The sequence below is a fragment of the Varroa jacobsoni genome, unplaced genomic scaffold (genome assembly GCF_002532875.2).
Source record: "Varroa jacobsoni isolate VJ856 unplaced genomic scaffold, vjacob_1.0 scaffold_788, whole genome shotgun sequence".
Lineage (NCBI taxonomy): Eukaryota > Metazoa > Arthropoda > Arachnida > Mesostigmata > Varroidae > Varroa > Varroa jacobsoni.
In genome coordinates, this window is record NW_019213690.1 from 139,586 (window position 1) to 210,763 (window position 71,178).

At 40.5% G+C, this 71,178-nt stretch overlaps 7 protein-coding genes and 1 long non-coding RNA gene across 13 annotated transcripts; 5 read left to right on the plus strand and 3 right to left on the minus strand.

Annotated features, from left to right (window-relative positions):
* Positions 1-2,053: 2,053 nt before the first annotated feature.
* LOC111263743 (innexin inx2) lies at positions 2,054-5,664 on the plus strand. Its single transcript, XM_022839113.2, has one exon. The coding sequence runs from the start codon at positions 3,050-3,052 to the stop codon at positions 4,133-4,135; it is 1,086 nt and encodes a 361-aa protein (XP_022694848.1). The 5' UTR covers positions 2,054-3,049; the 3' UTR covers positions 4,136-5,664.
* Positions 5,665-6,618: 954 nt separating this feature from the next.
* On the minus strand, positions 6,619-21,963 carry LOC111263744 (phosphoglycolate phosphatase). 5 transcript variants are annotated; one of them, XR_002682418.2, is made up of 7 exons: positions 21,008-21,704; positions 20,617-20,824; positions 19,295-19,456; positions 18,973-19,175; positions 17,744-17,901; positions 10,865-11,052; positions 6,619-10,441 (listed from the first exon to the last, which is right to left on the minus strand). XR_002682418.2 is itself a non-coding variant. In XM_022839114.2 (3 exons), exons 1-3 carry the CDS (start codon positions 21,702-21,704, stop codon positions 19,433-19,435), a joined length of 972 nt encoding a protein of 323 aa, XP_022694849.1. In that variant the 3' UTR covers positions 19,314-19,432. The 5 variants fall into 5 exon arrangements, 2 of the variants coding, with proteins under 2 accessions (XP_022694849.1, XP_086825903.1); XR_002682416.2 differs by lacking the exon at positions 18,973-19,175 and having other exon boundaries at positions 21,008-21,963; XR_002682417.2 differs by lacking the exons at positions 10,865-11,052; positions 18,973-19,175 and having other exon boundaries at positions 21,008-21,963.
* A 92-nt stretch (positions 21,964-22,055) lies between these two features.
* LOC111263745 (phosphoglycolate phosphatase) lies at positions 22,056-32,157 on the plus strand. 2 transcript variants are annotated; one of them, XM_022839116.2, is made up of 4 exons: positions 22,056-22,140; positions 22,561-22,636; positions 29,187-30,062; positions 31,038-32,157. In XM_022839116.2, exons 3-4 carry the CDS (start codon positions 29,498-29,500, stop codon positions 31,346-31,348), a joined length of 876 nt encoding a protein of 291 aa, XP_022694851.1. In that variant the 5' UTR covers positions 22,056-22,140; positions 22,561-22,636; positions 29,187-29,497; the 3' UTR covers positions 31,349-32,157. The 2 variants fall into 2 exon arrangements, with proteins under 2 accessions (XP_022694851.1, XP_022694850.1); XM_022839115.2 differs by lacking the exon at positions 22,056-22,140 and adding an exon at positions 22,216-22,319.
* Positions 23,307-25,171, minus strand: LOC111263746 (uncharacterized). The gene is made up of 3 exons (XM_022839118.2): positions 25,000-25,171; positions 24,163-24,362; positions 23,307-23,589 (listed from the first exon to the last, which is right to left on the minus strand). Exons 1-3 carry the CDS (start codon positions 25,160-25,162, stop codon positions 23,419-23,421), a joined length of 534 nt encoding a protein of 177 aa, XP_022694853.1. The 5' UTR covers positions 25,163-25,171; the 3' UTR covers positions 23,307-23,418.
* Positions 32,158-35,527: 3,370 nt separating the features above from the next.
* On the minus strand, positions 35,528-41,925 carry LOC111263747 (uncharacterized). The gene is made up of 4 exons (XM_022839119.2): positions 41,791-41,925; positions 37,229-37,287; positions 36,648-36,847; positions 35,528-35,912 (listed from the first exon to the last, which is right to left on the minus strand). The coding sequence occupies exons 2-4, from the start codon at positions 37,278-37,280 to the stop codon at positions 35,748-35,750; spliced, it is 417 nt and encodes a 138-aa protein (XP_022694854.1). The 5' UTR covers positions 37,281-37,287; positions 41,791-41,925; the 3' UTR covers positions 35,528-35,747.
* Positions 38,503-39,684, plus strand: LOC111263740 (innexin inx2-like). Its single transcript, XM_086969776.1, has one exon. It carries the CDS (start codon positions 38,503-38,505, stop codon positions 39,682-39,684), a length of 1,182 nt encoding a protein of 393 aa, XP_086825902.1.
* A 141-nt stretch (positions 41,926-42,066) lies between the features above and the next one.
* LOC147753040 (uncharacterized) lies at positions 42,067-45,629 on the plus strand. Its single transcript, XR_015312440.1, has 3 exons — positions 42,067-42,247; positions 44,221-44,258; positions 44,628-45,629. It is a non-coding gene; the product is annotated as an uncharacterized LOC147753040 (long non-coding RNA).
* Positions 45,630-63,884: 18,255 nt separating this feature from the next.
* Positions 63,885-69,075, plus strand: LOC111263742 (innexin inx2). Its single transcript, XM_022839112.2, has one exon. It carries the CDS (start codon positions 64,226-64,228, stop codon positions 65,324-65,326), a length of 1,101 nt encoding a protein of 366 aa, XP_022694847.1. The 5' UTR covers positions 63,885-64,225; the 3' UTR covers positions 65,327-69,075.
* The last annotated feature ends 2,103 nt before the right edge of the window (positions 69,076-71,178 follow it).

Genomic DNA, 71,178 nt, shown 5'->3' on the forward strand with positions numbered 1-71,178 from the left:
CAGATAGAACAAGTCAAAGGCATTGCTAAGGAACCATTACTAATTGTGGCTTTCATGATGAACACACGGACTTGAATTCGTCAGAGACTAATAAACGGTGTTTCATTCCCTATGGGAAAGTTCCGCTTAATTTTGCACCTGTTCTATAAAGCGGTTTATTATAAGTATTTTAGAGTATCGACAAACGACCTACTACCGGAAGGCTCACCAGCAGGAAGCAGATACACCTAATGCTCGTGACAGAGTGATCAGATAGTCGGCGGTCCGGTCGCAAACGTCCTCGATGGGGCATCCGCTGTATGCATTTCAGCATTCCACGTCAAATCACTCCGGATTTTTGCGCGCCAACTCTATCAGATCAGCTCATTGTGTAAGCCGTCGAGATATTCACTCGTTAGTTAGGAAATTTTATACGCTCCATTGCTGTCAAACATTGCCAGGAAACCACTTGTTACTTAGTAATTGTAACATATCTATATGTTATAATTACTAAGTAAGTAAGATTACGACGACCCGATACGAGATGAAGCAGAACAAACTTAGGAATCCGAAATGCTTGACGCCATTCTACAGAGATATGTACGATTATAATAGCATTTGTATACTAGCAGAGATAAACTCATTAGAAATGCAGGCAGCCGTTTATATGCGGCCGGCGAAATGGTTCAACCGAGTAATAATTCTATACCATAGATGAAATCATACCTAAAGAACGTGTAGCTTTATTTTTTAGTCGTGCCGTGCTCACATCGTGGATCATTGTAAGCAATGATACATAACAGATTTTCTACGGACTGGAAGGTGGAACCTTTCGACCTCTAATCAATCTCCGATAGCCAACAAAAGTACTATAAGTTGGCCAGCGTACACACTGCAGATAGCAATGCGCTCAAGTATAGCTGTTTGGCTTTAAGTGAAACTTTTTGCCTGTGAATTTACTAACCGTTATTCGCTATGCTACCCAGTCATGTTTAAATTAGCGCTTGAGACATCTGGTGTTCTAACCTGTTTCAGGCACGTATGTTACGTTACGTTAAGCACGTAACGTGATGACGTTGACATGGTTTTTGAATGCAGCAGACGAAAGTTGTCCGATGTACACATCTCCTGATTATATGTAACATTGTTACAGGTTTCTCGTATTCATGACGAGTACACGTCTTTGCACGTTGATCAGTGTCGACTTTGTGTTTGGTATTACGATATTGCGCGCGAACTTCCGCACTAATGCCTTTCATTAATTTGCTTGAAATTATCGCTCGAACGCATTGTTTTGGGTTTCAATCGATCCCTCTCCTACTGCTCGACAGTTAACTTAATTTTGCCGAAAAACTAAGAATGAAATTTCCCAACTTTCAACAGATATCTAAATAGATACGACCCTCTTAAACTTTCCAACAATAAATGTTCATTGAACTCATAATTACCACCACTAAATTGTTCTGGCTTACAAATCATCAGAATGGTCTGCACAAGCGCGCCGGATTCGGCTCAGGGGAGCTCTTTGGCGTTTTTGGTAGCAGCCATTGTTCTGTATTATGAAAAGAAAGAGATAACGATAATAAATATGAAACAAAAATCATTCAAGCCTGACCATTTCGTTCTGTCCAACTCCTTGGTCCCTGTCAACGAAGAACCCGCCAAGCCACGCGGTTCGACCTGGCGGAGGATGGATGTCTACTGCAAGGATTCCGGTTAAAATGCTATTGTCAGCGCCACCTGCCAATATTTTGGAAGAACAGCAATAACTAGATGACCAGCAGTAGCTTGAACCTGCTGGGGTCACCGGCAGCTAACATAATCTACAGCCTCTTTTTCCACTAGGCTAAATATTACACCTGTGCTTCCTTGGCGTTACTAAAGTATCGCATTCCCGTTAGTCTGCTACGGGCACTAGTTTTCTTTCCCGGTAACAGGGCTTGCTCCGTAGCAAACTGTATCGAAAAACGTGCGCCCTCACGTCGGACGTGCGGACATCACCTCCGATTGTTCTGAGTGATTGGCCGACTGATTGGACCTGCAGGACCAGCCAGTGGCCGTCGTTCTCATTATAATACTGCTTCTGCTAGCATAGCTTGTGGTTTTACTACTACCGATCATCACCGAGTCGGGGCGGCAGCAGCGGCGGCAGTAGCCGTTGCCGTAGTATTGCTTCATTTGTGCTGGTTGGCGTTTCGTTCATTCGTTCGTTGTCTGCTGCCGCCACTGCCATTTATTCTCGCACCAGCAGAATGTGCTGGTAGGAGCAATAACAGCTGTGGTTGTCCAGTGGCGGTGGCAGTAGATCTGACACGACTCCAGCGCCCTCTCAGCCCTTCTGCTGCTACTGCTGGTGCCTGGCGTCCCCTGGTGGTCGGGGTTTTCCCTCACCTGCGGCGGCAGCTCCAGCTACGGGCAGCACGCCACTTGCTCACAGACCGCTAGTCAAGAAGCTTCGCGGCGTATCGTTCGTTGAAATCTTCAAGTAAGCAAACCAACTACCATTTGGTCGTCTATAGAAAAGTTGTTACCGTAGCAGGCACGAAGACTTTTAGTTGGTAGCCACAGCGATTTTGGTCATCGCGAAAGAGAGTGGCGCCCTCTGTTAGCCTGTGAAGCATTTAGCAAAGCAGTCAGCAGTTTGTCTGCCTAAATTTACGTGGCGCTGCGTGCTGCTTGTGGCGTCGAGTCGGCCAGCAGCAAGCCAAGTGAAAGAAAGAGCGAGCGAGTAGCCGAGGGAAGTGCTGCTAGATTTGATTGCCAGGCACCTAACAGAAGTTGCTTAAACAAGATCAGCATTCTGTCCGTGTCTGAATCGTTTCCTTGTATAGCTCCGAGTGCGTGTAAGTGGGGTGCGACTGATCTGTTCGCTGTGTTCGCTACGTTATCCCTATCGCCAATGATTAACAATAAACAAAAATTGCGTAACTTGTGCCACTGATGACTCGTGTGTGTGAGTATCTACAAGCGAGTGTAACTACGATTCCATCAGAGACTGTGCGTCTTGTGTCTTATCTAATTTAAAAAAAGTAGTGTTCGGCCCTTTACACCACACGACCCCACTGCCGCCATGGATCAGCTATTTGGAAATCTTAAGGGATTCTTCAAGACAGATTTCACCTACACGGATAACTCCGTATTTCGGTTGCACTACAAAGCAACGGTCGCAATTCTGATCGCGTTCAGTATTCTTGTAACGGGCAGGCAGTATATTGGCGATCCTATTGATTGCATCACGAAAGATTCCGTGCCAACGGATATACTTGATACATTCTGTTGGATACACACGACGTTTTCCATGCCGGATGCGTGGCACAAAAATGTCGGCTCAGAGGTGCCTTATCCAGGTATCGACAAGTCGTCAAATGGTTCCGGAAAGCGTGTGTATCACGCTTACTACCAATGGGTGTGTTTTGTGTTGTTTTTACAAGCGGCCCTGTTCTACGTGCCACGCTATCTGTGGAAAATGGTTGAAGGAGGGCGTATCAAGAATCTCATACTTGGCTTGGACAACCCCATCATGGACGACAAAGAGAAGTCCATAAGTCGACGTTTACTTGTCGAGTACCTTATGGTAAATCGTAACAACCACAATATATATTTCTGGGCATACTCCGCCGCTGAGGTACTCAACTTCGTCAATGTCGTTGGCCAAATGTTCCTTATGGACCACTTTCTTGGAGGCGAATTTTCGAAGTATGGTGCCGAAGTGCTCAACTTTACCCAGTGGTCACAGGAGGTTCGTTACGACCCAATGATTCGCGTGTTCCCTCGACTGACCAAATGTATCTTCCACATGTACGGATCATCTGGCGATGTTCAAAGGCACGACGCAATGTGCATTCTGCCTATCAACATTATCAACGAAAAGATTTACGTTTTCCTTTGGTTCTGGTTCATTTTCATGGCGATCATCTCAGGAGCCGTCCTGGTGTACCGTGCCGCTACCCTTTTCCTTCCGCCGATTCGCACACGTGTTACGAAGTCGAAAGGCCGTCTTGCCAATCAGGATCGCCTCAAACGCATCATTGAGCACTCGAAGGTTGGCGATTGGCTCATCCTTCACATGGTTTGCAAGAATATCGATGCCCTCAATTTCCGTGACCTCATCAACGACTACTATGAAAGCCTTTACGAGACCAAGAGCGAGCCGTAATGCTTTACGTTCAACTTTAGAAAATTCATCTTCGAATTATTATCGCCACGATATCGACAATCATATAACTATTACAGATAGTGGTGCGAGAAATCCTCAAACACAACTGGGGTAGATAGGTGTCCTGCGTGTGTGTATGAAAGCGCGTGCAAGTAGGGCGTACGCCTAAGTCCTCGGCCAACGCTGCCGAGCTTAGTGCTCAAGGTATTGGAACCACAGGTGTGGACTGCTCTCAGGTTGAGGCGGCAGGGTGACTTCGAATCTCAAGGTCCATCAATGAATCTGTGGAAGACAGCGTGGCGACGAAGGAGTTTGTCGAGCGAATTTTTGTCGCCGTTATATACGAATCTCGAAGCTGTTATTTGAAAACTTAGGTAGAGGTGCGAGCGATACAGACGGAAGTGAACGTACGCAAGCGCCACATACATACAAATGCGCATAAACATAAAGGAAGAAAACGAATCCCATTTACACTATTATCGTTTGTTTTACAATTATTATTATTATTATTTGAACTCCAAGGAGCCTAAGCAATACGTTTAGATACATGTACATTATTAACTGAAAGCTGTTAGATCCGAAATGACTGAAAACCAAGATCGAACGAATGCGGAATAACATCGCGCACCACTGATTAATATATTGTGTATTGTTTAGTTAACATAGTTGTTCGCAGATTGTTCTGCGATAATCGACGGCGCCATCGAAAGCACCGATGTCTTTCGGGAGAAGGCACACAGACAAAATCACTCAAGTCTTCCAAAGGACATCATTCCAAAATGCGATAGGATTGCAACAGGCGCATAGCAAATTTTGTGCAGTGAAGTTGTCTCCTCAGGGCACTCGGCCTTGATCGATAGCAATGCTGTAACTACGAAATCCATACACGCAAGCAAAAGAGATCTAACGAGCACTGCCTGTCTTTCAGGAGCCTAGCTAGATTGGTTTCATTATAATTAAGTAAACACTAAGCAGATTGTAGCAAGGTTCCCTATAAATAATAACACGAGCTGTCACATCTACATTTTGTGAGTTTCATCATCACATAATTGTATGTTAGTGAGCAAACCTGGACTGTGTAGAGCAGGGCGTTCTTGTAAAATGAACAATGCAATCATTACAAGTGGTATAGACAAAAAAAGCGAGAAAGTCAGTCGGTGAGAGAGAAAGAAAAAGAAAGAGATAGATAGAGAGAAAGAGAAAAAAAAAAAGAGAGAATATCGTACAGCGGGAAAGAATTGTAGCACAAGTAAAACAGGCTGAACCAATTTGAACGTGAATACTTTATACGGAAGACAAACAACATGAAGAGATGCCGACCATAATGAAATAGATAAGGCAAGGTTTTTCAAGCAACAAATACTGCGAATAAAACTAGTTACATTACACTGTATCATTACTATAATTATTCTCTAATAATAATATAATAAATACAAAATCAATCAATATTAAAATTAGTATATTTTGTGATAAACAAACAACAGATGAGCAAATAATTAAAGTGTAATAAAATGGAACATATACTCTAATTTGCTTTTGGTGTCTTGAATCCCAAAAAGCACTAAACGTCTGAATGTTTCAGAATATTTTTTTGTTTTTGTTCCATTTCGACAAAGATAAGTTATGACAAAGATGTCGCCTTTGTCTTAGGGATTACTTACTTACTGACCGCTAGTCTTAAAGGTGCTATCACAAAAGATGTGATAGTACCTTTAAGACTAGCGATCAGTAAGAACTAAGAAGGTGCCTGATTTAGGTTAAGTTTGACTCGGATTTGTTTCAGCTCGCTTTGTTGTGTTGATTCAAAATAACTCAATGAGACTCTTGTTGTCTGCTAATAAGACCGGGCTAGATTCGTTTACAAAACCTTTAGGATACGTTTTTTTTACGATTACTTTCATTGTTACACGATTTTTACATATCGTTAGAGATAGTAAGGGAGGGCCCATGCATTCTGACGGCAATCTCAATTATACTAGGCTCGTTTGTTGACCGATCGCTTATTCAACGAACTGGGCTAACTTCCATAGGCCCTTACCGATTTTCCCACTAAAACAGTACTTAAAGAAATGACAGTTTTTCCTGTAAACACCAAATATGGCGCCGTGTTCAAGTTAAGGACGCATAGACTCTAAGTTCTATATATTTAGATATGTTCTAAATATTTAGATATGGCCTACGGGTCAGAACAATAAAGAAAGTTACTACATAGTTCGAAATGTTGTAAGGTAATGCCTCATTTAAAAGCACATTGAAAAAACCTTGCTTCATTTTTTTTGTCCTGGAAGCGGATTAAATGATGGGATCCAGCATTAAGCAGCGCTAACGGTAAACAGCTACATAAATAATATTTTACTCTAATTAGTAGTTCTGCATACATAATGCTCGCCCCACATATTAACTAGACAAACTATTACTCTGACTATAAGCAAGAAGGTGACTATAGTGCAAACCCATCCTTAGCAAATTAAAACTGCTTCACCTAACTTGTTCAGTTGTCTCCAAGCGTTTATTATCTCGTCTGGTAATAATATTGTCATCATTAATTATAAAGCTTCATACAGGCTTCAACCCCATTATATATAAAATTTAGTTATGGCCTCTAACTGCTTAGTTGTGTCTTTGGTCAAAGGATAGTCGATTCCTGCGAAGCTGTATCTCGATTGCTGTTTGCCTGCGTTCTTGCGATGACATAAAGGTGAAATGTTAATCTTACAGAAATCAGGCTGCGGATTCAGTTCAGGGTATGCCTCGGTGCATACGCTCGTAAAAGACAAATTTCTTCGCCATCAGCCTATCTGTTTAGTCAAATGTCTGGAAGTCCTTTTTTGTGCATTTATTTGGAACTAGCCTAAACCAAGCAGGTTACTTTACTAAGCAGGATACCTAACTACCTATAAAGCTAACATACATTGAGTTCATAAGTTAGTTGATCGGAGGGGAAAGCAGCAAACTTTTGACAAGACATAATAAGCACGAATTCATATAGTTCCTGTTCTAGGATGATGCCTCTTTGCATTGTAAGCGTTCTTGCACTGGTAGGCGCCTATGATAATTCATAATATCGAGCACTCGTTGATCGTAAGGCCGCTTATCCGTATATAAGCGTTGTATAAAGTAATCGAACTTATTCGATACACACTGGGTAACAATTGTGATCAATTCTTTTGTGGTAGAGCATGCAAAAGGGCTATGTGTCAGGAGCGGATTGCAGGACTTGTCTGGACAAAGCCAGTGTTTAGCCTTCCTTAACCAAAACATGTACGTTCCACCTAGCCGATATCAAAACAATATTATCACTCTAATGCATTTCTTGCTCGCCACATTACAGTTTACGCGTATCTATACGTAGATGGGTTGAGCTTTGGCGCAGAGATAGCGCGGGCAGCATTGACTACGCTGCATGAAGGGGAACTGGAAGCTTCCGTGGTCAGAAATAATGATCCTTGTTGGATTCCTGTAGCAGCGTTTCTCGGCTCTTCCGAAAGACAAACATCTGCTTTGACTTAGGAACGAAACGAGAAACGTAATATACAAACGGATTCTTTCATGAACCCCTAAAGAGCGGTGTTTGTAACAATCCAATATAATAATAATAATATTCTATGAATTTCTTATGCCATCGATGAAAGTCGATCATTCTAACGACTTTACTTCTAGTGATCTGCTGGAAGAAGTCCGGATCGACACAGGCGATCGATTTGTTTATATCGTCAAGAAACTTTTGCTTCACACTACATATATATGTATATCTATATATATACATTTTAGATAGACTGCCGATCTATACCTCTATTGTTAATCCAGTCATTGTCTTATCTCTTTGTACATATTCGTTTATTTCCTTAATTAATTTGCTTGTTTTAAAGGCCCCGTCAGGTATCACCTTATTACGTCAACTATGTCGTTCCGGTACCTGATTACGTTGCTGCATTAATCCCGCAGAACGTATTTGTTTCGTTATAATCAGTCAGTTCATGTCGATTTCTTCGACTGGCTAACGGTTGCTCTTGTTCTTTGCCGTTGCTTTCATTCATCTGAGGTTAGTTGACGTTAGATTCAGCCTAACGTAAGCTTCCTCCGCCCATCCCGTTATCGTTCAGAAACATGATGTCCCGTTCACAGATTCGATTTATGTTACATTCCGACCAACTGCCATCACTGCTCGATTGCAGACCAACATAATTATCGAGTTTCAGTTCTTCTGAGGCTTTGCTGAACTCGAGTAGTTCCGTTAACCCATTGAGACAGTGTTTCTATTACCCTGCAAAAATGATCTAGTCCTCTCGTTAGAATTTGTCATTAACGTCGTTACTTTGTTAGAATTATAGAATGGTACCATAGTCGAGCAAGCGATACTTCCTACCTTTACACGGTTATTCTCGGCTTCTCACGAAGATGTTTTTCAAGTCTAGCACCTCTTGTCATTTATTCCATGCGGTAATATAATAGTAGCAGACCTATGAGTCAGTCTTAACTAATTTGATTCAATAATAATGCCGTACCCAGCCTAACGAACATTAATATACGTCGGGAGTCATCCCGAGCCAGTTTCCTCCTTGAAATGTTTCAGCAATCCGTTGCATTTCTAATTATCAGACTGTCGAAATATTAACGGATCTAATCTGTTGTACACCAAGCAGCCTCTCGTTGTTTCGAGTTCTACGTCCAATATCGCCGTTAATCACCACATACGACGGCTCCATTGTTGCTAACATGAATAAGTATACATGTACATTTTTATTGTTGTTTAATAGCAACAATTTAAAGAAACTATATATATATAGATACCAGATGCTGTACGATGGTACCGGTGTTGTTATAAGAGGAAGATCTTCGGTAGCGTAACGGATAATGTAAAGGTAACGGAGAGAACTCGACAAACAAGTGTGCATAGGCTAGATGTCAGGAGGCAGCAGACTCAATGTTTAAGCAGTTGAGAGGTCCATAAGCCGTTCGGTGTAACTAACGGTGCTTATGTTCATGTGAAAGTGTAGCAGCGTTCGAAGCACGTGTTTCACACGGCCAACTAGTTTCGACGGCTCACCCTGTAGCAGATTTCGACCTAGTTTAAAATTGTACTTTCGACAATTATGAGGACTATGATCCCAAACTCAGATAGTAAACGATAGCGAAACTATTGAATGCTATGAAAGATTTGCATAGTACGGGCACGGAAACGATAATCGTTGGCCACAACTTTCTAGCTTCAGACACAAGAATATCCCATATCGATAGTATATAATAAACTAAATCTATAGTAATATACATCGAAACAATGGTCTTCAAACAGCAGGTCCTGCAGTGATTGGACAAACGGAAGCTTCTGGTGAAATCGACAAATTAGCATTTCCGAACCATTGAACTCGTTCTATTCATTGAGAAGCAATAAGTCTAAATATTCAAGCTAGAAGAAACGATCAACTAATAACAAACTAACTTGAGGAAGTTGCTGCGACAATCGAACTAGAACTTCAATGATCGTCCAACCACTAGCATTCACGTTTGTCAAATGAAGCGGTAAAATACTGCTGAAGCAAGATGAAAATAGATACTATACTGAGAGCATACTTAGGACCTGGGCTATTTCATTAGTATTTTCAACACCTGCGAGTCATATTAGCTTCAAGGTGCACCCTTGTATATGACCCAATAAGTTCTAAAGTGAAATCTCTTAGTCATCAACGTAATATTAACATAAATTTACCAAAAAAATGTAACCTATGTAAATCAAGTTCGTCTGAAAATGAACTGAAAACATAAAGCACTGGAATAGAACGATGCTAGAGACGACAGACATAATCCATGTCTGTAACGCATGTTGGTTTTTTCATCAGCGCTAGATTCCTGTTCAGGCCGAAGTCGTTGCCAGCTCCAGCCAACAGCGATTCTCGGCCAATCAGGACAATCGACAGCTTCCGTACGTCTGCATGTGCGTCCGCTTTGGCAACAGGTTCGCGACGCTCTCGTTGTGAAGCCTGTCAATCGGTCGAGGTTAGCTGACACCTCCTAGCCGAAGGCGTCATGAGTCTTCATATTCGTGTCGGAAAATTTTTAACTTGTCAAGGTAGGCGTTCGAGAGGCATCAAATGTTAGACGGGCAAGGACGTGTATCTGCTGCAGCATCGGATTCCTCTCATACGATTTCGTAGTATAGCAGCTACGGAACTGCGTTCATCCGACGACCACTTGCAATGGCCAAGGCCACTTACCATCAGTTGGCCTTGAGTACTTACGCCATTTATTGGCTGGTGATTGACGCAGCGCACCATACCTATTGCAACCTATAGCACACGACGACGTCCGCTGTAAACATAAATCAAGTGAATAACTTAAGATTCAATTGGCTCATTTTTGCTACTGTTGGATTATATATATATATATATATATATATATATATATATATATATATGTGTGTGTGTGTAGATAATGGTCTAGCTTCGAATTTGGGTATAAACACACTCCGTTTTGTGGTCGGTGCCTGGCGTCTGATGGAATGCTTAACGGCGATACTAGTCGTAAAACTCAAAGCCTGGAGGGCTTTATATATATACATATCTAGAGAGAGAGGTTAACATTCTAAAGGAGGTTCGATTACACTTTCTGCCCAAAATCAGCACCATAAGCTTTCCTTTTTGTTAAACACAATTGTTATTCATTGAACCATAATTATGTCAGCTCATAAAATATAGTGAGCGCCTTAGAGGTGAGGTGAGGCGAGACACTCACTTTTAACCCTGAATACGGCGGGGCAAAACGCGTTATATGGTGCAATACTCCCCTAGGCTGCAACATGATATTTTGGCAAACAGTCGGCCTCGAAACAATAGGCTCAGTCCTTCGACAGAAATCGATGAGAAAACGGCACCCTGTGTCGGTTCGATTCCTATGAGCAGTACTTCGTCTGCATCTGCCACCTGTTTGCGGTGACAATATTTGCACAAAGTTGATTAATTACCTTTCCTTACGAGGACAATATATATTAGATGTTCTCCTGCGACGTTACAACATTACCTCATTTTCCCAAATACTCCACTAAAGAATTTCGAATATCGATCATTCCACAGGTACACTTTTTAAAAGTTATTCTTTATTGGCAGTTAACTATCGGTAGCCTTAGGGCATAACTCCTTTGCGTTTTTCATGCGGTGATAGAAAAAGTGAACGGAACATAGAGCTGCTTTCTAGAAAAACACTCACAGCAAAAAAATTTGCCCAAATGTTTACGTTGCATATGTACATAACATATGGAACTAATACAGCCTCTTGGGTTATTTTTTCTCAGACAAGTCCTCTATTTCCTATGTAAGTGACGTGCCGTCACGGTGTTCCACACAATTAAATTACTATTTTGTTTCTGAAAGATTGTAAATAAATCGATCATCGCCAAACTATCTTGCCCCGTAGTAGCCACTCGTAATACGTACTGCCATTTCTTCTGGCCAACGTACGCTATTGCCGTAAATCTGACTTATTTCTTTTATACCTCAAGGAGAATTTTCAGCTTTCCAGTGCCCTAGCTTTACACCGATATCGATTGACGGTATTTTTCTTACCTAAGAAAAGCACTGCACATTGTCATTTTTCCACTTGCCCCCACTAACGATAACTATAACGTCGGAGAGGAGTGCATCTATGATCCTAAATAGAGAAGTAGCCAAGATTGGGTCGGTTCCGCCACACCAGACGATCAACTTAATAGTACGTTATGATCAGCAGCCACAGCATGCTCGTTTCCCTATCTCTCCATATAAGACGCCCGCGAGTTATAGTACATGTTGGTGTGTGTAGGTCCTTAAAGATGGTAGGCTCTTGATTGCTCTCGCTTATAGTATCGAAATTGGGACGAAACCTTCAGCAACAGCTGTCGACCCAGTCGCACCATCTTTCATTAGTCACTAAAACTAAACCAAGCTAGGGCATAGGCAGTGTAGCTTTTGCTACAGCTGTTTGAGCTAATGTTGACGATGACCATTTCCATAATGCCACAGTTATCACGAACCGGCTTCGGGCGTACGCTTTGGCTGCTGGCCAGTCTGCCAACCTATACGGGAAGTGGTTATCTCGCGCCTCTTGACTACGAAAGTCCGACGGCAATGCCTTGTCCTTCCAAAGTGTAGACGCATATATAACGAACAAGTGGAGTAGAAAGATCAAGGGAAAATGAATAACTAACACGCAAGTGGGAACTAGGTAATTCAGGAGAAGAGATAAAAGAGGCAAACTTTGACAACGAACACATTATTACCAATACCATTCCAAACACCAGCTAGCATTACCCATCGCAGAAGCAGCAGTAATTAGAATAATAGCAGCCATGGTTGAATTGAATAGGTTCTGTTTTTATAGATTTTCCAGCGTGGTAGATATTATTCAATAAATCAGGTTATATGCGTCTGTTAAAAAACCTTAAAGATAAGCATTCCCTAAAGGAAGGAACAGATGGTGTGTCCTTATTTCTTCAAACTGCCAATATATTACTTGCTTGATATTGTAGGCAGTACTACATTCGTGTGGCAAGCGTAACCTGTATAACTTGTCTTTAAGTTTTTTTTTTAATCTTAAATTATCATGGCAATATCATTATAGCAATGATCGCGCAAACATAGATTAACTATTTATATAAGCTCAGTTACATATAAGTGTACTCTTCGTCTAAAGAACTTTCGTTCTGTTCTATAACACAGCATTTGAATCATGAACGTATTATCAAAAACAACTTGAATGGTACCTACTACTAGGACTAGAATCAAATTTTGCATTGTCACTATATAATTATCCGTCGCTACTTAAACTATGGTTATTCTTGAACATCAGGGACATTTAAGATGAAGTATATATGCCTTTGTTAGTTTTGTAACGGCAAAAAAAAAGTGCTAAATACATAACTAATAATATAAGGCCAGGTAAGGCTATGTGGGCCACAATTTGCTTAACGCTACCGTTGAAAACAACCGATGATATGAAAGTGGAGAAATTGTATTAAGGAATTGGCCAAAAACTCTTCCATTATTAGGCCCAAGCGGGGTCACTAAAGTTCATGAGAAATATCAGTTGAAGATCTGTATGAGCCAGATGTGACTTTGTACAAAGGAATCAATCAATCATCTAACAAAGCTAGAGGAAAAGGCTTCTCTTCGTAGAGGAGCCCGTTAAACATGATAGGCTGTAGTCATCTACTGCCAGGTTTTGTCTATGCTAGATCTAGATAAAATTGAACGTTGAGGAGCCGTGTTATAGATAGAACAAGCAATGGCACACGCACAAGCTGCCTTTGATCCCCTAAACTGAAGCAGATCAGTAATAATGTACGTATCGTTCTCAAAGACCAATTTAACCACACTAAAACCTATATAAACGCCATAGTTACAGAATGAAATATTGATAAAATTCCAAGGTATTCAAGTGTGTTCAAGTTAAACGTACATGCTTATAAAGGGACATACGTTTAACTTGACGACAGTGCAAAGTTCGTCAAAAGAAGCAGTCAGATCTTATCAATAAAAATGTCGCAAAGGGATAGTTTGGATTATTTTCAGGTCATGCTGTTAGTGGGGTCCTTTATTAAAGCCTGTTTTAGACTTATGGAATAGGCTCTACGATGAAATGTTTGCTGACAGAAATACTGAGAGCATATTCGGCACGTGGTTGTCGTAACTGCCATAGACCCTATGGTGTCTTTAATGATTCTTGCTTCGTAGAGATAAGGTAATCATTGCTTTATAGGTTCTTTAGTAATGAACAGCTCCTGATATTTGTATGCATTCGATCATTCGGAACTGTCTCTGTTGAATGTTCTCTATGTGACCGATTTGACCTGGTATTTTAGATAGAGATATCGTGCTTGCTACACAGACGGGACGTTAGCTCAAAATGTGGAAACAACAACTACAATAGTAGACTCTACTTCCTGTTCAGACAACTTTACTGAGCTTGTCCTGGCATCGTGACCCATTCGAAGTAGATTTTCTATTTTGTGCCTTCATTAATACACGTTTTACTCGACAGCTAAATTGTTGTAACGCCAAAAAGTACATTTTATTAAATCATAAAGTTAGATCATCATGAGAGACCCGGAATATCAAATAGCCAAACCTGTTTTTGTGGAACCTGGGCTTGTCTCGAGCTTCCTTTGATTCTGTTCTCAAACCGAAAGAAAATATAGGCTCAGATTGTGTTCAATAACCCGATATCCACGCAGAGATAAATTAGCTATGATTATGATAATTGTACAACTTTATTTATAATCTTAAGACGACTACCATTTGTGATTGATCCATTGTTACAAAATCCTTTATTTCGTCACGCGTGTAGCATAGCATTTATTAATCGTAAGCAATTCAACAGCCAGGCTATACTTTACCGCTAGGGGAGTTAATAAAAATAGTAACAGGGCCAGCTTCTTGTTGCAACATGCTCGCGTGGGTAAGGTGTATTTTTTCGATATACGGGTATATTATGCCAGCGCTGAACCGTGCGCAAAGTTATACGTATATATGCTCTTCGTCCAGATATAGATCTTTTATCTCAATTGCATTTCATCCTGTATTATCTCCCGACCCAAAAACACTCCTTTGGCGATCTGTATTCATCTGAATTTTCCGAAATGTCTTCTGATCCGCATATATCGCAAGTAAAACTTTGTGACTCAAGTTGAATAAGTCTCTCGAATACTTCGTATACTACTACCGTCAAGCGTCGCTTTCGACCAACTTATCTCTGAAAATAGGTCTTTCGTGTTTTTTGTCCTCTGTTAAAGTTTTTACGCATTATTTCAGAAAGTCCGGACATGAAATAAAGTAAGTATATGCCCCGATTCGAGCCTTCACCACCATGTGTCCTTGAGCCTGACAATCACACATGGTACCCTCATCTTTTCACGGTGACGTATTACAATTTGTAGTTTGCGTGTCGTATGCCATTATTGATTTGACAGTGCCAACACTAACATGTCTGAAATATGTATAGATAAAAAAACTACTCCTTAAGGAGACCAGTTCGTTCGCTTATAATATCCTTAATTGCCTACCTGTATGTGAAAATATAAGGTTAACTGAATAAATGAACCAGAAGGTTTACCCTTGCAGGGAGGATGAAATTAGAACAGTATATTGTTTTTTAGTACACTATGTCTAATTGAACATTGCATTTATAAGCTTCTACATTATATTGTTCTACCTTGTACCCGTTTCCTAGTCATAAGCAAGACAGGTTCCTAACGATCAATTAGACAATGTAGCGGATCACCTGGTGGAGATTCAATGTAAGGTCATCCATTCTATTACTTTCCGGTAACAAATTTCAATTACGAGATTCAAGTTCAGCTTAGTAATGCATTTATGCGGGCTTATCCGTATCCGAATTGTGTTGTATACGTATTTATACCGTTGCTGCAGTAGGTTGAATGATGGCCGTCAATAAACACCGTTTGTCGTAACCACTGGCCCAGCTTCGAGGTATCATGCATGGAGGTCACAGATGCGACGTTTTTATTTATTTATTTATTTTTACACGCGCTTCAATTAATAACTTTTTGCGTTCATGTCTTGGATTCGAAAACACCATCGTGCAAAAGTGGGCTTTATGAGTTTTGTGTGAAAAGGTATTTCGCTCATTTAAAAACTCTATCAAGTTTCGTTGAATCAGTCTTGGATCAGCTTGGAAACGCTTTAAATGTATGCTATTAACCAGGACAGGCGTAATCTTGAAACACACGAATAACGTACCCAAGTTCCATGGGGGAGATCTGTCTAAACGGTTCAGCCGTTCCAAATTGTTAGTATATCAAATTGTTTGCTGAACGATAAGAAGATAAAATAGATGTCGGCGTTGCAATCAATAACTCTAGTGGCTCGTGCAATGCTCTCGTGCATAATTGCTATCGAGAAGTATCCGAGACTGACACGAATATCTATACAGGTATTTGTGCTCGATAGTAGGAAAGATAGTTAACCTTGCCTGTTCGTCATGGTATCATGCATTCTTGCTGGAAGATGAAGACTCTAATTTTTACCTTGCTTGATGAAGTCTTATCCTATTTCGACCCTGCATGGCAATGTCGTATAGAACGATACTGCGCCTCATCATGGGAGTTTTTCACTGCGCTTTATGCAGCTAATCCATATAGAGATATTTCTCGACTATTCCGTTATTTCATCTTCTAGTGTATAACACACTGTTAGTATCATCAAATGATCGTTTTTTTTTTTTTTTTAAATTACGGTCTGACTGATAGCAACGGGTTTGGAGGGAAAAGGGAGCGGGTTTTTGACTAATATATAGAGGTAAACAAAGAATGGTGAAGGGAAACAAAAAAACGCCATGACATTTTTTACCGACATAGAATAAACATCAATTATTGCAGTTTCGAACGTATGGGACTGCCGCCATATTCCAAAAGCAATAGATAATAAACACTCAAAGTAGAAGTTACAAGCTTTTAATGTTCGTTTATCTTTACATTATACACTCTCGCGATGTTGTGTGGCCGTAAAAAATGCAAGCGACTCATGTTTTGTAAATTGTATATAGTTCATTCTCATTGAACAATAGTCGCTGAGCTCAATCAATATGTATCACTGCTACGACAGAGAATGAATGTTGCATTTATGGAAGTGTTCATTTTGGCGTTCGAGAAATGACAGGAGATCTTTGACTACCTTCCTTTGGGAGAGTTTTTCGCCAAAGCTCTCTTGAAAATTTCAGGATATCTAACAGCCGGAGGGTGTAATAGGGTGAGTATAGTGGAAGAATGAAAGATTTTAATTACATTGTATAATAATGCTTTCTACTCAAAGACAAATCGAGGACAAGTGCGTAGTTCCATTTTACTGCGTTAGCTGTGCAACGTAAAGTTACCCCGTAGGGTCATCTCTACTCAGAAACGTACCGCGAACGACACTTTGTACTGAAGAGGAACGCACTCAAAATGAGCAAAAAAGTTTATAAACTTTTTTTAATGAGTGCAAACAAATTTTACCCAAAATGAGGATGATCATCCCAAGCAAAATGTGCATGTGGGATTAAGATCCACTGTACAAAATTGGACATTGAACCATAAGTTCACTATGTCTATCGACAACAGCTGTGTCCTTAGTTGCGGCATGAATTTCGCTGTCTCTAAGTTTCAAGTTGAAAAACGACAGTTTTGAAATAATTTTTCGAGTAAGTTATTGGCAATGCATTTAATCCATGAAGCCTAACAAACGGCAAATAACGCTACTTTTTTAATTGGTAATGGCAAAATTTTAACAGGCGACAACTTCTTACGCTACCTATGGTTTTCGAAATTTTGAATCCAACCCATTCGAAAAACTTATGCAATATACAAACTTATCTATAAACTAAATAAGAATCATAAACGATCCCATATATACATGGTCAACACAGAGCCTCTTTGTCACTAATGACAAGGAAGAAACAAATATATCGAACGACCTCTCAAATACCTATTCCAGTAAATCTTCAATTTCATTAGCGAAGTTCTATCTGACCCAGACGAGTGACTCTTCTCCGAGCATCTGTACGCATATAAATATTGTTTCATCATTCAATGGCATTATTATCGCTTATTGCAGAAATCTATTATGAAGCATACGTTGAACTCACCAATTGAACGTCTGTATTTATTTTGAATATCATTTTCTCAGACGAGTTAACTTGTGATCCCTCCAAGTGTGCGCTGACATGGCAACCATGAACAGATCGCCATCAACGGTCGAAATTTCAGCGTTGGCTAGTCGTTGCCATGCGGTTTCATAGGCTTGCTGGAAAAAAACCCACATATATACAAAGAAAAACTTACTTTGGCTTCGTCTAATGAGGGCAGGTCCTCGATACTATACCTAAGAGGTCACTTCGAGGTTTTGTTTACACAGTGAAACAAAGACAAGTAGCAGGCAATCTCGTCCTCATTCTTCATAACACTGAATTTTAATAAAGTAAAGCTAATATGAGAGAAGTAGGTGTGCCAACGATAGAAAAGTTAGGCTACCATCGAATAACCGATACTCACTCGAATCCAGTTTCGAATGAAAATTGCTCGTAGAGCTATTGCTGGAACAGTTAGCTTAGGTATCACAATTTCTTGCTGTTTTAAGGACGCTGTCTACAATAGCGTTACAAGCGTCCTATTAGTTTGTGAAGAACAGCAAGTCTGATTGCAATTTTTTGTATTCCTTCCCCTAATCTCGTCGATTACTCGACGAGACCAGTCGTTCGATAAGCAGCTGCTTTTATTCAGGCAAAGTAAGTACTGCAGTAATCACAAGTGGATTCTAGTTCAAATATAGAAATATTGACAGCGACGTAAAGAAGAACTAAAGCGTTAGCCCTTACGTTGTTAGAGAGACAGAAGTAGTTGAGTGAGAAAACACAGGAATAAAAATTGTACGAAACCGTTACGGTCACAGTCTTTAGTAATAAAGACTGTGACCGTAACGGTTTCGTACTCCTATTATATATATATATATATATATATATATATATGTATAGTATACTCCTAGTAATAGGAGTATAGAAGGCGCGGCGCTGTGTTCTGAACGGTCGAATTATTGGCTGAAAAAACTAAGGTATGTTCGTTCAGGTTTCGCGTTATAAAACTTCCTAGAGGTGTGCGAAAATAGCCAAAGTTACATGCAGGCCAATGGTTTCTGAGTCTTCTGAATATATGCGTATGATCTCATTTTTATGTAGGCCATTTATTGTACGTGCACGGTAATCATCTTGCGGAGATCGCTGAAAGTGATACTGCGATCTTGGGAAGACGTGCTTCGTCGCTAAGCAGGCATTAAATGATTGCACGATACGGAAAGGAGCTAATAAAAGAGGTAAAATACCCGTTTCAGGTTCCGAAAAGCAATTTCCTAATACATTTCAGCAGTCGCGCACGGTTCACCGTAAGTTTTTGTTTGAGATAAATCTTTTAGTTGCTTCCACAGTTTTTAGATGACGGATGTAGCTCTAGCGTTCAAGCCGTCGCTGTTTCTTCCTGAGTACTATCGTCTTCTCACTGCCCGGCTTAGACACTTGTTGACACTACCTAAATATGAAAACATTCGTACCATTAAGCAATGACTGCGATTTTGAATAAGATTCTGTCTACATGAGCACAAAATTATGGTTTTCTAATAAGTTTATTTAGTTATCTAAATCACTTACAGGTTTTATCGGATATACAGGTCATGTGGCGTTGGCGTATATCAACATAACAGTAAGCTGTATTAGTCCTAGGCTCAGTCAAAGAACTTTGAGTTAACCGCGTCGTTGTAGAAGATAGTTGAACTTCGGTGGTTACACCTAAAATTTGCTTTTTTCAAGAAGCTTATAGTAGCATAGATAAAAAGGCAAGTATCGCACAAACGAGAATCAACAACAGAAGTGTTAGTAATTATAGAGTCGCATAAGCTATCAACATTACCTCATATCATCCTTCGCAGTTCATAAAGGTAAATTAGCCGTACTGCAATGATGTGATTGTACCGCAGACTAAAACGAATGGGAACTATTTTTTGCCCCAGAAGAAAATTTAATCCGACATGAGTATAAAATCAGGCGTACTTGTATTCGAGGTCATCAAATAAGCCCAGTTTCTAATTATTTTAAACTACGACGCTTTTTCCGTGTTACGTCGTCGGACTAATAAAAAACAATGAGATAGCACCACTTCAACGTAATTTTGGGTTAATTTGGCCGACTGGTCACATCCTTATCGACGCTATGTGTCATGTTGAAATAGTCATACCAGCATCTTGAACACAAATTGTTTAACTGTGACCATTCTTCCCATAGAAGAATGAACGAAGTATTGAAAAATTAGATTGTCATTAAACGCCTTTCTGGTACATGCTTGATCGTTTGAGGTCAAAAGCTTTTAAGCCAAATACAGTTTGAGAATCGGAACTACCCTACGGTGCTTTGTGAGCCACATAAATTTTCATAAAAGCTTCAGCCTACGAAATTGACGCCTAATCTTTCTTATGTTATGATCCTATCAGTTTCAATATACTTCTATGTACATGTATCTACAGCTGGCTACGAAATGGCGAGTGTTGATGTTAGCGTTGGCTGCTCGAAGCCTATGGGTTAACAGTTATATTACCATACTTTATGTATAGATATTGGCATGTTGTTGGTAATACGCTCTTACCGCAATACGCGGCGTCAAGTGTTGACACGTCTGTAAGCTACTGATATACAAGTACATGAAACGTTCTCATATGGTGTTTTGATATTTTAGCGGAACCAATGATCTCGGGCTGTTCCGCGAAACTGATACGGCAACTCTTTGTCAGGTCGAGTATATTAGTCTGCGATAGGTGTACAACGAGTGGCATTAGCGAAAATAAATTGTTTGCGACACAGTAAGTTATTGCATAAATGCGAAAATATCGGCAATACTCTTCGTGTAGAACGTCGGCTTTAGTGACGAATCCTTAACCTGTGTTAGGTCGTGACGGCTGTGCATGCCGGTTTCAACTAACAGGGTGGTGAAACCGTTTTTAGCACCAAACGCAATATCTGTGTGTAGATAGTCTCCGATGAACAGCGTGTTATCCGATCGTATCTCTGGATACTCTCGTCTAATCATTTCAATCATCGTAGTCGACGGTTTCCCTATGATTACAGCGCGTCGACCTGCGGCTGCTTCTATTGCAGCAAGTATTGCCCCTGTGGACGGAAGTACGATACCTGCAAAGGGCAAAATCAACGTGAACGCATGTGCGCAGTAGCTACTTGTAATTTTCAACGCAACTGCGTTAATTATCTAAATTCACATAAATAAACAAAAAAAAATCTTTAATCATCGAATAATATACCAGTGATTTTGTATACTTTAAAGAATAGCTTGTTCAGAAACCCTCGATCAGTTACCTGAGCTGTTTTTTTCAAACACTCGAACATCAGCCTCGGAAGCAATGAAATGACAGTTCGGCCTAGCAAGATAGGTGCAAGCTCGGCATACCTTCGCCATACTGAAATGATAGTCAAATCCAAGTACAACTGCTTCAACGTCAGTATCCATTTTCATATCCAACCAGGATTGTGGATGGCCATCGGCTAAATCCGGACCAGGGGGGTTGCATCTGAGGCCAGCCCCTTCAAGCTCATTCTGCAGGGCCTCAGTGCCCAGCATGTACACTCGGCCTTTGACTTTCCTCGATTGAAGGTAGCTAGCAGTAAGGTTATTTACGCAAAAGATCTCCCGAGGGGTAATTTGAAAGTTCATTTGTTTGAACTTATCCAGTAGTCCGGCCTTCGATTTCGTGCTGTTGTTTGTCACAAAACCGACTTTTAATCCGTATTCGCGCAGTTTTCGAAACGTGTCTCTAGCGCCGGACACCACTAGGTTTGAATGCCATAGAACGCCATCACAGTCGCTGAGCACGTACTCTAATCGTGGAAGCAGTTCACTCCATAGTTTTTTAGTTAGCTCTTTGGGTTGTTGACGTGAATGCTCTGTTGTGTTTTTACTTCCATGTAGCCCCCTTTGGACTGAAATAACGGTCGCTTTTCGTAATGATGCCATGTTACAACTGCCGCGTTTTACGCCAACACCGCTCACGGTCATATAGCAACACACAACATAGCCAAAATAACGCTGAGACTCACTACACCTATTATATAACTAAACTTTGTTAATCATGCTCTTGCGTCATTTTACCATGTTTTATGAGATACATGAGTGGCTATTTAGTCTTTTGGCAGATAGCAGTACTGGAGTGCCTATCTACTGCCAGAACGTTCAACTATCGAAATAACGCGAGCTGCTGTATTGTCTGCCACAAGCCAGGAATTGGCCACGAATGGGAAAAAAGCTAGAGAAGACGAGAGCCGAGCGCATTCTGCCTGCGGACACCGCATTACAGACGACGCAGTGGCATCTTCTGACGGCGACAATGCGGTGAACGACCCCTAGGAGGCCAGATAGTCACAGGCTTACAGCTACAGATGGTATCTAGCACAAAGCTTGACGTCGAAGCGCGTCGGTCTGGTCAAGCACAATGGTACGACAATTGACTCAAAGTACGGCCGATTAATAACGGCGAAACCTATTTCGTGCATCTGTGTCTGTTATCGGTATTGGTTATTCTCGTATATGTACACTTCTCTCGAGTGCTATGTGTGAAGCGAGTGATTGTGCATGGAAGAAGGTTAATTAAAATTGTTTTTTCGTTTAGCCCAGGTGGGTTTTTAGCATATTTGTAGATCTTACCGTAGTAAAGTGCTTCCGGTTCGACCCCACGTATGGATACGATATATGAATTACGGAATGTACCTATCACAAGTAGCTGCACAACACTCGTATCATCTGTTACCGACCCCGAACAAAGATGTTGTTAGTAGTCAATCAAATTATCCCTACCGGATCTTTTTTTGCTTGAGTTCCACGTATGAGAGTCAATATATCGTTCTATGTACTTTAGCCAACAACAGGCCAGAGGTTTAAACCAATGAAACGCATGTGTCAGACCCTCCTAATCAACTGGAATCAACAATGTGGTAAGCAACTGTCGCTATATTTTTACCATCTATTCTGTCTCTGTTGGTCGAAAACAGATCTATTAGCCGCCGACCGCACAATCCCTTTGCTGTCCATCTGGTAATTTTCACAACCAGTTATAGACCCAACGCACGATCTCGTTATGGAGAACTGACGTTGCCACAAACAACAGATCATATCGTTTCGATAACACTGATTATTTGAGCTATGGAAAAAGAACTGTATGGCATATATACGGTCACACATTAGACTTCCAGGCGAAGCTGGTTGCCAGACTCGATCGTGTTCTAAGTTTACTAATGACGCTCTGTATATAGCTGTATGTGCTGACGGGTTATGGTTAGAGATTTTGGTACCGTTTCACCTTGATTCCACCATCATTGATACAATATTTATACTAAAAATCGAAAAAACTTTATCTTTAGACGAATACGTCACTACTGACAGTTCAGCTTGGTATCCCGCGAAGTATAGATAAGAAACAAGTTCTTGGGAAGATGCGCAAGTCTTAAATAGCCGAGTCGTTCGCTTGTCATGAATATGTTGAACAGCCATTAGCAAGGCTACCGAATATGAAAGACACCTTCGTTTCCTAGCAGGTGAAATTAGCCCCATTCGATCCGGCTTACCAATATTATTGTACGGCATAGTTAAAGAGTACACGGTAAATGTCTTAATACATTTTATTATGCTAACTTGGAACCGTCGTAAGAGCTGCCAAGTTTAATATAGGCCTCTGGCTTCACTACGGAACGTGTTGTAGGGTGAAGAAGGTCATTCTCTAGCCTTGAGCCTTTACGGCGGAGCAGGATGTCTCAAGGTGATCGATGACGCATTTGATCGAGCGATCAAGTGAAGAATTTTTATCGTCTTTCGGGCATTCCATGAAGGCCTTTTTTAGTTCAGGAGACGTAACTAAGGAGGCCGATGAGCGCATTTTGGTCAAGTCAACCTAAAGAAATAACAAGTAAACATCAAAGCTGAGTTTCTTTGTTATCCAGAGAAAAAATCGTTTAGACGGAACGTTTATCATCGTTTACCGCGTCGGAAAAAATGCATCAATGCAGTACGCCATTCCGGTTTTCGAAATACTTCCTGGAAACGTTCATTGAATGCTATACAAAATGACCGCCTATTATCAGGAGGATGTCCATCAGTTCAATTCTGCACGAAGATCTTTAATAGTGTTCTTTGATACGGACCTTGTTAACTGAATAAAGCTCGTATCGCAACAATGCTTTATGGGAAAGGTTCGACTGATATAGCTGCAACACTTTGCTAGGATCCATTGGCTTTACCAGTAGCATATAGTAGTGGCCATTTTTCATTGTCATTGACTCCATTAGTACACGGTACTTCTATATATGTATAGTTAAAAGTGTTGACTAGAAATATAATGGATTCATATCAATAAACCTTTAATTTACTTGTGTAATTTATATGTGGTTCGATTGCTAAATAGGGGCTATCTAGCCCAACAACTAATATTGGAATAAAATAGGAGGTTTAATTGTTCCTTGCTAACCCTGTGGTTGTTAACGATGCCGTAGCTTTCGAGGACGCAGCCAAGACCTCGGCGAAATTTGGACATATCTGTGCCGCCAGGTTTGTTAATACAGGCTTCCATGCCTGGCTGTTTATTTTCAGGTATCTTGCTCTTCAAACAGGTACGCCATCTGCCGAACTGATTTGAGTCCGGTTGGTGATCCCCTGTAGCAGTATCCGCTAGAATTAAGCCACAATAAGCCAATCAGTTAGGTATACTCTTGTTTCCTCTCTACACGTATTTGGCATAGTATAGTGGATGGTCTAGAAGAAGGAAAAGTTTTCGTCAGACACAAAAATATTATAACTACGATGGTCATTTTCGGTGCTTAAGCCCAGTTAGAATTTTATGAGTAACTGGAGTCGATAATTTCATCTCTAATTCACAGAAGAGTGAAAGATTCAAGTTAAAGACATAAAACGTTTCTGAACCCTGCTCATTTCAAACCGTTACAGAACTTACGACAACTTTTTCACTGGCTGACTATTGATAGAATCATTGCATAGTAACAATCTGAACGAAACTTACTATTAAGTCAATTGCATCACAATAATATTTGTGCACTCGCTTTGCCTATGTAAACCAAAATAAAGGTTAGAAGCCTAAAAAATGTACAGGCTTTTCCCGAAGCTAGCGAATGAAGTAACGTTACCTATTCCTAAATATCATTTCAACCGCGTCGTCAATTTGAATGTATCTGTAAATAATCTGCGTAAGTGAAGTATCAGTTGAAGTATCAGTTGAAATATCAGTGTCGTTCGTATTCTAGCTAGCGGTTAATTGAACTAAAAAGTTAACGATAAACAGATATTTTACCGGCAGTCAGACAGGCGGTGCTGGCCAAAAGAGCGACGACCAAAGTTTTCATCTTGACTATTATACGTACAACGGTGTCTGGAAGGTACGCAGGTTCGCAACGGTCAGCTTGAATACCTCCACCACAAATGCCATTTAAGTGTAAGAGGCGGTTTTCATACATGAAGCTTAATCGTCGGCCGGATAATGTCTTCAGGGCAGTCTCCGCCCCAAGAGGAAGGAGAGAAACAGCGCGAGTCTATGAATGGTCACGATATTCACTCTCTCGCCGTCGTCCTTCCTTCACCGCGGTCACTGACAGCATTATAAGCACAAGGGAAAAGCACTAGCAAGCACAGCCGCAGAGAGAACACATAACAGCTGCTGCACTAAATCGGAAAGAGACGATGGAATGGAAAGAGTTTATTCGTACGAAGACGCGAAACTGAGTGAATCAAATGTGATTTGAAGAACTTGGCAGTGAAATCCTAGAGAGCGGTTCGTACCGCAGTCGCGTATTAATAAACTGGGGCCTATAAGTGGAATAAACGTCAGTTTACGTTAAAAAGAGACGTCGAATTAAAACGGTAATACGCACAGGTTTAACGAAAGGTCACTCATTGATATAGAAACAGTTAACCAGCAAGAGTGAATATGACTTATCAGCTAAAGCAGCGGACTTTTGCAACACCGGCTGAGTAAATATGTTAAACAATTCTTATATAGATAATACGCATTTCATTGCGAAACGAAGAACACGGCCCAGTGTTTGTTTTATAAACTTCCCGCCTCTCTCAAATCAGTCACATTATAGTTAAAAAAAAAAACAATTCGTAGTCTATAAATCAGTGGAATACTTATTTTAATTGCAACACGTTCTCAATTTGTAGATTGTAATTTTCTTTTTTTTTGTTCTCTTAAGCCTTCGTTTGATTATTAGAGCCTCTACAAATTACACAAAGTTCTACTGAATTTAGTGCATTGATTACAGTCACTCAAGTAGATCCTAAAGAGGCTACCATGTACAAGTGCCTCTTTCCGTTTCCTAAAATCAATTAGCTACGAAAATACGTCTTCAAGTAGTAGGTTCATGATAAAGCATAAATAACGACCTATTTTAGATAGGGTCACAATTAAGGCACCATGCACCGATAAGTGGTTTGGGTGCTAGAAATGTTCACAATATGAACTAGTATCTACGATTGGGCACCGTTGGCAACAAAAAAGTAGTCCACTACTGGGGATATCTGCCCCACTTAACAACACTGCCATATTTTGTAACTGGCTATACATGTGATCAGGCACAAAGCGAGAAGCATGTCCAGTTTTATTCGTTGCTTTCTGATGGTGATTTATTGATTTCAAGTTCCAGTTTGTTGAAAGCAGTTGGTGTTGTTGTTGGCCTGCCGTATACATGACAGACAAATTTTCGTTTTCTTTATAAGTGTACGCAATGAAGCTAGCGATTATCATCTGGAAAATTTAATTATTATTTTTTTATTATAGCTCTAATAGAGCATGGTAAAATCCTATTGCCGAATATATAATTTTTCATCTGTTATAATGCTTAATATGTAGCAGTGACCCTTTGTGGACTCTGCAGCGCGTGCATAATAATAAATTACACTATTGGGATCCCGACAAGTCTTTACAAGGTGCTACATACGCACTCGATATGTTCCTTTTATTATGCCGTTTGAAACTGCTCTCTTTTATATAAAGGATGTTGTATTCTCGTAGCACAATGAGCGGTAGTTCAGCCGTCGAAGATAGATGCTTCTGATATAAAAAAGCACTTTTAGCACTTACGTTATTTCGCTTTTCGCTGAGATCAAACAGCCGTCGAGGTAGCCTGGAGTATTTGTACGGTGTATAGTTGTTTGAAAACGTTGACTGTGTTTAAGAATGGGATTTTAGACCTGAAAAGTACACTTCATCCCGGTCGCTTGTCCGAGAGTCAATAAAAACCATTGATAGGTGGTTACTCCGAAAAGTCCACTTGTTTATGAAATGTTCATATACGGTTTGAAATTTTATTAGAAACTAGAGGCTTGGGTGCGCCATGCACTGGTGAAGCAGAGAGATTCACTTCCAGCACCAATAGTTACAGTGACATAGTATATGACTAAAAAAACATGAAAACGCTATTGGTTAATTGTTTTTCGAAACAATAAAGAGCTAGCGTCATCAAAAAAAAAAAAAAAAAAAAAAGATATCCTATTGGCGTACTACCTTTCAGTTTCAGGAAGTTACCGTTGTCCTGAAATTGTCTCAGTAAAGGTGACTTTCGATATGGCGTTAGTAGGGACAATCTACTTTGCATTATAAAGTAGACCTTTAGATAACCTCACTCTAGTAACAGTAAATAGGAGAGATGATGCGCTTTTTAGCGGTTTGATGACGACGCTGTGGAAATGGCTTATAATGGGCGGCTAAACGCTTTCTCTTCATAAGGGAACTTCCGTTAGTTACGTACTTCATTAACTAAAGTTCTACAAAAGCTTTAATTGGTTCATATTTTAGAAATGCCTAGTTTTACTTACGTTTTATTAGAAATTTCTGCGTAAGTACCCATCGGATAAACAATTATAAAATAGGGTGGGTTTTCTTGGACTGCTGATATTTTTGTAGAATCTAGTTGAAACTTAGTCGATACATTAATGATTGCGGCTCTTATACCCTCGAGAAAAATGTGACTTGGACACCGAATAAAAGATATTCCAGGATTAAAAGTATATACGTTTACGGAAACACTTATGAAGCAAACACTGCGGCTCGTTTATATCTGATGTAACAAACGAATGAATTCACTGAATAGTTTTCCTACTATTTAACGCGCAAAGTTATTTGGTCAAGCAATCTTCAACTTAGATACACGCTCGCAGTGATAAGCACTAACTTACTTGCAAGCAAAACGTAATACTTACTGGGTTAAATCCGTTTTTTTGTGGTATTATTGGTTCATGGTATATGCTACTTCGTGTGTCCACCATAAAACTTCCACTTCGGCTCTTCTTACGATAGCTCTTCTTATGCCCAATGTAAATACAGTCAATACGCTTGGTACCTTTACTTCAAAATTGTTAATGAACGTTTTTTATTATCTTACTTTCTTGGTTGTTACAACTTTCGACTAAATTTTCGATATATCTGGAAATCTTGGTAAATTTGAAGATTTTACCAGATTTCTGCATAGGTCTGCATAGGATTTTTAGGACATACATAGTGGCCAATAAATGAAGTGGCAAAAAATATTGTTTGTTGTTTAACACCTATTCGTAGTAGTCACTGATGCACGAAAAGGTAACTTCGAACACGCTGCAATTATATCCCTAAAAAATCGTAGCCTTAAGAGATTTTTCATGTTTGCTCCTGAGAGCGATCTATGTATCCACCGCGTCATATATGCACAATTATCCAGATAGTTATCGTCAAGTGTATTTTCGATTAACTAAGCCGTGAAGTTCATGCTTTGCGTTTCGAACTTGCCCTTTGCAAACACGCACAATTTGTGAAGTTACAATTGTAACTGAGTTTACGTAATTGCCAGTTATGTTTGTCATTTCTAAAAACAAGCCTTAACATTTTCGGCTGTCAGTAAAAACTTTCGGATATGGCTCACAAATACGAACTAATGTAAAAGAACGTTTATAGCTGGTAGAGAACGAAACATCGATACTCTTTCTACAATGAAAAGTTCCCTATATCCTGAATTCGACTCGAAATTACTCTACTCGGCTAAATTTCGTTATCGAAAGAAATATTTTATCTTATTTTATTAATTCGTATTTAACTGTATTTAAGTGTAGCTGGTATGACATCAAACTAAACACCGGAATTTGACATTCTACTATCTAAACGCTTCGTTCGGTTGAATATTGCCACAATGACCACCATAGCATTCAATAATCTCTTTGTCTGACAAATAGCCCAGAAATGTTTACATGTTTACTTATATCATTGTCCTCTAATCCTGTGTGCCTAATTTTTAAGAGAGTTACCTACATTGGATTCGGTTCCTTTCCTAATCTTTGCTCTTTTCGACTCTATTATCATCGTATCTAAATACCATCAAAAGCAAGTCAGGTTTATTTTACATATCGATGTTTGTATATTACACACCATTCAATGCTATAATATACACCGTCGGTGACGCCGCCTAGCGGTTTCTCGCGAAACTCGCTTACGAAAATGCTCTCTCCCTTTAGGTGTTTCTGCCGGTTGTCACGGAGGGCGTTGTGCATCGCTTGCCCTTGCCAGTATTCTAATTGTTATGATCACGCTGTTAAGCTGTTGATCGAACTAACTACCATACATGCAGGTGAGACCGGCGGATTCGATTGGGGCAAAAACTAATCAGTGTAGATGGCTGCTGCTGGTAGCATTGTTTAATCTTTCATGTCGAGTCAAGCATAGTCCATTAGCCATTTGTCGTAGTAGTTTTCCTTTGTTATATTTCCATTCATCCGTACATCTTTGGCCCCCGCATGCCAGCTGACTGGCGACCCACCCGTTCGCAATGGCCAAGCTATTGACGCAGAACGAATGGCTTGAGATTCTCCCGAAGGTGAAGTATGTTTTGTCGGACTGTGACGGAGTTCTCTGGAACGGTGATCGAGCGATCGAGGGAGCAAGGGAATGCCTAGCGATGCTACGTGAGCTCGGCAAAAAGATCTGCTATGTAACTAACAACAGTACGAAAACTCGACAAGATGGTGTCAACCACTGTCGAAAGCTAAACTTTGACGCTGAAGTGGACGATGTGTACTGCACGTCGTACGCGACCGGCGCTTACCTTAAAAGTAAAGGTGTTAAATCGATATATCTCATAGGAAGTAGCGCACTCCGGAAGGAGATTATGATGCAAGGTATCATCTGTAACGAACTCGGACCGGAAAGCTCGGACGGACTATGGAGTTCACTCAAAAACATGCAGTTGGGAAATCCGGTGGATGCCGTTGTTGTAGGTTACGATGCCAATTTTTCTATACCGAAGGTGTGCCGGGCTGCCTCGTATCTTCTTAATCCGCAGTGCCTATTTGTAGCCACTAATGAGGATCAGTCGCTTCCTACAGATCGAAAAGGTAACATTACGGAAAAGCTTACTAAATGGTAATTGCCATCATTGACACGTATTTAATAAGCAGTGGCAAACATATAGCACAGGTATTATTGCTTGTCAGTAGACGTTGCTTGGTAATGTCATCAATCAAATAAAGCGCGTTTTTCATTGCTCTTAAAGGAAAAGAAAGCCGAGGCTGGTTTAGCCATCAGATACATTTTAATTTGTGAGTTTTCTCAGAGTATATAACCTTGCGGCCTTATTTTCTATTGTTCGACTAATTCACACACTATTTATGGGATAAGACGTATATCGCAAGTGAATCATTGTTTAGTATAAACAATGCCTAAATTTGCAGCGGTTTAGATGCGAAATCGGTGAAAGTTCTTACTCAAAAAAATTAGTGTGGCCTATAATGAACAAATTTCAATGTGAACTTTATTAAACGTCAACTTTCAAAGGAACCTGTGCTCAAAATCGACACAAAAGATAAGTTATTCGGTCAAAAAACTGCATACAGAAACTGTCAGATGTCAATGTAAGGGCGTTTAACAAGCACATAATGAAAATAAAGTTCTTTGCAAACTCTTCTACTTGGCTCATTTCAGGAGATATTTTATGGTACTTCTAATACTTGTCAGCAATCTCGTTGTCTGTTGTTTTGTTATGTGTGATGGAAATTTTTTAATCTAATTCAGCTCCAACGTTATTGCACAGAAGAGAATGCAAATTAAGGGCTGAAAAAAGGTATTCGATAACGTATATAGCCAAAAAGGGGAAGTTCTAAAGATTCAGTTGACTTGTAGAGTTGAATTTGGCTGACAGCCGTGCTCCTTCCTCTCCAGTAGCGAAGAAGAAGGCTTTTAACTATTAGAACTGCACGTTACACAAGTAATGATAGGACCAACATACCGGTACGTAAATATGCATATATAACGGTCAGCGATTCAGCATCATGCGATTTACATGGACATTTGCTGTGCTTATGTGTTCACAGACATTGTAATTCCAGGAACGGGTTGCCTCGTGTCTTGTGTCCAGGTGGCTGCCGGACGTCCTCCAGTTGTTATTGGGAAGCCCCATTCGACCTTGGTTGATCTGCTTCGTCACGATCATCCAGATCTGACGCCAGATAATGCACTTTTTATAGGCGATCGGCTGAACACCGATATTGAGCTGGGTCGCCGACAAGGTTTTCGTACGCTTCTAGTGGAGACCGGCACGCATAAACGTACCGATATCAACCCCGAAAAACCCCCGACATATTATGTGCCGTCGCTCAACGATCTTCTCATTTATATGAAGTGAAGTCAAAAGCCGTTTTTTTACTCAGCTGTCTACTCAATTGTACCACATATCGTATGTATACGACATGTGGTACAGTTCCCAAATTGGGTAATAGAGGTCCTAATACTATCTACTAATTCCGTACTGATCTATGTTTGCTGTAATACTCAACAGCAGAAAACATCATAGAATAAGTCTTTACAGTAAATTTTGTTTCTAATTGATCCTTCCCAGTTGCCTTTTAGTTAAATTTTTAACTAGAAGGAAACTTTTTATTTAATTTATATTATGATAAATTACTGAAATATTTCGAGGTTTATGTCACATTGTTTCATATGGCTAGTTTCCAGCACAAAACGATTGCCTAACTTCACTAGGCAAACTCGTTACCACTGAGCAATAACGAGTGCATTATACGATTAATTTAAATCGTACCAAATGTGATGATATGGCACTCCTCTAACGGCAGACCACACATATCTCCTGGGAAACGTGCAGGAAACCCGTCGCTTTATCTAACGCTGCCTTCATCTCTGTCATGAGTTCGCCTCAGCCTCGCTTACATGCAACGGCGACTCTGTTTCATAGCGGCAATGACGGCGACTCTAATCTACTACTTTACGACCCAACTACGTTAATTAGATTATCAGGTCAACGGTTTGGCAAGGTTAGAACTACGTTAACTGACAAGCGACAGTCTACATAGCTCTAACTTATCACAAAATCTTGCAAGAAAATACTTTCAGCTTTCATTTCCAACACATTAGTTATAAACGTAAGTTTAATAAAACTCGAAACAGCAGCTCGAAATAACTCTGGCTTAGCACAAATGCTTTTTTTCTTTACAAATTTGAAGTTGATCACAGATCCTGCCAGTGGCAGCATATAAAAAAGGCAAGTCATTGGAACACTATTCGTAAGCGACTAACTAACCGTTGTTGTCAGTAACTTCAAACTGCTCCAGTTTCAATGTAACTATATCCACCTCTTCAAACGAGCGACAGTGCACAAGATCGTGACTTATTTCAGCATTAGTTGTGGGCTATATCGGTTCGTCACAGGGTCTGGTAAGCTAACACGCTCATCGTCACTCGGGTTTGAGCTAACACCAGTCCTGGGCTTGGTCAAATTTGGGGATGATGTCAGCATTGGCTTCCTCTGACCACATTAGCGGTTAGATTTTACGTACAAAGCACGATAGAATTAGTCTTTAAGAACGAGGCCTATTCCAACCTTGGCTGCGGTGATTCGGAAGCTATCCGTTCACTTTGGTCTTGCGCTGATGTTCATACCCGCTATACTTTGTTCTGAATACAGATGTACGATTCGATATCCTAACTAGACAAAGATTTCGCGACCCTCGGAACATATATCCGAACTCTTGGGGTCGGCTTTACTGCGCATTCAGCCGATCAGCGGCTGGACCGAAACTTCGTAGCTCTTTTACAAGACTGGATACTGTGAGAGAACATAAGCCTCGTTGAGGAGTGCGAAGCCTTTCCTTCAATTGGAAAATAAACGTATTAAGAACAGGGAGAATCTTTTTGCTTTATTTGCTAACGGAAAACTCGTCGTTGACACTAGGAAAAAGACAGTCGAGTGTTTCGAGCGCTTTCCTTTTTGACCCTGGAGTTTCTCCCAAAAGGTGAAGCAGAACCCTCGGTGCGTCTTCTATGCCCAAGATGTGTCTTTAGCGCTGACGAATTTATAAACCGGCCTCATGTCCGATCATGTATCGAGGCAGTTTCTCGAGCGTACGATCAGTACGCCCTTGTTTCGGCCGAAGTTAAGGTGTCTACAGACATGTTCATATCTGCAAAGAGGACGAAGCAACGATAGACAGGTAGTTCGAAAATCCAGAGCTTGCTTATAAAGATGCTTATGAGAATCATTGAATGTCTTTTACCAAACAATGTGAGTTCGCACAAACCGGTCCACTCTGACTCGTCTCCGTGGTAGCCTAATGGGTTACGTATTTGCCTGTTAATGTGTGGACACGTTATGGTCAAACCCGGGTACAGATATGTTTCATCTTATGCTGGGAGCCAGCCGTCTGCTGAAAAGCTTAACGGCGATACCGCGCCTAAGACTCGAAACGAACTTAGGTCCACTGTAACCTAATATAACCATGGCACACATTGGAGTGACTGAACAGAATCGAAGAACCATTTTACTTGTATATATTTCGGTTTCTGACGCGCCTTAGACAGGTTCAATCCATTATTGCATTCTAAATTTTTCAAAGCTGTGGGACGACGACGACGACGAATGACAACTAGTCGGAAGTATGTTCCGCTCTGAGTAAGCCTGGCCATCGGCTCGTCCGGGGCTCCCAAGGAAAATTGTATTTTGTTAAATCCACGTTACCATTGTGGTCCACAAATAAATAACTTGAACAAGTATCCGTCCGTTCTAAATGAATATAACCTGCATCTTCTGCGAACTCCAACGAATAATATGTCCAAATGGTCAGGCTGAAACGACGTCGAAATCGCGGTACAGAGTTAGAAGATGGTGACATCTAAATGAAGCATGCCGATGTATACACTGAACCAAACTGAAACAGCGATGTCTGCTCTCGAATTAATTTCGGATCTAAACCTCATAGTAACGTCTGAAGTAGATCTATCCATTTGCGTTATGGTTACTAGAATATGCAACAGTGAGTTCTCATGTCTAGCTCTCGAACGCTCCGAGTTTTTTATGCAGTGATTTTTATATATGCAATAATTTTATATTGTGCCCGCGCGACGTAACCGTGTTGCTGACGTAGGAATATTGCTGCACGCTAAAAAGTTCAAATGTATATTTTTCTTTAAAAGTAACTGGGGCATAACTGTCATTTTTAACGCAGCAGAATTTCTCGAATAGCGATAGCGACCAATACAAGCAGGTTAATTTTTCATTGTATAGAACATTTTTTCATGACCTTATATAAAAAATTCGCCATCTTTTAACATTGAACATGCTAAATAAAGACGCAGCTAAAACGCATTGTCATCTACGACAGCTAGAACAGAACTAGTCAGTAATTTCTTCTTTCGAACAACGGATTCGGAGGATGATAAATAATATATGTTTGTTTCCCTCGATTAAAAGTATTTTCACTATAATTATTGAGTTGATACTTGTGCAAATGCGCAGACGTCAGTTCAGATCACTGAGCTGTCTGAACTTGACTGGAGATGGGACGAAGATCTTGAAAACTGCCGAACATTTTATTATATACACAATATCAGTTCAAATACAATAGAATGCTCATTCATAAAAAGGACTCACCGTTTCGTAAAACGCGAGTTTGCTCGCGAGTTCTGGCCCTTCACTGAATTAGGCTTCAAACTACGACAGGGCGTCTCTGCCTATTGGCGGCCGACGCGTCTCGTAGCAAACGTTACGTTCTACCTAAATGAGCATACCGCCTAAATATAATTCAGGTGGAGAAATTGAATTTAGAATTTCCTTAGCTATTGCGGAAAAGCCACGACTAAACTCGTTGGAAAATCCTTGTGGAAACTATCGCTCTTTAGGGCCGTTCTGCGGTTTTGGATTTAACGTTTGGTGGTCGCTTCCAGTGAATACATTACTCTGCTAAATAAACAGCGAACACTAGAGCTTCTATAGGCCAATCGATGGCCTTAATCCGAATCAGGCTTAATCTTTAAACTTACCTTTATGAGGTTTACGCAACCCTGCTTGGATGCCATCAAACTATTTTCTTTATTTTTGGTATTCAATTAATATTACGATATTGATTCTCTATCTATTCCGCATTATCTGAAGGTAAAAAATAACTAATAATATAAATATTAATGTAATTTTATTTAGAAGTCGATTATCTACGAAGATGTGCTACCATAGGGGTTTGTCGTCTGTCAGTTGCTTCTGTTATTGAAAATAACCGTCCCACATTTAACATTCCCTCGGGAGATTTTGAATAGGGGCTTTGGCTGGCAGTCAGTTCTGTGTTAATATTGCTAATGCAAGGAGTAAAAATGCAATATTGTTCTTCTGTAGCTTCGTAACATTGAGAGGACCTTATTCTTGGTGGATAATCACCATATTCCCACCCGTCAACATTTGCACCAAATTTAAGCCACTAGGACCACGCTGATGACCATTCGATTCAGTACCATGAGATCTCCATTCCAGCTAAGAAAGTATCCTCCGCGATTTCCGGTAGATCACATAATTGAGTAGACATTTATCGTTTGTTCTAACATTTAATATCCACGAATTTATTGACTTTTGTTAAATGTTTTATGGCCTGACGTGTAAACCCAAAACGTCCGATCTCACAGAATATAGCTCAACTGAAGCACCGGTACATGAGTTGTTTTATATTCTTATCGACCAAACATTGTCGCTGGAACCACCCTTATTCCAGCAGATAATTTTGCAGCATAATTTCAATTGCTTCTGCTTACTTTGACGCCAACTTACAATCGACTTCGAGGTGATCGATGAGACACTTTATACTGCGATCCTCGGAGGTATTCTTATCATCCTTGGGACAATTCTCGTAAGCTTTTTTAAGTTCGGGCGAGCCTGCTGAAGCAGCGGTCATTGACATCTTCTTCAAATCGACCTAAATACATAAACATACGCAAAAATCGAGCTTACTTACGCCGAGTGCAAGCTAAGTATATGCTAACATCCAATCGAGGACCAGAGACGGAAGAAGGTGTGAGTCGAAAAACTCTAACTAAAGAACAAGGTTCACACAATTTTTTTCATGTTTGCACACGAGGAATTACTCTTGTCATTGACAATAACATCACACGTGATTCTGATCCTTGCTATCGCAAAGATTTTAAGGCGAGGTTCAATGCACACGAACATGACAGCGTGAGTCCTGTAAGATGCTCTTCCTTTTGACCCAGGACTTCCTGAGTGAACCAAACACTATCAGCTTATTTCCCTAACAGACTAAGAGCTTTGTATCATATAGTATGCTCTTCTTTAGCGTTTAAAAGCACACAGCAAATACAAAAACAAGACTAACTAGCATGATTATCGTTCACCGTTAGACGAATTAGTTATTGGTCTAGGTCACGTGAGCGACGTTCGCCGCCATGTTGTGAGGTGTGAACGCAGTGTTTAAAATTTTATGTCCTTTTCTAAATAACGCCTTTATTTGAAAATATTCATGACTAAACGTATAGAATATTTAGAATTTAGCTTTTTCTAGCAAACGTATCTTCATTGTACGAGATACCGATTAATGAAGGAACGGCTGTTAATCTACGTATTTGTAGCTCGAGAGCTCTATACGTAAGTATAACAATTGTACTTAACTATGTGTCGCGCGGGTATATGTTACCTTGTGATTTTTCAGTAGTCCGTCACTGGTTAACACACAATTAAGTCCTCGGCGAAATTTGTTCATATCTGTTCCGCCTGGCTTAATAAAACATTCATCAAACACTTCCCTTTTTTTTGCGGGCAATTTATCTGCTAGACATGTCCTCCATTTTCCGAACTGAGAAGTGTCGGACGCGTGGTCTCCGGAGGCGGTATCGGCTGAACGGATCGGTGAGTAATTAAGTAGCCCAAAATCACAGTGTTAAGGAGAGAAATAGCACATTTATAGCCTGCCACCTCTGGGCATTTTGCAGTTACCCAAATGCGCACTGTGGTGCAGATCAAATCACTTTTCAAAAACATATAACCATTGTTATTATACGCTATAATTCGCTAATCATCATAAGGCTAACTTTTTGCACAACAAAAACTCGTCTGTAAACACAATATACAAAAAAAAAACAATTCCGAAATTGTGGATCCACGAAGGTACATTCTCTTTTCACAAATACTGAAAAGTTGCATAATTTTCTGCTTAGATACCTTATGTATGTATGCATGTATGTATGTATGTATGTATGTGTGTATGTTAGAGCTTACCTGAGCAACAGCACGCCAGCATGGCCGTTACGATATACACAGCCGCATTCATTATGATTCTGCAATTGTAAAGTAGCAGGACTGTTTAGATATGATATTTATGTTGACAGCCGCAAAAGTTGATAGTGATTCTCGCAGCCGTCAAAATGTATAGTGGTACGTCAATAAGCAATTAAAAATGCCCACAAAACAAACAACAATCACTGGATAAAACACACAATTTGATTTACAACTACGGGGCAATCGTGTCTACGGGAAAGATAAAGGTGGACACCTAAGCTGATTCGTAAAGGGTACAAATTTCTATTAAATAATCTACAAATAGTTAGAACAAGTATGACCCCGATGGATTCGTACGAATAGGTAGTTAGGTCAACATAACCGGAATAGCAAACGACGCTTGTACGACACAAAAAAAATTGGTCAGAAATTTACGCACTGTCACCCCGTCCGCAATTCTCAGAAGGTTTCGCCTTCTGAGGTCTGGTGAGTTATCGTAAATTATCGGTAGGATTAAACTCCACAAGTAACAAGTACGAGGAGATGCCGCGGTCACGAGTCATGATGTAATGGTGGATTCGTAGCGTTGTGGATTTCATTTTATGTAAGCGTGTCTATGATCTGCGACTTACGATACATATATGTACGAAAGGAAAAATGCTTAAATGTAATTATAGCAATTATATATATTATATAAAAATGTCAACTATTTACAGGGAAATTTATGATAAGTGAAGAACAATTTATTAAAATGTTTTTTTATTTGTTAGATTTGAATTATTTAGTTTCGGTTTGAAAAAATTGCTTGCCTTTAGTGTGTCCATTGATATATCTACCAGGTATATCTTAAGCTAATTAGAGGTTCATGAGAGAGAGCAATGATTTCATTCAGGTACTGTCGAATCCTTTACGAATTAAACGCTATTTACTAATACGAGCAGGTCGAAAAGGTACAAAGTAGAGATACCGAATACGAAATACCAAAATTCATTTAGAGAACGCTCGAATCAAGTAGACTAGTGGTAACTGCTTGATTTCGAAACTCTGCTAGCGAGCATCATCCGACCACAATTCGAATTTATCCGCGAATTCTACCATTTTCGCGCGGTTGGCCACTTGTAGGCACTTGGTGCAGGCTTCGGTAACAGGCTAATCCATAGCCGCTAACCGCAAATGCCTCGCCACGTTTCCACGCTTCATCATATTAGTTAGGGCATCAGAGACTGTTATTCAGTTGATCTCTGTTGGCTCTGTAATCAGGACTTTCGAAAACCATGGAATTGTTGACCATTGCCAAGGGTCTACTCAGCTTTAAACCGGATAAGGTTCTTATCGACAACATAGTGTTTCGTCTACATTATCGTTTTACTTCGCTTCTGCTTCTTGGGTGCTCGATTCTCGTTACGTCATATCAATTTTTTGGTGATCCCATCGACTGCATCACCCGCAACAGTGTACGGCCTGAGCTCCTTGACCGGTACTGCTGGGTCCAGAAGACGTTCAGTATCCCATCTCAATGGCATGGTCAGGTTGGGTCGCAGGTTGTCTTTCCAGGGGTCAGCCATTCAAGGAACGACGACGTTGTGTACCATGCGTACTATCAGTGGGTGTGCTTTGTCCTGCTCTTCCAGGCTGTTCTATTCTACACCCCACATTATATGTGGAAAACCACTGAGGGTGGTCGACTGAAAAATATTGTTCGCGAAATTCGAGGATCATTCTCAGAACCGAAAAAAATGACGAAAGTGCTCTATCCCGTTGTTTACTGCATGCAAAATGGAATAAATCTTCGATATGGACTAGGGTATGTGCTCTGTGAAATGCTCAACTTGGTTAATGTCGTCGGCCAAACTTATCTGATGGATCGCTTCCTTGGCGGCGAGTTCTTCAAATATGGGCTACAAGTGATATCGTTTACTGAGTGGTCGCAGGAAATTCGCTATGATCCCATGATTAAGCTGTTTCCCCGAGTAACGAAATGCACCTTCCGGACGTTTGGATCCTCCGGCGACGTTGAGATCACGGACCATATGTGTTTACTCTCTGTGAACATCATTAATGAGAAGGTGTATCTGCTACTGTGGTTTTGGTTTTTCGGATTGACGCTAATCACCCTGCTTAGCGTACTATACCGTGTCGCTGTGCTCCTCAATTTGCACGACATTCGCTACAAATCATTAAGCCGTCCGGGATTCGCCGGTAATAAGCGAATCCATGAGCTTTGTCGGAATATGTCAGTCGGTGACTTTCTATTTCTCAGCCTAGTTATGGAGAACGTGGACCGACTCTCATACAACCAATTTATAACGAACCTGGCTAAACTTTACGAGGACCACGGTATCCCTTCGTCGAGGGATAAGGAAACCAACGACCGGGAGAATCACTGCAAGATCAATTTCAGCAACCAGCAGCAACATGACTACAAAAACCAATCTTTTAGATCAACTGACATGTAAATGAACGCTAAACACAAACGGTAAACGATGCCAAGAACAAACGAGCGCCATGCTTCGATCGCATACCTATATATATATATATAGTTGAAGACACACTGCGTCGTATTGATCGCCTCTTCATCTGAAGACCCGATCCAGAGTATAACGCATTGTCAAAGCGATTTGCTGGCTTCTTTTGGCACAGGACGCCGCATTGTAATCGCTAAATGAATATCTTCATTTTTCAAACAACTGATTTTGTAGCCGTGAATTTTCAAAAAATTTGCCCATATGTCACTTTTGTGCTCACTTCGCCGATTCAAAAAAGTCATGCCCAGCCATATTCGTCATGATGCATTAAATTCACGCTATAATAAATCTATGTTCGATTTGAGAGTTTTACTTTAATCGAATTTTGATTCTTTGAACGGGTAGCTAACTCATCAATCTTCTACTAGGAATGCGTTCAGAAACAAGAAGATGCCTTCAGAAAATCCTGACTGCCTCTTGATCTTCGTTAGAAAGCATTTTAGACACTAGACATTAGCGAAATATCTAATATAAATGTATAATTCAATATTTGACTAGAAAAGTAATTACGAAGCAATGGGAGTAATGCTCGCTCCTATTTTAACTCCCAAATGAGAAAACTTTAGAACGTCCATAATCAATTTTTGGAATTATTGATCCGTTAGTCCGGCTGCTGACTAACTCCAGCAGTCAGTAACAAGCTGGTGACAATGTTTGCTCTATATATTTATAGCAAAAATGTGTCCGGACCCAGAAACTACCTGCAGAGTATCGGCGGAAAAAGCTATGGATGATGTAGTTGAACGGTGCACAGGTCGCTAGATACATCGATCTCGAGAGAAAGTCGACCGCCATATGCATCCATTAGCAACATACGAGTGCTTGCAAGCAGCTCTCGAGCGGGAAACACACTCGAGCTAAAAGAAAGACAAACTAATCGGATGGACGAGCGTATGTCGGCATCGACGCTCCTTACGATTGCATCTTTCTACTTATTCATTCAGATCGTCACTGTGTTCGTGATCATGTTACTGTGTTTAGGAAGGCTCGAACGGTTGTTGTTCAGATGACAGGTCATGCAACGGACTTTTTGTCGTGTTACCGCTGTCGCGACGAAGCCATTGCTCAATGCTTGGCAAACTTCCTTAATCTCGCCAGTCTCGTGACTGACTCCTCATCTGGCGCCTTACCGCGGCTCGTCAGTACGTCAGCAACAAGCGTTAGTCTGATACAGTTTAGCTGGTTGGCCTAGGTACTGGGGCAGTGCGGCTGACGGGCGAGTATAAACACGCGGCGTCGAAGGCAAGGCAAAGTGTTCCAATTTAACAGAAAAACGTACAGATCAGCACTACTATGTAAAATCAGTGAATCGGCTCATGTCAGCACAAGCCGAGTCGGTAGACAAACATTAATGCTAACGGCTATGGCAATCGGTTAAATACGGCGCACGTACACACACGAATAAACATTTTTACTCAGTCGGTATATGCTTGTTCTATAGGCGATAATATATCTGCTAGCCGCCGTGTGCTTGTCCTATGCAGGTCCGTACGTTCAGCCTTCTCGAAGATGTTTATAGATTGATAAATTCGTTTTGTGTGCGCTAAATCTGCAAAGCTAATGTGGTTACGATAACAGATTTGTGTTGATTATAACTGACACATAGAACAAATAGTCGATCGACATCCGTCCGTGTATCTAAGTTACAGACAACAGGTAACGAGCATGTTATAGGAACAAAACAAATGGACGAGGAGACCGGTTTACCCTATATATGGAAACAATGTAAATGAGCCTTGAAATTAATAAACACAATTCTAAATATGCAATAGTAATTACGGCCGTATTTTTTCCGTAGAAAGATGAACTAGCTCGAGTTCGATAAATTATCGAAACTGTGAGCTATTCTGTTGCTATAGGCACCACCCTAAATTTCAGGAACATCACTGTCTTTTACTTTACTTCATTCTTTTATTTTTCAAAACATCAGTCCGTTCAGAGCTTGCTTTAATCATAAAGCAACACAATTTGTATGGTTAAACGATAGGTAGTCTCTTGTGGAGAAGTAATCGACTATAGGTAGAGGTGTTTACTCACCATGTGCTGGTCTCTATTGCTCGTCCGTTAGGTAGCGCTTAAGTTGCCTAGGAAGTGCGAAAAATTGCTTTTTATAAATGTGAGGGCGCTGGCGTCGGTCCGAGGCGCTGCAGAGCAAAGTAAGTCCCTGATCACTGGCTCCGTTTCATATGGGCCTCTTCTTTGTTGCGATTGTTAACGACAGCTGTTTTAGATTGACGTTGATTTATCGACAAGGTCCATTGTGTGTCAGACAGGCAAAAGGATTGAACAGTTACTGCTTTGATATAGTTGCAGATCTGTGTACGACGATAGTTTATGGCTGTTGTCGTTGTTGCCGTCAAGAGTGATATTTGTCCGGACGACTGAATCACTGTCTAGTGGATGGAGAAAATTTTTATTTGGAACCCCGATGATCATCCGTTGCATAGCTGATGGTCTAATATGACTCTATTCCTTCTGCCCTTACTACTGGAAAGTGAGTCGACAGTTTTACATGCCCTGTTCTCAGTTTCTGTGAACGTTAAGGCTGATCAGTCGAATGCAAATTTCGCTCCTGGGCAAGTGAGACACAATGAACCAGAAACGCCTTCGCTGGATCCGGTGCTGGGGAATATTAGCGCGCTATTCAATCTTTAAATGCGCATCTCCAGGATTTACTGGCACGATAGCTAGGCACCAAAACACGCAAAATAGAATTGACCACAACGGCTTTTGTTCGCGGAGCGGTTGGTGGCATTGAAAATCACTCGCAGCCCTCGCTACCCCCTCCCCCCATCTCTCTCTCTCTCTCTGGTCTGAGGTAACAGCTTACTCTGAACTGGCTCCACAGCTATGGTTCCATGTAAAGACTAAATTCTGAACCAATGTAACATGTCCAACATTTTTTCATTCCTTTCTGGGCGATGCCGCTTGTTGGCGCTAAAGTATTGTGCTCGTTAGGCTTTTTTGAAAGCGGGGATCGTGCTGTGTGACGACGTGATCTAACGAACCAGCAAATGTTTTTCTTGGTTATTATATGGTTATAAAATGTCCACTATAGCGGTACTTCGCGTCTCACTCTATATATTGATCTCATACATAAGACGCTCCATACTTATCAGCACAATCTATAACATTAAGGTGATTCATTGGATCACTTTAAACAATCCACGATCTAGCAAGTAAAAAAATGAGTATCTATTTCATTTTCAAACAGATCAATTCCGCTTTTCTAGAGCGTCTGTCATCTGAATCCATTATCGTACCAAACTGCGCCAACATTTCTGCTTCAAAGTATAGCTAACATTACGACATCTTTATTTTGGATCTTATTTCGAGTTGTTTAAATACTTCGACACTTCTCTGATTAGGAATAACACCACTTTTCAACCATAAAATGAGACAACCCGACGAGTTGGTTGAATGGACAATATTTCAGGAAAAGAGTCAAATACTGTCTCAGGAGATCTTTGAACGACTGTCGCATATACAACCATCTCTTAGATGGGCCCAGGCTTTCCTAGAAGAAAAAGTCACGAACAATGAAATACACCTAGGGTGTATTGGTTTGTCCATATCGTTTTCAAAAGTAAATCTTGCATCTCGCAATATGCTTATAACGTACCATTAGACATGTTTATGCTTCTCGCTTGTTTCTCTACTAATTATGGGCAAGCGTGCATTTAGCTCGCGTTGTTGTCAGGTCAAACCGATTTTTCTGTAGTTCATCACAACTCTCCTAAACGCGTATCAAGAATATAAATCACCGAACTCTTATCGATAGGCACTCTCAGAAAGCCAAATATACAGAACTCAAGATTGTTATCGTGGCAGATGAAGCGGAGCTTTTAGATCAAGTATCAGTGTACGATTTCGTACGAGCGCCAGCCTTAATGAGATATTTGATAATACATTGTAAACGGCGTTAGTAAAAATGCATTTACACATTTAACACGCACTGAAACACCGTAGAAATCCTCGTGGCATCGTTGGGGCAATTAAACGCTTTGTTCAACCTCTTGGCGTAACTTCGAAGAGGTGCCTCAATGTCCCCTACGTAATTCTTCACCCGTTAACGGTATTACGTAGCACCTATCATCGGCTATTGTGCGCAGCGATAGTCTTTCGAAGGGCGTAACGTGCTGCTGGTGCTCTCTCTGTTCTCATCTATTCATCGATATATCATCGACATTTACCTACCTCTGTCAGCAAAGGTGCTGAAGCACAAGATAGATGATGCTTTTTTAGCCTATTAATAGGTAAGATGTATGGTAATTTTGGCCATTTTGATGTCACAAGGTCACAGCAAAGTCCAGTGCATACTAGCGACGTCACCAGGAGAAGCAAAACGTTGATACGAACGAGTAAACGACTGGCCACGGCTGCCTACAGTTACCAGCAGCTTTAGAAGTTATCAGAAACTCTGCTTGTTCAAAGTCTATCTACGTATCTTATTTACGATGTTTACAGGCTCTGCGACTGTCCAACTAATATGGCCCACAAAAAAGGTCAGAGTAGATATGAGTGGACATATGTGCATATATTTATAGACTGTTCCGACCGATCTGATTGTCGATGGGGCTTTTTAACGATCTTCTAACGAAATCCAATACGCTTCTGCAATATAAAGCTCTTTCTTATGAGGACCCTTCCGACATTTACTAGCTTACAAAGTTTTTAAACGACTATTTAATGAAATTGTACACAGAATATATGTATATATCCTGTATGCAGTTGAATATATATATAATTCTGAAATGCACTAGAACGATTGATGTGGTGGTGTTCTTCCATGAAGAAAATTTGAAGATTCTAGTGTACAGCGTCTATTATTTAATTTCAACGATTTCTTTTTATTTACGCTCTTCCCTCTGAAGGCTCAACCACCTGGCTATAAAGCTAACCGCCAGTTCTTTTACCCGATCTTTCTTCGGCCGGTGAACCGAGTGAACGCCGGTAACAAATATCCCAGATTGTTCCTCGCCATTGCTGCTTTCTACAATCGTTGCGAATGGTTCTGTCCGTTATACAACGCATCCGTTCAAAAACTTTTCAGCAACTCTGTTACAAGCATCAACACGCTCCTGCAAACTTGAATGACATCCAAGGTCATCGACGCAAAACTTGAAGAATGGTAGGCCTCGGCTGCAACAGATGAGACCCTATGACATTACCGCAGCGGAACATCTTTTTCACTGGCTGGCCTCGCTGAGTTAAGCCATTATACTAATCGCCTTGCTACTAAGCTTCAAACCATTTCTTTGGTGAAAGGATTGACGATGACTAAAGCTAGATAGATAGGAAGACTTGGATCTAAATGATTCTAGAAAATCATTTTAAAGAATCTTAATGGAAGGCTGTCTTCTAGCCTTACGTACCGTATCTTCAATCAATTATCATGCGTCTATCACAATATGAATCGAATGCGTCAAGGGCTAAACAAATAAGGTTCCCTGAGTGGAAGCTAAATTGCTAAAAGCTTGGGAACTGGGGAGTAGAAAAGAACAAATGAAAGGTTGACGGTTTGTTCGGCTGAGTTAATCAGCTCAGTAACAGCAAAAAACGGCGTAAGTAAATTTAGTTCTATGCAAAAATATCCCCGATAATCAGAATAATTCTGGTCAGAATTGCTTGAGACCATATGTATATGAATCACTGGGCATATGCATGAATATAGGTAGCCGATTTGACTAGGATGCTCAATTTAAGGCTGAAAAGGTTTCTTTTTTCAAATCGAACTCTAACCTAAGACTGGGTTCAGATATATTTTGCCTATACATGTGACCACAAAATGCTTGTAATGACATTTGCTGGTATGAACTGTCAAGCTGCGCTGCTGAGCTGGTTACTTTACAAAAAAAAAAATAAACACCAAGAACAACCAATAATAATAATTAAACTGCTGTTTTGACTTATGCAACAAGTTTACGCACGATCGAACATTTTTGAAGTATCGGTGCCCTCAATGGGTGCCATCTATTTTTACTTGAATGGAATTTTACCGCTACAAGTTCTCGTAATTTCTATCCGCATTTACACATTTACTGGTCATCTGAGCAGTTCCACAAGCGACTACAGCACCTCTTCGAAATTCCCCAGAAACTGAACAACTACCCTCTTGCTGTCCAATACGTATATAAAGAGAATACTTACATCAACGTTACTATACTTAATGTTGATGACTTGACTTACTTTCGCACATTTGCTAATTTGTATCAAAATTATAGCATTAATATATAATTATAGCATTAACTAATAATAGCACTGACTAAACATTATTTGATGATTAAAGAAGACTTTCGTGTCACTAATTATCGGTAGATCTTCTCGCTTGTACGTCGACAGTTTGTAATCAAAGCATCTTCGATGGCCACGTTTCGCTGCTGTGAAAAGGTTCGAGAAATCTCGTTATGCTTGAATTTCTTCCTAAGCGTATATCAAAACATGGATACGGATGTTATTTTTACTTTTATGTCGGATTACGGTAAACCAAACATTTAAATTCTCAATAAGTATGGGATTTCGAACGCGAACATTTACTCTAACTACGGTCATTTTGTCACTGATTACACAATGTCCATAGCACGTGTTGAATATAAGAGAAGTGCCATCATACAAACAGTACGACCCCCTACTATACTGGATTTCTATGGCATAGAACATTATCCTTGAAAAGAGCGAATAGATACAGCGGGTTTAGTTTGAAGGGTTACGTCGGCCAAGGGTGCAAGTTTAGTGAAGGTCCCAGGCCTGAAAGCCTACTCTTTTACGACGAAGTTAATCTGTCCGTCATACTTGCGCTCCAGCTAATTCCAACTAACAACATTTCAGTTACTGTCACGTTGACGCATATATAACGCTTAATTTGACCGTTTATGCACCTCAAAAGTCATCTGTGCCTATTCTCTTTGCCTGATCTCCTTGTGCGTGGCATCAAAAACCTATCAAATAGTGTTCGGCTTGCACAAGGAGGCAGCGCTGCAATATACTCAAGGTACTTCTATCTGCGTACAGAGTCATACCTGGACCTTTTTTTGTACGTTGTCTTCTGTGAAAGTCCACGAGCTGCTTACTGAGAAGCCTGTTCGTCCCAAAACATGAACGACGGTCTAACCATCTATTACTAATGGCTGGGTTGAAGGTCTTTAAAGCGATCTGCTCTACTTTGCTTAAAAGGTGGGGTGCGGCCAAAAAATTAGGGATCGCTGTGCTCTAATTGTGTGAGAAAACCACCAAAAAGACATTCTCGGCAAATACTTCGTTAATCAAAACAGTTACTTCCGCCTGTACTAATTTGGCTTTTGTGTACTCTTAAATATCATGAACGTTCTTGGCTAGAAACGAATTAAGAATAATTTCTGGAAACTTGTGGTCATTAGGAGAAAAAAAATCCGAACGTATTAATCTGATAGTCAAAATACTTTCCCGATCAACTAATTGTAAATCTGGCTTGTGCAATTATATTTCTAAGCATACCGTATTGTACGCTTTGTCTATCGACGTTGGCCGCGCGACGACGTAAGTATCTATGTCGTTCCGGTTCCTGGCATTGCCTATCGTATCAGACATTACATTCGTTTACAAGATAGTTGTGATATGTCACGTAAGCGTCCGTTACCTTGTGCTGACAAACAAGCACCGTTGTACCATCAACATAACATGTACTAAGTTAATTAATTCGATTGAGTATATATATTGTCTTTGTTGATTTCTGTTATAGCTCGGTATTTAGCGCATGGTTTTTCTTGCTGTAAGTCGTAAATGTCTATTGGTAGTATCCCCAAGGTTATGCGCTATCGGCAACTCTCATTCGTTTACCTTGTATACCTGACATTGAGTGAATTACATTGCCATCTGAGCAACGTTTGTTAAGCAACGCGAACACCCGTCTGTACTGAAAAGTCCGTGCTGAAAATACCTTCCAGCAATTTTTCTGTAAAATAGGTATTTTACAGTAAAAGTTAGGACGACAGTAGTAAGTGCATAAGGATACATTTTCACTTTTTTATAAATTAATAATTTAATTTTTTTCTAATTTTCAGTTTGAAACTTTTCATCCACCCATAAAGAATAAAGCCTACTCATCATTTCGTTGATTTCAGCTAACGGCAGTGGCAATTTATCAAGCGCTAAACAGAATCTAAATAGGTTCTGTGTCTGTTAAAATTATGCCAAGCACAGACTCATACAGAGATTCACAACTACACAAGAGACAGTGGGTCATATTTGGCCTTCTGATCTTAGTATTCATTTTAGCGTTTATCATCTATTACAGGGTCGCTGTTCTGGGTCTGGTTGACCAAGATTATAGATTTCTAAAACTTATTAGCTAATAACTTTGACGCAGACGCTTACCATATATTCGCCGGCAAGCTTGATCTACCTGGCTTCCTAAAAGGTACTCAAAACGTTTCTCAGCTTTGAATGTTACCTTGTGTACGTCTGTCTAGATCAGGGCTGCGAACAATATCAATCCATTTGTAAAAGACTAAGACGATACAATCTGTAGCTTATCACGTATGTTCAATAAGCTTGAAGACTTTGACGTTGTTGTGGGCATTGGCACTCGATACAATAACGGCACGGAAAACAGAGATGCCCATGTTCAGGAATTAGTCCTTTATAGCAGTGGCAAAAGACTCAATTCTGTAATCTTTTTTATTGCCATTTATATGGTGTATGTATGTGTCTTATGTGATATTTCGAAGCTACCTGTTTATTAGTGTGCAAGAATAAAGATCAAAATTATAGTATTCGGTGCTCACATTAGATTTCATTCGACTTTATCTATCTATTATATGGCATACGTTTGGTAAGAGTGCTCCATCAGCTTGGTTTTATTATATATGAATAAATGCACGGTTGTTTTTTCTCTTTCTTTTTTCTTCTACATTGATTCTAAGCTATTTGAGAAAAACCCTGATTACCAAGTAATAGAGGTAGCTGGAAATATTATTTTTTGCGGTAGCATTACCGCGATAGGCAATGTTGAAGAGATCAGGAAAAGAAATTTGATTCTAGTGGCAGACTTAACTGCACGACGACCTGTTTTTGGTAATTCCAGAGATGTGTGAAGATGTAATGCATCCCAACTAGGGTTTTGGATCTGGCGATTCAAGGACCCTAAGTACATTATTTTCCTATAGGGAATTTGAATAACACAGGTTCCGTACTATCAGCACCGTCAGGGCATAATGTCGATCTTACGTGAGCTGAGCGTAAAACTCAGTTCCACTGGGGTTGGGCTTATTTCTGCCGAGACCATTACTAAATAGTTGCTAATCCTCTCTCATGGTGTATTTCGAACCAGTCCAAATATTCATTCAACAGTAGGAGTACAGGCTGATAGGCCAAGGTAATTTTAGCCAGGTTCTTCAGACGGATTAGCTTCCTGTACAGGAGTATAACCCTCCCATGCGTTCTTTGAGGCGGTTAAATCATCATCTGCCATGTTGCTCAGCCGTAACTACATTAATCGTTTTCTGTCGAGATTTTCTATTCCAGAACGTTTCTTTCCCCCAGCACTCTCGCCACAGGATGATGAAGGATGTGAACCCCATTATGCCGATGCCTAGAGACAATATCATTAGTTCTGTCACGTGTCTCTCTCCAGCGCGAATAAGCGCTGCACAGGGTGCTAAGATGTGGTGCGTCGTATCTTCCAGATCCGCAGCGAAAAGGACACAAATGTGCGATGAAGCTTTACCTTTGGCAGGGCCTGCGAGCTGCGTAAGGGTTTGCGTGAGATCTTAAGTAAGCTCTCCACCAAAACATGCAAGCTAGGCCTCCCAGTTAGAGATGTCACTTACTGCCGCTTCCTCATCAGAGATAGGCGTTTACTTTCATCCTTATTATCACATTCGTAATGTTATACTTTCCACATCATTCGCCGGACCGTTCTAAGGCATACGCTTTTTTTTTAACTCATAGACCCTAAATGGTGGTGTTTGCAAAGACCCAGGCAGCATCTGTGCTAAAAGTACCTCGGATACCTACAAGATTATCTCGGCAACTATTTCCTTGCACCACCAACACGGAGTAGAGAGGATTACCGACCATGTTACCAGTTTATTAGAAAAAAAAGTAACTTCAGTAATTTTAAATTTAAACCACCAAGTAAATTTTACCATATATTTCCGGCAAACAAAATACAACAAAAAAAAAGAGTTAGTGTATGTCTTCCATTTTTTCTGTATTGTTTGACATAATACAGGTTTGCCTAGTCGTTAATGGCTGCTAATCCATCGAATCATAGAATAAATATAGAGGAAACGCTTCCACAGCTAATGAGTGCATTAAAAAGGATTTTCAGATTTCAACCTAAAAAACAGTTTATAGAGAAATGTCCTAAAATTCAACGATAGACAAGCTAGTATGTAGCATGAACAGTGTATGCGGAGAAGATGAAGCGGTACACGATGCATTAGGGTAACCAGGGCGGTATTAGGTTAACTCTAGTTAAAACATGAATGATTAGAGAGAAGGTACTGTTATTCCTATCAGCTGGGTAACTTGTGAATGTGCTTTTTGTTCTCTGTCCAAGTGAAGGATCTTCAAAAAAAGCATACCTGGATGTATAATGATGACAATTGTTTATAGATATTCATTTCTTCTAGTTCTACGCCTTCGAGGAAATTATTGGGCGGCGGCGATGACGCGACTTACGAGCGTTTGACCCATATGGCCTCTTAGCTGTTGATGCTTAATTTAAGCCTATCTGTTGCACGATGCTCCAATCAACGTTTATGTAAACTAAAATATAATTTTATAATTAAGACAAAAGAAAATGGAATAACAAGAACAGTTGTTTCTTACCGGTGTGCTTGATTCCCATTAATTAAACTCCTAACTCGCACAATACAGTCCCCTGATTGGCATGTACGTCATCTGTCCATGGTGCAACTACATACAATTTCATACGATTCTGCAGCTGTAGCAATACAAAATAATATACATGAAAATATATTCTTCAGCCAAAAGGCGAGGGTGGCAGTCACAAACGAATATTTTTTTTTGTATATTAATCGAAATTACTACATTTACTACAAAAACCAACGGCACAATATTTTCAAAGTTCAGGGTGACAACATGACAACACTCCACTCGTGTATTTTCTTATAGCCTTATCTTATATGATATTTAGCTCATTGTTTAATAGTGAAAAAGTCATGCCATGTAAAAACTCAACTGGGTAAACAATTAGTAATTCATGAGCTGTCTAGAGGTGCTACTTGTCTAAGTTATTAGCGTGAAAGGTAACTGCTAAATGGTTAATGACGGCATTTGCAGAAACGTCTGTTTGAATTATAAAACTATTTCCGGTTTAAAAACCGATTTTAAAAAATACCAGATTGGCACTTTTCTTTGACCGCATCTCAGTGAGGTATGATATTGATATTTCTTATATATATATACCTACACATGGGATCAATGCTTATCAGGGTATAAGTCCTAGTGAGCACTGACTTTTTCTTATTGCGCTATTGGAGTTGCGTAAGCATTTCTGATTAATCTGATAAGGTGCACCGGGCATATAAGTTATTATAAAGTTATTATAGTAAAATGCAAGTGAATTTATGCATACGCTACCTTCTCTTTTCTGCTCACAATTACTCGAGAGAAGGTGCTGCCATAATGTAGCCTCTTCTTATTCCAATCATGTTCTGTAGTAATCAAAACAGCATATTTTTGGGGGCTGGATTCCGCATACAGACTCAAGAAGCTCGGCAGATTTTAAGCAAATTGGCATGCGATGAAAGAAAAGACAGGTAGCAGCTATACATCACTTTCCAATATCGGTTTTGGTGAAAGAACAAGTTACAAACGAAATGGTTTGTCTACGTTTTACATGTCTGTCAATTTCTATCGAAATGTAAGTTAATCGTTTTAAAATAGGGCTTTTCTTAATGCGTACTCAGCTAATATTTCGAAGAGATAGCAATGAAACAGACACCATTTTTTCCGATACTACAAGACACTGAATTCCTTCAATCTTTTAGGTAGTTAAAACGTCTTCAAATTGAACTGAGCATCGTAGTTTAACACCTTTTGGAAAACAAGCCATTAATTTTAAAAGTGAAAAAGCCTACTTATTGTTTATTGTTTGCGTTGTGCTTACTAATGGAATCATGTTTTATACTGCCGTAGTTTTTGAGAGGCGAAGAACAGTTGTAGCAGCACGAATAATGTACCTGATTAACGGTAAAACTACAGGTTTTTGTTCACATTTGTTGTACTTTTTTATTAACAACGCGTTTCAATCGCTCGGTGAAGTAAACAGGACACTTTTGTCGCGCATTGTATACTTAGCAAACACCTTTACCTTTTCCAGGCGCTCTATTTTCCGCGCTAATCGGAATTGGTGTTATCTAAAGCATCTTTTACAACATTCGACAGCCTTCTTTGTACGCGCAAATCTTCTTAGCGACTCCTCCATAACAGGAGATCTTTGTCAAACGGCCAACATTACAACAGATCATTTTGTAATCAAAGCAGGGAAGTGATTATTTCTGCCTTCTGTTGGACAGAACCTCATGACGGAAACAGCGAGACTGCTTTTATGAGTGCCGGATACGGGCTCAGCGATATTCCATTGTCAAACATTGGCAATGATAGAGTCAACACTTAGAAAACAACCACGTTTAACAATTGATAAGGCTACTCAGCTATTTAAAGGAAATTGTACTCAATTTCAGCAAAAGGTGAAGTTAGACAGGTTTTTTGTTCTGGAAACAAATTTATTGCGTAGAAACATATTTACAACTATAATCGTGAAATATCCTTCCATGTATATATACGTTTCATCCACCTGTTCGCTTGGTTTTTTGACTTGGCATTAATAGCCAATAGCTAGATAGGGTTTCGGGTGGTTTCAAATATATGGAGCTGAGCAAGGTAACAGCGTATCTTGTTTTCTTCACGAAGTACCCCGCATGATTCACAATGGACCCTGATTTGTGTGTTTGAGTAAGGGTTTCAAGTCATTTGTCTCCGTTTCGAGTGAACTCAGTTTGACGAATTGTTTGTGTGGAAATCGATAGCCATTCATTTAGCTCTAGCGTATGTTATCAATTGATTTATTACGAATTTAAGTTAGTACGCCTCAATGTGCTTACTAATTCAGTAGAAAACAAAGCTAACAGGTAGGAGGCAAGGGGTCAAGTTATAATTAAAAGTAAGTATCAGTATGTCAGCTTATCTCGAGCAATCGTAAGTACCGCCCCATGCTAATGCATAGCCTGACTAGTCCCGAATCTCTGATCTGAGACGACGGTATTGGGGTATCGATATTAAACACTGAATTGAAAATGTACCGTGGAAATGTAAGAGGTAATATGCAATCAAAAGCAGCCAAAAAAAAAAATTGCTTCCATAAAAAGTGTGTAGCCTTATTGTCAACGCCATGAATGAAGAGCTTTTATAGGGCCCTTCCGTCGACAGGCCACTTTTCATTGCGTCTTCTAATTTCAATTCAAGTCAGTTTCACCTTTGTCTAAAACCAAAGCTTTATATACGAACGATTGTGACGATTATTATAGTATGTTGATTTTCTTAACAAGAGCATAAAGTTTTTATGGTGTAATCGGATAAAAATTATTATCCCATGATCAGGATAGGGCCAGGTGTGGCCTTATTCAAGCACACCTATTAACACAAATGTAACGGCCGTAATATTGGCTACAGTTTTCAGAAACTGAGTTCTACAGTGTTGACGGCCGAGCTGGTCCGTTTAATTTCTATTTAAAAGCTCATCATTTATTGTATGTAGAACTTTACGAGTAAGTTTATTAGTCGAAGACACTATTGAAAATTCTTGACAGATGTATGATCAAGGCTAGTATATGGAACGTGTATTTCCTGATCCTTTAAAGAATTTTCTGACTACACTGATAAATCAAGAAGGGGAAATCCTGCGTATGGCTACTAGATCCGGTTTCTATATCGTTTTATTCTCTATTTAAGCAAATCACTTTATAAACACGAGCATAAGTGTTTCAGAAGGAGAACTTTAAGGCTGCTCATTTATCTCACGCTTTCTCTCTCCACAATATATATATATATATATATATATATATATATATTGTGCGGATATATCGCTTTCGATTTGTGACAAAGCTGACAAGAGACTTTTATTAAACTGCCCAATATAGAAGGTGTAGCATGACAACTGAGAGAGGACTGACGTCGTAACAAAATACACCTTTCCTAAACAAAGCATTCGACAAATACTAATTATGCATCATGTTTTTCTTTTCTAACAAGTGACTCTGAAAATTTCAACAGTATTCAAACTTATAATAATAATAATAATATGCGACAGAAGTCACGCACAGTAAGTTCCACCAAGTTCCACTTCCGTAAATACAATTAAAAATCAAAGATTATTACATCAGCAGCACATTATGGCACTTCAATAAGAGAGAGAAGGAATCGGCACTGGAGTAAAAAAAGACGACTTTCCTTTTCGGATTCCAACATTTTTTCTCATGAAGCAAAGTTCCTCGATTTGATACAAGTAGCGAGATGCTACTCTTTCCGGCTATATAAGGAAATGAGCAACCAATAGTAGATGTCTATGATAAAAACAAATATTTAGGGGCATCCTTTCACTGCCAAGGCGGGCACCCAATAGAGCCAACAAAAAAGCACTTCTTATTTATTCATCCATTTTGGCTCCTTTTAATTGAGAATAGTTTTCAATTAATATAGCACTTTATAGTATTTGACCCTGCGATCGCTTCGTTACTCGAAATTAATATACTCTAGCAAATTTCATTTTACCACAGCTTTGAGATTGTATTCTTTTAAAACTAACGCCTACATTGATCATTTGCCTAAGAGCTCGTGAATTATCCATGCTTGTTGAAAAGAGTCTTCTGCAGCTTCAAAGATCCGGCTGGGATTCCCAATTACGGTCCGACGCGGTCACATGATCACTCTCGTGGCCCATTCTTCATTTTCTAAAAATATAAGGCTAGTGTATTCCTATAAATCTTGTTTATTGTTTGAACTTTCTTCTGTAGTTTCACCTAAAATTGGCGCTTTTACCCTACCTCTGCGTAAATATATCGTCTTCTTTTCAGATAAAAATCATTCTCTTGAAGCAAGCCAAATAACGCGAAAAACTTGCCGATGTCTTTTAGCAAAGAAATGGCTTTTTAAAATCATCCACGCGCGGTCTTTTTGAAATTTAATTGTACGGAATCTCGCCTATTCATGCCATTTACATTTTGAGTCCAATACTGTGAGTCTTAAACGATATGTAAAAGAAGCAAGTATGCTGCCCTAACTGGCAGCTTGGTTATGAAGTAACCGGGTACCTACGCGAAACTAGATCCGTTTAGACGGTTGAGAAGTATTATAGAAGAAACACATTCCCAAGAAGGTTAAGGACTGATCGAATCCAGGCGGCCTTTTTCTTTGGTCTTATAAAAAAAACCGAAGACAGTTTTCTTGTCTCTTGTCCATATTGATATTGCTCGTGGCCCGGTCTCCATATATAAAAATGATGCAGTCACTGATCGACTACAATAAACACGCTAAACAAGATTTAACCAAATTCATTTGTTAAACTAGCACATTGAGCCTATGTTGACGGCGTATAAGCTCTCATTGGGTTTATATCTATAAGATGATTAATAGGTCTTAGGTCCGTAATGTTTAGAAACAAGTCGTGATCCAGATGTTTATATATGTGATCTTTAAGTTCTATTAAAACTTGCTTCAGCCAGGGCCATATTGGCATGATTTAATTACTAAATCATCAAATCTAATGGAAACAACATGATGAAAACCTCAAGAATACGACATGACTATATATGGCTGATAATTGAAGAACAAAGATCATGCGAGGATTACTTTTTGTGTATTTTTTTGCGGAATGGATTCTTTCAGTAAACACCGGTTCTTTTTCCTGAAACGTAATATTTGATTAATGTTATTCTTATTATATTATCGCGATATGCGTAATACAGTCTCGTACGGATTTGTTGTCCATTAACAGTCGATGGCTAGTACCAGCTGTAGTGTCGGCTACTCTACGTATATTCATCGATTTTGCTCGAATCTCATTCATATTAGTACAAATATCACTAAATCGATAGCTTTTCCTGTGACCAGATTTCACTTAATGTACAGTTTGCGTGCTCAGAATGCGGTCACCGTCCGCATTCTGAATTCTCAGATCAGAAGGTCGATCTACATACTATATATAATTGAGCTTGGAATCACCCTCTGCGGAAGGACGAAAACCGTCTCAGTTTTGTCTAGCGACTGAATTTGTTGGCAAACTCAAACAACAATAGTTCCACTAATGCGATTAGTGATCGTCATTGTCGTTCAATGGGTACAGCTGTTGCCTTGACAATGTCATTATTTCCAAAGCAAGTAAAATAAAACTAATAAAGTGAAAATGGCGTAAAGTTTAGTAATCGCTGTGATTCAAGTCCAGGGTTTTTTTTTTTTGCTTATTTCACAGTTTTCATTTCACACCCTTTTACGAAAACTGTGAAACCACGATGTTGGATTTCAATAAACTTTAAATGGTAACTAAATGTTTGACTTTTATGACTGACGTCCGCCCTATTACGTTTCAGCATAGGTCATTTATGCGTGTTGCATTAAAGTTTGACAAATTATATCACACCATTGTACGACACCATTATAGCAACAACAGAATTTCCGGATATGACGAAAGAAACGGTTAATAGATAGATAAAAGAAAGAATTAGCACAACCAATATGCTCAGTATATATACAGAACGACAGAACCTTGTACGAAACCGGCATGTTAAGTTTTCTCCTGAATAAATATTCCGGCTTGTTCGCTAAATCTACCCTCCGTAGCCACTGGTGGAGATGCTATCGCCAGAAATTGTCAGAGAACAAGACAATAGAATGGATTCCCCCTCTCTACACAGGCGCAATAGCAATGAGCCGTAGCGATGCCTACGCGTTTCTCACTGTAGCACTGGACTCCTACTAGATCCACATATTGACAGTTTACCGAGTATGTGAGTTTTCCAATGCACTCATTATCCAGAGTATTGTCTAGTAGTACTGTTGTTTCTAACAGCAGCAGTTGTCGTCGACTTCTTATGGATAAGGATATATTGAGGCCACCCAACGGACCAGACCCATCTGGTCTCATCGCACCCCAAGCCTCCCCCGGACTAAAGCGACCCGTCTGGGCCTCTAGCCACGCGTCGGAGACGCGCCAATCAACAAAAACAACAGCAGCAGTAGTAGTAGCAGTAGCACAGCCGCAGCGGCAGCTCCTGATACGACAACGGTGAGGTCTCGTCGAAACGGCGTCTGTTTAAGCCTCTTTCCTCGTGTATACATTCATAAGTCTGCACACATCTATATGAAGGAACGAAGAGTACAGTGCACATAATCTTTACGAGGCTGCAACCGACATTTGGACACTTCCCTCCAGCTCATGTGTGCAACATATTTGCTAGCTCTGCTACACATTGCGACAGCTAAATCCCACAATGTGAACAAGTCTGTATGTATAGGCAAACCTTTGAATTAGAAGAAATATTAAATGCTATTTTAGTACGATCAGGACGTTAAATGGGTCTCATTGATATTTTTCAAGCTGCAATTACCTAGTAAGGTATGTTGACAATCTTCATAGTAGATATTCGTAGTTGTACGTCGGATACTAGTGTCGTCAAACAGTTAACCACAACACGAAACAAACCATGTGTGGTCACTCCCGGTTTCGAATCTAGACCACTTCACGTTTTCCTACGAGATATGTTACTGCTAGATCATTAAGGAAACTGTATACTAGCACAACAATTGCTATCTGAAGACTGCATAAGGGCTGTTTTTGGGCATAAGCTAATGAAGGAAAGCTTAATCAGGACCAAAGCGTATTAGGAACCGAGCACAGCAAGCCTCTAATATGCAAAACTCAGTATATTATGTTTCTAACTTGTAAAAACTTATAGTCACTCCATAGTAGACTCCATAGCCAGCCATCAGTTTTCTGAGGCAGTGGGGCAGTGCTGTTTGTTCAGGTAACTATTTAAGTTAAAATGGACTCTACCAAATGCCCGTCTATTAAACAAATCCTTGGGTACATAGCTGGCTTGCATCGTGGCATGTTTTTACCATAAACCGTTCAATTATGGAAACAAAGTACAGCATTCGAGTATCCGATCGACACTAAAATGGTATCTTTCTGCGCATGGTGTAGAAGGTTTTCACCTAAAAGAAGTCTATACTGGACGCTGAAGCATCTTATTAGGAACCTTCAAAACACCTCAAGATTTCTACAAAGAGATGCAACACCTGTGTTCTTCGCTGTGATTGAGGTAACTTAGTACTCCTAGAACAATTAACAATTCAGCGTGTTTTTTTTTTAAGTCATAAAACGATAAAACACGGAGTTGTTTTTTGTTTTTGTAGACTCGTATAGCCATGTCGTTAGCATTGAACACAGGGAAGTCCTTGGTTAACTATACAGGGCAATAAACGTATCAAAAGGCTAGCTCCAGTTCAAGAGCACCTAAACAGTATGACTTGTCTCTTCAGGTCATGGATAGGAAGGATTTGCATCTTTATTCAGAAGCTAGCACAGCCTTAAACACAAACAGTCGTTATGCTATTGGTTCGTGCTACTCTCGAGATTGGCACTTAGGTTTGTTAAAGTTTCACCAAATGTATAACTACTTCTTTTTTGTAGCTTATGGCTTAATTTTAAACTAGCAGCTTGGTCATGAATCTGTGCCATGCTGGCCAAATTTACACGGACTACGAAATCTATCTTTCTCTTAAAATCAAGCTTTAGCATGGTTTACATAATGCTCACTCTTGTTTATACGAACGACGACTCGTAGATCCAGAAAGTCTATTTTTGTGTGCAAGCAGTTTCAGAGAGTGTTTATAGTTCTAATGAGTACTGCCTATTTCATGAGGTACAGTGGCACTCAAACGGAATACTTTCAAAGCTTGTTTGTATATGGCGCTTTCTGAATCATCATTAGACACATATCTGCCTGATTCTGACCTTTGCCCCATTCAGTAACTCTAACGTCACCGTTTTCGATTCTTCCAAGAACGACGACTACATTTATTAATTTAATATATTATACACTATGTGGCTAGCAGTTGACGGTCAGAATTGTGGTCGACTAAATAAGAAAATATTATTAATCTTCTGTCTAAGCTGACCTACCTATCAGTCCCTCATATGATATAAGACTAAACCATGGTGCATTATCGATCAGCAAGATCCACAACTCGCTAGGTCAATCCTGTCAATGAAATATCAATACCAGTATAAATGACCACGAACATTCAGCTTTATTTTCGTCCATACAAAACCCAGTCGAAATTTGTCCCAGGCGACGAAAAACCCAGGCGAAAGCGCGCACGCTGCGTTAAGTGTGCCGCATTAAATATTCACCTATCCATGCTAGTTAAGCTATCGTTATGTCTAGAATATTACAGTAACTGATATGAGCGCCACGGCTGATGCTATTTACTCATACTTCGAGTCCGGCGCGAAGAACATTGAATTCATCAACAAAAACAGGCTTCATTTAATCACGCAGGTAAAAATTAAGAAATCCACAAGCATGTGTTTTTCTGTGTTAAATCTGACCATTGCTATTTTACGTTGTTAATCTGAAGTCACTAAAGCTAACATGAGATACTGTTAAGAGGCCAGCCTAGTAGCAGCCTTGTCATTCGTCCTTTTTTGCTTATGGTTATGGAAGTTTAGTAATCGAAATATGTATATATTGTAACTCTGTCTGCTTGTATTCCCACAGAAATACGTAGCCACAGGCAAAATGTCGCTCAAATAACCCCGAAAAATAGACGGCTTCATTGGTAGTATCCTTCTCTCGAAAGAGCTAACAGGGCAAGAGCGATATTTTGTAGGCTATAAAAACCCGATAAATCTACGATAAGCACGATCCTCGATAGTAGTTATGTCGAAAAAAGGCACGGACGCAAGACCAGCTGCACAGGAAAGTTATAATACCTAAAAATCCTAAACCGGTTTGGCAAAAACCTGGTAAGGAAAAACAGTAGACAGGAGCTAACCAGCCCTTTCATAGAAGCCCGACTTTATTTAGGTCCGCGTAGCTGCTAGTTACGGCCCAGCTCGGTATAGCCGAAAAAAGAATTACAACGCCGGGCCCGGATGAACTTCTTAATGACTGCAGCTCACACAGCGATTAAATCAGAAAAATGGCCAGACGTTACTCCTGATACTAACGCCGCGTCTGCCGACGCCTCGACGGTCTCTTCCTTTGGATCTCACGGGGCCATTCCGGCAACACTTACATATATATAAACAATGAACGTAGTCGATTGTAGTTAGTTCGGTGTGCCCTTGTTTTACGTAAACCAAGGCCTAATATTTAGCAGAGCAGCCTCTGAGCGAATAGGATAACAACTATTAAAAAAACATATTTATCCTAACTTGACAGAGTGTAAGCTAAGGTAGTATCTGACCACTTTCACCTGCTCATTTTGACTGGGCTGGCGAACGTCGTATCGAGCGGTTGTCGGCGTTTCTAAGCTGGCGCGATTGTCGCTTTTAAAGTTACAATTGTAAAAAAAAACGTGTAAGATACTTGCTATAAATATTATATCGTTCAAAAGATAGCTATAATCAACGGCTAGTAACATAATAAGCATAACCGTCATTGTAATAAAGTTATTTACATGTGCTCCGGTGGCGCAAAAATCCGCTGCGATTATTGCGCAGGTTAGGCTGGTAGCAGCTAGGTTAACGTATGTGGCGACTAAATAATCAACGTTGACCTGTGGCTGATAGTAACAACGGAGCGGTGAACAGTGGGCCAGCAAAAATCACAGTTCCAGCATATTCGTGACCGAATCCTGGCTTATCTACACTGTCAAAAAGCATCCGTTTTTCAAACAGGTACATATCTGCGTAGACATGGCGAGCTGTTGTCTTGGATGCACTCGTCTGCGATACAGACGCCTGACTTGGCAGATCCGGATCCTATTCTACTATTTAGTATGTACTGTCAGACGGAAATCATGAAAGTTAGTGAGAAGTATGTCATTCTTATGAATCGATCCTCGATAACCTTCGTTCGCTTGATTTCACGTTTATTTTATAATTATTAATGTGATGCCGATCGACTTCAAGTACCGCTAAATTAAGGCTTTACAGATCAGCCTAAAATGATCGTTGATACAATATGCTACTATTTTTTTGTGAACTATTTGCTATAAAACTGGCAGGGTTATACATGCATTAAGTAATAAAACCCTCATTAGACGAGATCAAGGGATGATCCTTCTCTTGGTCTAGTTTCAGGGTTAGTCTTTTTCAAGACATTTTTTAAACCTATTTCCTAGTGAAACCGTTATAATTGCCCTTTGATCGGCGTTGTTAGGTACAACACATGCTGCCATTCTACCTAACAGTCGCAACTTCGGCTAAAAGGGGGGCTACTTGTTCCGTCGGCATTCAGTACACTGGAGCATATAGTTGTCTCGACGGCACAATCCATGCTACGTTTCCAGCAAAACAAGGGACTTTTTTACCTGTGCCCATTTAATGTATTTATAAGAATTGCGTGAGGTCATACGAGTCCCTCTATAGATGCCCGGGCACCACTAAATACTCTTGGTGCTTAGTGGACTAATTACTACGCAGCTAATGATGTACTGTAGTTAATTTCACATCTACTTATCTATTTGTCTGCTTTGGTTGATTTTTCGACGTAATTTGGGAGGGAAAATGAAATTCATGGATGCCTATCGCAGAAAAACACGCACCTAGTCCACGGCAGGACTAAAACTCTAGCGATGAAGTGCGTACATATATTCGAGATGTTATTTCAGCGTTCAACGCGCCATGCGATATTTTGCCTAAGATAATCCCTCTGAAGTAATAACGAACAAAACGTGTCAGTAGGGAACGTTAAGGGCTGTGCTCAAACGGTTAACAGTTAAGGCAATCACTGTAGAACTATATACGGTTTTCCAGTGTTATAAAAGCGTGTATCAAATAACTATTATGACAACGATGAAATCTGGTCAAGACAGAAAACATGTCGCACTATCCCCGTTTATTCGATGTAAGGGGTGCGCCCGTAACCTTTTGATATCCCCCTCAGAATGGGTAAGAGAAGGGCAATCATATGCATGGCAAGCCGAACCGCCAGCACATATAGATAGTAGTAAGTATACACTTCAATACCGACGTAAATTCTAGTTAAAGCGAAATAACAGGAGCAACCTATACATTTTACCTTCGTAACGTTTTCCGATACCTTGCTAGTCGAATTAATGAGAAAATCTGTACCTGGGGATTTCTTACCGATCCTTTCTACATAGAAATGGGGAGCAGAAAAGCGACAAAATCAACACAAATCTTTCCCGAAAGTTAGTCTCTAGCTAATTTAACCTGGTTCTTTTAGTGTCAAAGCCATCTATATGCATTGCGTATATATTAACGTAGGAAGACTCAATAGTAGGCTTATAACTGGATATCCTAGGTAAACATTAAGCTAGTACTTACAGCTGTAAATTTACTCTAATAGGACTAACTAATAATCTAGGTAACAGAATGGGTGATTAATCATTTTTGGGCTAAATTGGATGTATGAACTATAGACACAAAAGCTAAAATGGATTAATAAGAAGCTATTAAAAGTCTTTTTTTTGAATAGTGCTAAATTTTTAAATAGTTTTTTTTTTTTAAATATGTGCCATTTTCATGTTAGATTTTTGTACGTTGTATTGCATGTGACTTTAAAAAACTGGTTTTAATTTGAAGGTTGCTGAAGCAGGCAAAAATTGATAGGTTGCAGGTTTATGTACAATGCGCGACGAAATCCTACTTTCGCGTCAACACAAAGTCGCGTAAGGTCATGATCTTATTCAGATCTTGTACGGCGAGTATCGTCAAGGTCGTTTACCTTCGACAGAGTTTAAAGAAATCGGTTCAAAGTATGTTGCCATTATACTTAAGACAACCTGCACGGCCAACTTTCCCATTACCTGCGTATCGGGGTTTTGTACCTGATACAATACAATTGTATTCCTTTTGCGGTTATCGAGCCCAGCAAAAATTGTCACCCAGAAAACCCAGCATTTGCACTAGCGACACCAGTGATCCGTACTGGTATTCTTCTATTTCAAGACAGCGTCTAAAGAGGAGGTTTGCGGCTCTGCCGGTCTATTTCGCTGGAGTTGCGACCAACTCAATCCGATTTTACTATCAACGACCGCAAGCCCGTCTTTACCCCACGAGAAATATATACAGTTGGTCGCCATTAGCTAAGTCGCTTTCGTTTGAGGTCCTGCTAAAGTTAGGCCAGCTTGTTGTGCTAGTTATTGTTCAGCGACGCCACACCGTTAGACCCATCTCAGCTTGGCACTAGGATGCCTGGCTAGCCAGCCATAGGCTATCTACAAGGATGAGCGGCACCTTCTGTCCGCGACAGAAGTAGTATCGACACTCTGGCTCGGCGAATTCAATGAGCTCACCATCTGCACGAGTTTCAGCCCACTAATTGGATCCCGCAACAATCTCCCGTCGTCCGCAGCTGCACTCATCAGTGATCGCCAAGTATGCTGATGCATAGCCAACCGTTACGTTTAGCTAGAAGTTGATGGTTGTTTGAAAATGGCATGAAAACTGGATTTTCTACAATGTATCAACGGTACAATGTGTATAATCGAAAAGTACTTCAAAAAACTATACCGATTCATCCGGTTCTGGCTACTCATTTTTCTATTTGAAAATATTGCCATTGGTACACAATAGATACGCTATCTGTAAGGCGCCCGATTGGCAAGGCCAAACACGCGCGTTCATATCGAAAGCTCGTTAAAGCCAGCTCCATCATAAACAAATAAAATCCGACTTTTGCTAATTTCTTTCTACACTCGATCTTGTTGTTGCCGTCTTTCACACCGCTGGAACACTCTTCCCTGATGCTTCTCAACAGTCTATGCGACAAAACGTTGTCGCTACAGCTATTTCAGTGTTCGACCCCACCATAGCCCCTGCTCTCCTCCCCACCACACCATATTGGGTGGGGGGATATTCGACACCAGCGCCCTCTCACTAACCGATCCTCCTCTCGACGCTGACTCGTTCCCAGCCAGTTTATTGGTCCAGCGCCGGCTAGAGTGTTATCCCTCGCCCGGTTTCGTGGCGGGCTTTTGACAGCGCGAGCGGCGATACCAACCCACATAACAGATCAGACCACATCTGACCGAGCAGCACAACGAAGAGTGTGTGTATGTGTGCGTGCATGCATGCATGGTGTCTCATGAGCAAGCAAGAGCAGCCAATGAAGTGTAAGGTGAAGTCGTCTAAATTGTACATCGGCGTTGTGTGAAATCAGCATTTTTTGCTTTCATGTTTTGCCATTACGAAAGGCTACTAGTACTGCTACTTTAGGCCAGTACCGTTTGGTAAGGTGCCCTAGCGAGCAGCTGGAGTTGAATCGGCAGTAGGATGGATAAGATTTTTAGCGGACTGAAGGGTTTTATCAAGCTCAATAAAGTCAACATCGACAACCATGTGTTTCGACTGCACTATAAAGTGACTGTGGCTTTGTTGATGGGCTTCTCGATTCTCGTCACGTCGAGACAGTACATCGGAGACCCCATCGATTGCATCACGAAGGACGCGGTGCCAACAAAGGTTCTTGATAGCTTCTGTTGGATTCATTCAACGTTTAGTATAAAAAGCGCTTGGCATAAGAAAGTCGGTGTGCAAGTACCGTACCCGGGCGTAGATAAGTACACTCCTGGCGAGGAACGAGTTTACCATGCCTACTATCAGTGGGTATGTTTCGTGCTGTTCTTTCAGGCTTGTCTGTTTTACATACCGCGCTATCTATGGAAAGCCGCTGAAGGTCGCAGAGTTGAAAATCTTATACTGGACTTGAACAATCCGATCTTGAATGACGATAAACGCAAAAAGAGCATTCATATTCTGTGCCAGTATTTTAAGGACAATCGCGGACACCATCAGACGTACGTGTTCTACTTCTTCCTATGTGAGTTCCTTAACTTCATCAATGTTGTTGGCCAGATCTACTTGGTAGATAGCTTCCTCGGTGGCGAGTTCTCAACGTACGGGTCGAAGGTGTTTCAGTTCACCGAATGGGACCCAGCCGTCCGCTTTGATCCGATGGTCAAGGTGTTCCCCCGTCTGACCAAGTGTACGTTCCACATGTATGGTTCGTCAGGTGATGTTCAGAAGCATGATGCGATGTGCATCCTGCCTATTAACATTATCAACGAAAAGATCTACGTGTTCATGTGGTTCTGGTTCGTCGTGCTGGCTATCGTGTCAGGCCTGACTATCATTTACCGTGCAGTGATCGTGTTCATTAGAGAAGCGCGCTACCACGTGCTGGCCACGAGCGCGCGAGGGACCCAAGTCGAGGCTCTCAAATCGCTGAGCGAAACTTGGGACGTCGGTGACTGGTTCCTGCTCAGCTTGTTATCGAAGAACCTCGACGCAGTCTCGTACGATAGCTTCACGAGGCAGCTTCTGGAGCAGCACCAAGAGGCCCAGAAAGAGTTTACGAAGGATAGCAAGGAATGACTACTGCAAGCCACTGAAGACGTCACTTCTGAAGAGTCGTGTGCCATGACCACTTACGAGTCGTCACTGTCTGGGTCGAGGAAGTCGTCGACGGCGTCTCTCAATACTACTCGACCCTCAGCACCGGCTTTTTCTTCCTCCTCGGTCTGAACTAACTGACTCAACATTTCTACTGCTATTACTACTAGATTTGCTGCTACTACTATTAACAACTACAGCAGAAACAAAGGAAGCGCCACAGCTGTCGAATAATCTACAAAAAAAAAATAAGCAGAGGTCAAACAAATTCCTTCGACAAGCACAGTTACTACCTGCGTACAGTTCAATCTGACTTGACACCTCTCTCATGTGCCTGGCTCGTGTGTTGAATCATGACGGATCATATTTACGCAAACCGTTCGGTAAACCGCCGTGTGTCATCTAGAAATTGGGGTCGCGTAACATTCACTTCTAGCTATATGAACAGGCCTGATGAAAAGGACCAATCAAAACATTCACACAAATGAGCATATTTTTCTGCCGGGTGACTTATTGCGGCAATAGACTATGTGCTACAACGACTGCCGCGATCGATATGATTCGAGCAAACATTAACGCGATTCCCCGACTTCCACGAATAAAAGTATCAGTACCAACAACGGTCATCACGTGCGATTCTAAAGTGACGCCGATCGGCAAGCCGAGGCTGTGTGTATATGAGCCCGAACGTGATTCATACGTTAATACAATTATCCAAGCTCACCAGTACGAAACATAGCGTGAAGGGTGGCTTCTGTTAATATTTAGCTGGCTCAGACTAGATCAACCGCAGCATTGAAGGATCACCTCATCAAGGAACAAACAGCCCCATTCTATCATCGATTACCATGTAAAATTAGAATGACGAAAAAGTACAATTCCTATTTTTGATACTAGCAGAAGCAAAAAACAACTATGCTTATTAAGCGATTATTAATGATAATGTTTAAAGTCTCGCGCTCGTGCGTATGTGTATTGAGAGATGATCCGTGCGTATCTGTAGTTCTGTATGTTTGTATGGGATAAGCAAGTGCTGATAATTGTGCGGGTTGTATGTGAAGGTGAACGATCAATATGGATCATCGTATTGAGATTTGATACATGACGATAGGCAGACATCATTAGTTACATAGAGCGAGAAAGGGGAGCGTGTGAGAGAGAGTGAATACATTGGTACACTATTACGCTAACATAAGCGGTTCTTAGGGCGCCCTTTTTTGTTCTACTGTTTTGTCGATCGAACTAATAATATATCAATACTGCACTTGTAGAGAAAGTCGATTACAATTGTGCCCCTACTACTTGCCTACGTTGTTAATCAGCACACTTTTACGTATTTGTTAGAGTCTACTAAATGACGTCGTGCAGTAAATCAACGCCGTGATGGCTTCTTCTCATAGCGTCCGCTGCTGTTAGCCTACTTTGAGCTTATTTCGACGCGCTGGTTCTTTGTTGAAGCGTTTGCTGGCTCTCGTTCTGCTTCCTTTTCTGCTTGTCTTTGTCCTTTCCCACAGATTGACATAGTTGTACGACGCAGCTTCGCGTGAGCTGCGCCTAGTTGGGCTTAGCTTGCACTGTACAATAATACACTTCCGCCCCAATATACCTATGGTCCGCTGCTGGCCGGCCTGCGGAGCTAGGTCGCTGATCCAGTTGCTGTTGCTGCCTCTGCCGCCTTGTAGTCAGTCGTTGCTGCACTCGATGGTGCCGAATGTTATCGACGGGCGACACGGTAAACGGTCTGACTAAAACCCAATCCAAAAATAGCTACGTCGGCCCCTTCCCCAAACAGTCGTCCAGCTGGCCCGACCCTATGGCACAACCAAAAGCCAGCCGGTGCGAACCACTGCAAGCTACTGTGAACTAAAGGCTTGAAAAAGAGGTGCCCTTTTTTCGCGTTCATCGGTATAACTCTTGCGAGCCGGCCATCTCCGAAAGCGTTTTTTTCTAAGGACGAAGCACAGAAAAGTAGTTCTCCTCCTTCCATTCTCCTTGTTTCCCTTGACCTTGTTGGCTTAGGATCCCTGTTTTTCATACTTCGCTCTGATCTATTTAACGATGATCAGCGAATTAATCAGTCTTCAGTTGGCTCAGAAATTATACTTCATCGATAACCGAACCAAATGTATCTTTGGGGAATATATATATATATATATATATGGTGTAGCTTGACAAAAACAGTATACTTTTGCAATCGTCTTATACAGGTTCGGATCGGCGTTTACCGTTTATTTAACTTATGATTAAGTAAAAATGGCCCTAGCGGCATAAAACAAATCACTTCCTTGGCAAGAAGGAGATACTAAACTGATGTTTATATAAAGTGACGATTGACCCGACAAAAAGTCGTCACGTTCAATGCGATGAATATGTTCGAAATCAATTTTGGTAGATGAAGAAGTTGGGGATTCGGAAACTCACACCGTTTCTAACCTACCTTAATTTAAGATTTGATCTAACTTGAGATGAACTCTAATTAACAGCACAGAAGAGCTGGCAACAACGCAATCTGTCCCTGGATTCGTTCGCTGGCAGGAAGATTAAGCTAGTACTAAAATGGCACGGTACTAGTTATTTGAGTAATAACGGTATTGCTAGTTGAAAATTTACTGTTGATGCAACGATGATATGGGCTAGCAAAAATAACTGGTAATATAACTTATATTTCCAACTGGTTTACCTGTGGGGGATCAACCGGAACAATCCATCGAACATCGTCCCGAAGGAGGCACGGCGCGTCATACGTGAGGAAGCGATAAATAAGACAGGATAACGAATATGTGCGTACAACTGACATTGACATTGATATCAAACTAGGACGAGAAATACAATCTTTGATTGAATCGAAGTCGTAGTTTATAAAATTCGACGGACCTCATTATAAATATATTGCCAAATGAAGCCATAGTTTTGCGACGTCTCCATTGCCGACCGATGACCTGTCATAGACGAATTCGGACTTACCTGACTGACTCATGTCGTCGGTGCATTTGGACAAAATCACATTAATCCGCCGCATTTCTCAGACGGGTTACCATCCATACAACTGTTGTGACATTATAGTTAATGTTGCAAATGAAGGTGGTGGGCGTGTGTGTATGTGTGTGTGTGTGTGTAAGCGTGTGTGTGCGTGTGTTTAGTTCTAAAAAATGGACGAAAAGGCATAGGGAATCGATGGCCTATTTCAAAGCGAAAGAGTACGTTTTTGTGGGCAGAGTAGATAAGCTGAGATGAATCGATGTAGTTTGTAAATACAGAAAAAAAAAAAGAGGAGAGAACATTAATTAAAATGAAATAAGGTGCACCATATGGAAAAGTGATCGGTTGTAGAGTGACGGGGATGATGGTTCCATTTTGGTAAAAATAAGAAGTCGCGTTTTAACGTACGGTCAGTAATTGACATAGTTGTTCTAAAGAAAGACAATAGAATAATAGGCTGGAAAACGGGCAGAGAACGAGACCAAAAAAAAAGGTGGAAAAGTATTTTGTTACCTGTAATAGGATTTAAAGGTGAGAAATAGATAACGGATTATTAAGGGATGTCTACAACCTTTGTACTGCTCGAACACGTAATAGTAAACCATAGTGAAGCTGACGATATATCTAGGTGATGATGTTGAGCAAGGAAGTGAATCAATTATAATACATAATCAACTTAAATACAACGACCTAACTTGAACATATCGCAAAATTACTTCAAAATAAAAATATATTATGTTGACTATACGATATTTGACGGTGTGTTTTTTAATTTCGCAGAGCATTACTCTACACAGTGATTTCAATGAACAGCGTAACTTGAGTTAGTTAGTTATTCACAACTTCGGGATTCGGTTCGATTATTCATCTCTCCCCCCCGTCTCCCCCTCGCCCCCCTCTCCCCCTCGCCCCCCTCTCCCTCTCCCTCTCCCTCTCGCTCTCGCTCTCGCGCTCTCTCGAAAAATGTCCATACCGACGTTAGTGGATACGTTTTTGTTACTAAACCTATCAGTTTAATTATGTAATTAGCTTATTTAATTAGCAAGGGCACAATCCAAAGGAATACATCCAAATGAGTTCGAAGAACTGAGACTCTTCGCTATCATCGAAATGTTGTTATTTGGTGATACTTCGCTCCATAAACTAGGTAAGAAGCTGTCTGACAAATCGAACGTTCGATGCCGGTGACTCATGACAATGTCAGCTTTAGGGAAACATGTACTCGGTTGCACTTTAAAGTTCTTGTTTTGGCTTTTTTTCTTTCTTCTACTTTGTATTTTTATTGTCGACATAAATGATGTTCCTCCAGCCGAGGTGCGGCACAAGCCCTACACCGATAATTTAAAGCTATACGCTCCCTCGAGTAATGATAGGGACCACTTTCTGTTCAATAAAATTCTTATCTCTGTCTAAATGCTCTCACGCACAGGTTAATAAATATAATTTGAATGATACAAGCGTTCATGTAGTGCACTCGATTTCGGATAAGTTGGTCGTTATTGTCAATCTTCATTCATTGTCTCTAAATTTCGTTCAGAAGTTTGTTACTAGATATAAGGGAAACTTTGACACGTCTAATAGATAGATTGTAATAATTTGATAATAGCCTTTTTAATGAAGAGACGGTGGCGAGAATGGCGTTGGAAATGGTCCGACGTGAAAAACTAAATGATACACTTCCGGCGGAGAGTTGTCCATGAGTTTAAGCTAGAGACCGTCAGAGGAAAATCAAAATAACATTACTTGTACATGATAATGTAATAAATATTTGTCACGCTGCTTACTGTACACTGATAACTACATTGCTAAAACCTTGTAAGCCTATTAATAATCTGACGTCGTTGGATTCGACAAATGTTCTAAAATATGATTAAAGTTGTAGCAAGCGCAAAGCATATAAAAGGAAGTCAAGAAATGAAAGTGGCTAGAACCCGAATGCGAGTTTCGGGCTTCTAGTAAGTCATATCATAGCTTCAACGAGTGTGCTAGTAATGGAAAATTATCAGGCCAGCTGGTCATGATGCCTTTGGGATGTTCCACCAAATGCCTAGAAGAGATCGATGGCGGCTACGTATGGTGTGCTTTTGGTGACTTAGTCAGCATCCCTTTCAAGCGAAAAAGTATCGTCTTATTCACCGCTATTTACATGCACATGGTCTCTATTTGATTGTTTCCTCCGTTCAGCTTCTTCTTTTTGTTCTGGTACAGTCGTGGGTTTTCCATGGACTTAACAATGATCATCTTCACCGACTATCGGTTCATATTCAGCGCCTGGTGCCCCAGTAGCGCTTTTCGCTTCTTGGTGCCTGGTGCCCGTAGTGTAACTATAATATATGAATTGGTGAATATGGTTTGCGCTATGCTAACGGAATCGCCGTCGGACCCCTTGGCGGCTTCGTCAGTAAGCAAACTGGAGACCGTTCTGGTTGGAGATTTGTCGCTGCTGGCGCTATCATCGCGTAGATCCTAATGTGGCTGGCAAAACAGGCGATCGTCTCATGAGCTGTGGGCCCCCTTGTGGCTCAGTGTGCGCCGGAGCGACTAAGGGGCCAGATCTGTCTCGTTGAAAGGGAGCTGCTAGCGACCCGTTGAATATTTTGTCCCAGACGGCTATCTAACCCGAGCAACAAGCGGCGGCAAAATGCGTCGGAGAAGCACTCCTTGACGAGGAGAAGCGCAGTGTCACACTCAGCCATGCCTATAAGTCTGTCGGTCGAGATCAGCGACTGCGAGTTCGTTCTTTGCGTCAAACGCGCGCCAAAGCTTCCAGCGTCTAGAAGTTGTTTGCTAAGAAAGCAGAGGCGATACACACAACCCGACAGGGATCCAACAACTGAGGAGAACCAATAGAAGTT

Bases quoted from the DNA above. Each gene is read 5' to 3' on its own strand.
- LOC111263743 (XM_022839113.2), top strand. From the start codon at position 3,050: ATGGATCAGCTATTTGGAAATCTTAAGGGATTCTTCAAGACAGATTTC.
- LOC111263744 (XM_086969777.1), bottom strand. From the start codon at position 21,704: ATGACCGTGAGCGGTGTTGGCGTAAAACGCGGCAGTTGTAACATGGCA. The intron at 20,825-21,007 runs GTAACTGATCGA...TGCCCTTTGCAG, and splicing joins GTTTGAAAAAAACAGCTCAG to GTATCGTACTTCCGTCCACA.
- LOC111263746 (XM_022839118.2), bottom strand. From the start codon at position 25,162: ATGTATGAAAACCGCCTCTTACACTTAAATGGCATTTGTGGTGGAGGT. The intron at 24,363-24,999 runs GTAAAATATCTG...GCTTAATTCTAG, and splicing joins CACCGCCTGTCTGACTGCCG to CGGATACTGCTACAGGGGAT. The intron at 23,590-24,162 runs GTTAGCAAGGAA...TTATTTCTTTAG, and splicing joins GCATCGTTAACAACCACAGG to GTTGACTTGACCAAAATGCG.
- LOC111263745 (XM_022839116.2), top strand. From the start codon at position 29,498: ATGGCCAAGCTATTGACGCAGAACGAATGGCTTGAGATTCTCCCGAAG. The intron at 30,063-31,037 runs GTAACATTACGG...ATGTGTTCACAG, and splicing joins GCTTCCTACAGATCGAAAAG to ACATTGTAATTCCAGGAACG.
- LOC111263747 (XM_022839119.2), bottom strand. From the start codon at position 37,280: ATGAATGCGGCTGTGTATATCGTAACGGCCATGCTGGCGTGCTGTTGC. The intron at 36,848-37,228 runs GTAAGCTCTAAC...CGATCCGTTCAG, and splicing joins GCTGGCGTGCTGTTGCTCAG to CCGATACCGCCTCCGGAGAC. The intron at 35,913-36,647 runs GTAACATATACC...TTATGTATTTAG, and splicing joins GACTACTGAAAAATCACAAG to GTCGATTTGAAGAAGATGTC.
- LOC111263740 (XM_086969776.1), top strand. From the start codon at position 38,503: ATGGAATTGTTGACCATTGCCAAGGGTCTACTCAGCTTTAAACCGGAT.
- LOC111263742 (XM_022839112.2), top strand. From the start codon at position 64,226: ATGGATAAGATTTTTAGCGGACTGAAGGGTTTTATCAAGCTCAATAAA.